The sequence below is a fragment of the Gadus macrocephalus genome, chromosome 15 (assembly GCF_031168955.1).
Source record: "Gadus macrocephalus chromosome 15, ASM3116895v1".
Classification (NCBI taxonomy): Eukaryota; Metazoa; Chordata; class Actinopteri; order Gadiformes; family Gadidae; genus Gadus; species Gadus macrocephalus.
Genome location: NC_082396.1, coordinates 9,926,127 through 9,997,716, shown reverse-complemented (window position 1 = coordinate 9,997,716; position 71,590 = coordinate 9,926,127). Strand labels below are relative to the sequence as shown.

General features: G+C 42.6%; 4 protein-coding genes across 7 annotated transcripts in view; 1 reads left to right on the top strand and 3 right to left on the bottom strand.

The window, feature by feature from the left end:
* LOC132472772 (phosphatidylinositol 3,4,5-trisphosphate 3-phosphatase and dual-specificity protein phosphatase PTEN) overlaps positions 1 to 16,028 on the bottom strand; it is a 17,638-nt gene extending 1,610 nt beyond the window's left edge. The window contains exons 1-10 of one of the 4 annotated variants that reach the window (XM_060072533.1): positions 15,015 to 16,027; positions 11,155 to 11,239; positions 11,000 to 11,044; positions 10,386 to 10,429; positions 8,690 to 8,928; positions 8,314 to 8,455; positions 6,089 to 6,157; positions 5,377 to 5,543; positions 4,542 to 4,949; positions 1 to 566 (exon numbers count right to left, since the gene is read on the bottom strand). The exon at positions 1 to 566 is cut by the window's left edge and continues 1,610 nt beyond it. In XM_060072533.1, the coding sequence (XP_059928516.1) occupies positions 387 to 566; positions 4,542 to 4,949; positions 5,377 to 5,543; positions 6,089 to 6,157; positions 8,314 to 8,455; positions 8,690 to 8,928; positions 10,386 to 10,429; positions 11,000 to 11,044; positions 11,155 to 11,239; positions 15,015 to 15,093 (1,458 nt within the window). In that variant the 5' untranslated portion in view covers positions 15,094 to 16,027 and the 3' untranslated portion in view covers positions 1 to 386. Of the gene's footprint in view, positions 573 to 4,541; positions 4,950 to 5,376; positions 5,544 to 6,088; positions 6,158 to 8,313; positions 8,456 to 8,689; positions 8,929 to 10,385; positions 10,430 to 10,999; positions 11,045 to 11,154; positions 11,240 to 15,014 lie in introns of all 4 variants that reach the window. The other 3 variants (XM_060072534.1, XM_060072536.1, XM_060072537.1) reach the window with 3 other exon arrangements.
* A 2,751-nt stretch (positions 16,029 to 18,779) lies between these two features.
* LOC132472799 (bifunctional 3'-phosphoadenosine 5'-phosphosulfate synthase 2-like) lies at positions 18,780 to 40,186 on the bottom strand. The gene is made up of 12 exons (XM_060072580.1): positions 39,975 to 40,186; positions 34,825 to 34,939; positions 33,617 to 33,852; positions 32,642 to 32,780; positions 32,281 to 32,399; positions 31,147 to 31,260; positions 30,367 to 30,478; positions 29,368 to 29,573; positions 27,541 to 27,676; positions 26,035 to 26,303; positions 21,153 to 21,382; positions 18,780 to 19,636 (listed from the first exon to the last, which is right to left on the bottom strand). The coding sequence occupies exons 1-12, from the start codon at positions 39,999 to 40,001 to the stop codon at positions 19,498 to 19,500; spliced, it is 1,842 nt and encodes a 613-aa protein (XP_059928563.1). The 5' UTR covers positions 40,002 to 40,186; the 3' UTR covers positions 18,780 to 19,497.
* A 597-nt stretch (positions 40,187 to 40,783) lies between these two features.
* minpp1a (multiple inositol-polyphosphate phosphatase 1a) lies at positions 40,784 to 46,317 on the bottom strand. Its single transcript, XM_060072581.1, has 5 exons — positions 45,513 to 46,317; positions 44,801 to 44,992; positions 43,309 to 43,406; positions 42,911 to 43,041; positions 40,784 to 41,781 (listed from the first exon to the last, which is right to left on the bottom strand). The coding sequence occupies exons 1-5, from the start codon at positions 46,114 to 46,116 to the stop codon at positions 41,412 to 41,414; spliced, it is 1,395 nt and encodes a 464-aa protein (XP_059928564.1). The 5' UTR covers positions 46,117 to 46,317; the 3' UTR covers positions 40,784 to 41,411.
* A 576-nt stretch (positions 46,318 to 46,893) lies between these two features.
* sgms1a (sphingomyelin synthase 1a) lies at positions 46,894 to 64,117 on the top strand. The gene is made up of 6 exons (XM_060072582.1): positions 46,894 to 47,145; positions 56,145 to 57,133; positions 58,340 to 58,457; positions 59,093 to 59,246; positions 60,555 to 60,721; positions 61,300 to 64,117. The coding sequence occupies exons 2-6, from the start codon at positions 56,460 to 56,462 to the stop codon at positions 61,474 to 61,476; spliced, it is 1,290 nt and encodes a 429-aa protein (XP_059928565.1). The 5' UTR covers positions 46,894 to 47,145; positions 56,145 to 56,459; the 3' UTR covers positions 61,477 to 64,117.
* Positions 64,118 to 71,590: the final 7,473 nt, after the last annotated feature.

Genomic DNA, 71,590 nt, shown 5'->3' with positions numbered 1-71,590 from the left:
TATAATGCATGTATATACGTATATACATACACATATGTATATACTTATATATAAACACGTTTCGTTTTTTTTTTAGAGCTACAGCACCTTTTCCCACGGGGCGACAGTGTCAATATCTCGCACGACCGTGCCAAAAGAGAAAAATTAAAAAATAAAAACAATATATTGGTCAGGATATTCATCTTTTGATTTCCCTAAAATTGGCATTGGACATGATGATAATCTATTGCCGTACGGGGAAGGTTCGGGACTCAAAGAGAAATGGTTTTTCTTTTCAGTTTGTATTCAAGTTTTTTTTCCTTTTTTCCTCCTCTCTCCGGTACACAATTTTCTTCTTCTCTTCCCGTTTTAAAAAAACAAGACAAAAACAAAAAAAACTGAAACGTTCACACTTTCGTGATCTGCGTGTGTTGCTCCTCGTCAAAAGGTTCATTCTCCGGGTCCGAGTCCGTGGTGTCGGAGTACCGGTAATGGTCCGGCTCATTGTCACTGACGTCGGGGGTGACCGACGTAGAAGTGCTCGCGTCCGAATTCGACGGCTCCTCCGCCGTCTTGGTGAAGTACAACTTCACCTGCAGCAGTAAGGAAAGAGACGGGGGACAGAGAGAGAGCACAGGCCTTACTGAATGGGAAGCACTGATGCACATCACACACAAACGCACTCACTGTCTCCCAGTGATGTGCTCTCACTGCTGCACATCACTCAAACACACTCACTTGCCTTACCTTATCAACATTTGCACCCTTTTTTTATTTTTCTAGAATCTTTTTGACACCAACACAGGGCTATAGATTGCGACCAAAATTTGAGTGTGCGACTGAATTTTACATCTGGTCACGCATGTGCGACCAATAAATGAGCGCATTTTTTTAAATATATTGTTTTACTCGTTAAACGTTGAAGGGACGCGTCAATGAATCCAGAATGTGCAGCAGGCCTTCTCTCATGAATGTGAGAAGGATAGGGAATGGCCACTGTTAGTGGCTAATGTGTGGAGGGGGAGGGTCCTAGATATTATCGAGAGGATGCGAAAGATTTCACAACCTGTTACGTGCGTTTGACCAATGAGCAAGCCAACTATGTATTGACTTGTTCTTCCAACCTGCGGCTACTGTGCCAATGCGAGTCCTGAACAGGTCATATTTTGCAAACCCGCAACCGCAATACTTAAAACCGCATCCGACCCGTGTTCCGACATTAGAGCGAACGCCGGGGAATTACACTATCTGGTGTTTGGCATGGTGCTTTAGATTGCTGTGCAAACAAAGCACATCATCCACTCTTGACCATTTTAGTTGACTCCTCTCCTAAATGAAATATACAGGACCGTAAGTAAAAGATATTTAAAAAAATAAAATCGCAAAACCTGCGACCGACCCTAGCTGTTCAGGCGTGTGACCTGCACCCAAAACAGTACATTATTTTCCAACCGTTTCATCCAAAGTACTCGTGTGTACCCGAACCCGTGCAGGATTCTGCTTCAGGTGCCATAAAGGCCATTTCACACGGGAGGCGTTTGTGGCGCCTGCTAATTCTCAATGGAGAGGCCAGCGGGCAGAGCCGAGGCCAGCGGGCAGAGCCGAGGCCAGTGGGCAGAGCCGAGGCCAGCGGGCAGAGCCAAGGCCAGCCTCCTGTCAAGAGGCACGACAAGCGGGCGCACTCCCGTGATACTGTCGCCTCCGTGCTGGGCGAACGCATGCGCGCACACGTTGAAACCGTTCGGATAGATGAGAATCACAATAAACTGTGACACTGAATTTGAAACAGCACTTATAAATATCTGCTAAGTACAATTTCTGGTTACGCCCCTAAAATGTTCAGTTAGGGGCCACAGTACTCCCAGTGAAAAAAGTTAGTCTGGAGCCATGCCACATAACCAGTAGGGGTGTGCCAAAAAAATCGATTCATTTAAGAATCGCGATTCTCATTTACTACGATTCAGAATCGATATAAAATGGCCCAAAATCGATTTCTTTAAATAACTTTTTATTTTTTCATAACTTGTTTTTTTTTTTTTAAAGCTACTGAGACATTAATGTTTTGTGCAACAGTTGTGTTCCACGTGATATTTTTGGTACTGCAACATTCCTGTGAAAAGAAAATGCATCTTGTTCAACTGTACCATTTTTATTGTACAGAAGCACTTTTGTTCCAACTTATTTTATAGTTAGCTTCTTAGAGTAGCAATTGTGGTCCACACAGTGGAAAAGGCACTTTCCTTAGAATTTAAAAGGCAGCATGTTTAACCGCACTATTTTTTTTACAGAGTATTATTTTTGTTACTTAAGCAATATGTGATATTGCTTTTATGCAACAATTCCATCTAAGCATGGATAAATGTTTAAACCTTAATAAATGTGAAAAAGACACATTAATGTCTCCATTTTTCATTCTGTCTTGCAAAGCAGACTGGAACAGATCATGAGGATCCTTTGCACACCTATAGTTTGAAGCAGAAATCATTATGAATCAAAAATCGTTTTGAATCGAAAATGGATTTTTCAATTGAAAATCGATTTTGAATCGAATCGTAGCCCCAAAAATCGGTATCGAAAGATAGTAAAAGATTCCCACCCCTAATAACCATGACCCATTTCTTACATGGGTAACCTACTTGTCCCAACATCGGTTTCTGATTCAATAACCTTGAGGGAGAGAGATAGTATTCATACAAGTAGGATAAACAGGAAATCGTTTTAGAAGAAAAAAATATACGTACACTATAAAGAACTAGAAACCTAATTGTGAGCTGATCCATATTCCCTTCACGTGTTTTACCAATGAAGCCTCATTCACCGGCACCTTTGCTTAGCGGCAGTAGAACTGTCTACTACCACGACTAGCGGCAGCATCGGGCAGACTATACGTCTGGGCTCCCAGTATGTTTACAGGCCAAGGGGGAACCCCATGTATAAAAGTAGCATATAGGAAATAACACTCGGGTTGGGTGGTCCAGCGAAGGGGCCTGGGGGAGTGGGGAGGGCTTCTCTGAGATTGTTGTCTGCAGAACATACTGGAGGCGTTTTTGTGATAGCCGGCGTTACCGCTTTAGTTTAGACATGGAGGGAGGATTGTTTAAGTCTATTCGCCCGCCTCCTGTTGCATTGCCTTCGTCGTGTTTAAACCGAAACGCATGGTATTTGTTTTTGTCAAATGTTGTACAGTGACCAGGTTTCGAGCCTTATTCGCCCGCCTCCTGTTGCATTGCCTTTGTCGTGTTTAAACCGAAACGCATGGTATTTGTTTTTGTCAAATGTTGTACAGTGACCAGGTTTCCCAATATCTGAAACATTTTCCTGTCGGAATGTGTTTGGAAATGGGAAAGTAATCAAACGACACTTTAGGAATCTGATTTATATTAAGGAGCTACTCGCTGGCGATTTGGCTGGTTTTATTATCACTTTAAAGACGATTGATCACATTTAAATAACAGCAGAGCTGTCCAGTAACCTGAATCCACAGATGTCCATTTCCACATCAAGCAAACATGTCAAGTATACACAATTTCCATCATCCCCTCTTAAAACGTGTCTAGATTAAATATTTTAGGGAAAGGGTGCCGCCTTCGTCTGCACCCTATCTAAAGAGATGACCCGAGTGCCGTTACTGATAGAGATGTACTTGGACATTAACTTTGAAATATGTATGCAATACATGCAATATGTATGAAACATGTAAAAAAATACAAATAAACAATGCAAAAAAAAAATGGCCTGTTAAACCATCTCACTCCGATCAGTTGCACATTGCAGTTCCAATCAAAAGGCTCGCTATTTTAGATCTAATTGTGACAAAGTTGTACACTTTCTAAAATGTAATCCCAAAAGTTGTACACTAATGTAGATTAAACATGACCCAGTGGTACACTGTTGTAGATCTAATCGTGACAGTCGGAAACCTTTGAGGAGGAGATTGGGACAGTGTACAAGTGTTATAGATCTTATCGTGACCGTGGCATACCACCGTCTATCTAATCGTGACACGGTTGTACAGTATTATAGGTCAGATTATGATCTAGGTGTACAACACTACTGTAATGTTTCTGCAATTCCCTTATTAAGAGTCTTTCCTGCCGCTACAGTGTGTGCGTTAGTCATTGTATCTGCTAAATGTCAGTTAGGCCCTTCTCTTTGTACTGCCCACATTTCCTGTTCTAGCTGGCTACCAAGCGCTTGTTACGCACAACACTATAGCCCCCCCTGCCCCACGCCCACAGAGCACAGCCATCTGCAGTTATTCCTAGTCCTCACCATTATTCACCTCAATATTATTTTGCAGAAGTCTCACACAAAAAAACACACACACACACACACACACATAAGATATGTATATATGTTGACAATACATTAGATCTATATATCTACGCATTTATCTCTATATATGGTTACAGAAGTATCATTTGCTGGAAGTAGTTATCCAAAGGAAGGTGCAGCTAGTGCAGCACTAAGCCTTCAGGTTGAACCAATCCATGACCATGTTAACACCAAAAGCTTGTATATAAATCCGTCCGAGCTCTGGACCACGGTGCCGGGTCTTGAACTCTACTCACCTTGAAGTTTGGTGAGAAGTATCGGTTAGCTTTATCCTTGTTGGCCTTGTCTAGGTCATTCTTAGTCAGCGCCAGGATGAGGTAGTCCCTCTCGCTGTCCCGACGCTCCCCGGTCTGGGGCGGACCGGGACCTATTCCCTGGAGCGGACCCTGCAGCAGTCCCTGGAGTGGCCCCTGCAGCAGGCCCTGAAGAGGACCCGGGAGCGGAGCTGCAACGGCGGGGATCTGGACCGGGACCGGGACCGGGACCTGGACCTGGACCTGGCCCAGGCCCAGCCCGGCCTGCTGGGGCACCAGGCCGTCCAGGTCGTTCCCCACAGTCCCGTTCTCCACCTTCTCCTCGCTCTCCTCCGGCCCCGGGATGAAAAAGGTGTTGACCCAAAAATGGAACATTTTATCCTAAAATAGAACAAACAAACAGGAAGAAGATGAGGTAGTGAGGAGTGGGTAGAGCTCGATGTCAAAGTGCTCAGTCCACTAACGTCACCAAAATAATTATCAGCGCAAGCTGCTTTGGATGAAAATGGACTGCTATATGAACAAACTGTTCATTTCGTCATTTGGAATATAGGTAAAAATAAAATCGGATTATGTTTAGTCTCACAAATTACTTCATAATCTTAGTTCTGATAGATAAATATGGTTTAAAATGCACCTTCTGTTGCTTCATAATTATCTCAACCATTGACGTCGCTTAATGCAGGGATATGCAATTGCGTTATTGGCTATCAGCAGACAGACTCTACTTATCAACCAATGGGAAGACAAGAAAAAAATAGGAGTATCCGAATATTGGGTGGAGGAAAAGAGAAAAAGATCCACCCACCTTTTTCATCATCTTATTCTGTTTGTGGAAGAACTCCACCTTGATGTCCCCGCAGACGGGCAGCGGCTGGGGGAACTCAAACATCATGTGCTTGTCCTCGCGCCGCGTGTGAGCAGGGTTGGAGGTGTGGATCTTCACCTTGAGCTGGTACACCACAAACTGGGGGTCTGCAAGAAGAAGATACCGTCGCATGCAAGGGTCGCGTGTTGGTCAGGGTGGTGAGGGACAGAGAAGGAGGATAGGAGGAGGACGATCCAAGGACCAGACAGAATACCAGGGTTAGTACCATAGGAATGGCAGGAACAAGCAAACCCACACACCCATTAAATGCAAAACAAGAAGTTAATTAAAAAAAAAGGTCTAAAAACAAAATAAAAAACAGTTAGCTCAAATTTAGTAAGGAAAGGAAAGACAGTAAATATGTTTTAAAGACACCCAGGACCAAGGAGATGGGATTGTATTTTAATGCGGAATATAAGTCAAGGCTTTGGACTGAGAAGAAAGAAACGCATCGGCCAAGCGTTTTGTTTTTAACCCTCTTCTGGGTAGGTCTTGTAGATTATTGTGGTAACGTTAACGGAACTAGGGAGTGGGCCTCAGTGAGGCGGTAGGCAGTGAAGCTACAGTCCTTCCTGGTGGTTCTCTGGGGCCCGAATAGAAAGTATAAATATATATATAAAAATATGAAAACATTGATAAAAGGCTCATTTACCCCAGTGCCAATTCCCTTTCTTGAAGCCCTGCGGGATCTGCTCGCTCCGGTTTTTAACAGAACTGTCCCCTTTGAGAGAGAGAGGGACATGGTCATACATAGTGAGGGGGAGTCCCCTGATGAAGAGAGAGAGGGGGGGGGGGAACGGGACATGGTCATGACTCAGAACATGAGCGGGCGAGGGGCTTCACACAGCAAGTACAGACAACAAAATCCAACACAAACACACGTCCACGCAAAGCACTGCATGGCAGGTTTGCACCCACACGGCTTGAAATAAAATAAAATAAACACACGCTCAGCCACACACACACACACACACACACACACACACACCCTCTTTAATGGGACATTATCTCAAATCGATGAGCGGACAAGGTTGATGGTATGATTATGGACAGATTTCATACCAGGACGGAGACACTAAAATGGGGATAAGGTTGTACTATAACGACCGAAAAAAATAAAAGGGAGGCCTCTATTGAACTACGCCCGTCCTACAAACAGTGAATTGACGGAAACAGGTTGACCCTTTAGTGGGGCAGATACAAATAAATAGGATTACGGGTCTTGTTTTGTAATGTAAAAAAAAAAAAAAAGGAATGGCGAGTTAAAAAGCAAGGTGAATGAGGTCACAGCGGTAAGTTACACCCATGGGTGGCCGGGGGGGTTCGGACACAGGGTGGCAAGGAGAGAGGCGGCATGGACAGAGGACGATGGGAGAGATCAAGTGCACAGGAAAGGGGTTTCAAGCAACGCCACCAACAGGAAAGAGGTTCAAGGGACAAACGGATTCAGAGATTTTGTCGCTCGCTTGTCGAAGGAACGCACACCGAGTACACACCCATGCACAGTATCGTGAGAGGAGAGTGGGACGCAGTGACGGCAAGTTCACACGGCACAAAAATCGGTCTAATGTATCGGGAGATGACAACCTAAGGCCTAACCACAGTCTGCACGCTGACCCGAGCATTGATACGGGGACAGCATATTGATAAGGGATCGGCTCTCTTGGTGAGAACAGTGGTTTTCTTATCAGGGGAAATTAAATGAGACTCCACAAAACCGAGCGGAAGAGATGCAAGATATAAGATTGTGAATTTTCAGTTGATTCACTGACTACCCAGACTGAAAACAGAAAGAATACCTCAAACAATCCTAGGCTTCACTTAAAGACAACACGACCAAACGGGACAATGTCTTGGCCAGCGATAGGCAGACAAAATAAATACCCTTCGACTAAACAACACAAGGCAGTGAAACCAATGTTGCGATTGGTCAGTGTTTTATATCCCAATAGATAGTTACACTTCCCTTTTTTCCGTTATGTCAGCCACATGGATCTCTATATTAAAAGAGTGACTGTGCCAAATTCAAACACTCGAAGGAAATGCTAAGCAAAGCAACTGGACAGCTGTGGGCTTGTCCATGTTTATGGCATGAGACTGTATGTAATGCACACACCTCTACTCCTTCCTTACTGCTAGAAGGAAATCAAAGAAACGTTGGTCATGTTGATTAAGATCTTTAGTTGTGTTGGTCATGGCTGTAAATATCCTAGGTCTAAAAGAATGACAAATTAAAAGTTGAGTCATTCAAACAGCAATTGTTTCCCGCACAGAGAAAAGAGACGGCACTACCTTCCTGTACAAAGAACAGCAAGAGTCATCAGTACTTCTTTGTGTGAATGCCTATGCCATTATCATGAAATGCTCAGCTTGACAAAAGCAAAGGAGGGAGGTAGTGGTGCGAGCCACTTAGATCCTTCCATCCTACTCTGGATAGCTAGCGTAGTTTCAGGTGAAAGGTGAAGCAGTCACATATTATTCAGTCACATATTATATACTGCAATAATCCTCTGGTAGAGGCAAGCACAGGGACAACATCACAGAGGACGACCCGTCCACATAGCGTTGAGCTAACCCAGCGCACTAATGCAGTGTCAAGCTAATTCTGCGCTAATCTAATGCAGCGATAACATCAACCTAACATAGCATTAGACTTGCACAATATCATGCTAACATGTTTCCATGTAGAAACTTTGCCACACTCACACAACTCTAAGCAAACTCAGGGCTAAGCTGACATTGCGCAACGCTATGGCTAGCGCGGCCGAGCGAGCCATGTGTGTGCAATGCTGAGAGGAATGTGTGCATTTTTGTACGCGCGTGTATGCGCAGAGCTATGGTGGCGGTCGGAGGAGCGGGAGAAGGCGTGGTACTCACTGCAGGTGCCGCTGCTGTACATGGGCAGGGTCTCAAACACCATCTTGTGGAAGAGTAGGGCCACGGGCTTGTAGTCCAGGTGGTTCCTCAGCAGAAAGCTATAGTAGTAGACGTAGCGTCGCTGGCTCGGGATCGTCACTCCCTGGGGGGGGGGGGGGGGGGGGGAGGATAGATGTTAAGATGGGGCTCCACAACTTTGATCATGCGGTGACCCATCCGTGACGGTGCTTTTTCTGAAGCGATAAAAAAAAAAATAAAGTTTGCCCAAAAAAAACTAAAGCAACCGACCTTGTGTTTCTCCCGACTTCGCCATAAGGCCAGCTTAGACACACCCACACTTAAAATATGGATCCATTTTTTTTTTTTATCAGCCCACCTTCTTGTCCCTCGTCCGGACCTCGCCGTAGAAGTCCAGCGCCTCCTGGGCCTCCTCGAACTTGCCGCGGTGCAGCAGGTAGGCACAGATCATTACGCCCGTGCGGCCCTTGCCCGCCTTGCAGTGGATGGCGGCCACATGATTGTCGTCTTCGCTCAGCCACTGGTCCAGGTCCTCGCAGAAGGGCTTGATCAGCTCCAGCTGGGGCGGGTTGTGGTCTTCGAAGGGATACTGTGCAACTGGAGGAGGGGATGGAGAAGAGGAGGAAGAGGGGAGGGGGTGAGAAACGAGGGCAGGGTTGTGTAGCTTATTCTTTCGGGGCTGGGACCCCCTATTGTTTCTTAGTTCTTTGGATTTTAACGCTACTACTAATCAATACTGCTCATCGATCCGGGATTCTAAGGCCCCGTCCACACGAAGCCGATTTCATGGCGAAACCGCAAAGGTCTTGTACGGTTCGGCCTTCCGTCCACACGAAGCCGGCGAATCCGCTGACCGAAACCGCAAACTTCTGAAACCACCCTCGGAGGTGGTTTCAAATCTTTCCGGTTTCGTTTTGGTTTCGTGTGGACGCCTGAAACCGACTGAAACCGCAAACCATGACGTCATCGCCCCACCCCTCGACCTCCTAGCCAATGGCTCTTAAGCCCGCGGAGTCTCAGAAATCACAACAAAAAAGATGATGGCGGACTACAAGCTTGTAATCGTTCTGCAGCATATCATGTCCCTTGTTGGGTTGCTAAGCCATTATTTATTGAGAATCTAGTTCGCCATCGTAGAAGAGCTGTTTGTTTGTGTTGTTAGTGGTTCGGGGGGCAGCCTTTATGCGCATGCTCGCCTCTTCTTCTTCTGGATTTGTGTACCAGAAGCAGCGCCCCTTATGGGCCTGGAATGTTTACTACAGCGTTTCTACAGATCTATCCGGTTTCGCTTGGCTTCGTCTTTACGGAGATACTTCGAAACCGGATAGATCGAAACCGTAACGGTTTCGCCCGTTTCGGCTTCGTGTGGACGGGGCCTAACAGTACTCATATCGGTTCAGTACGAATAAATTAATTACATACAAGAACAAGACATTACTTTTTTTTTTTTTTTTCTCAAACACATACTCTACAATATTGTGAAAATGGAAATGTTGAACAAATGAAAACATAAATCCATTGATCATCTATTAATAGCAGAAGAAAAGACAGTGGCACGTCGCCACACAACTGGGATGTGCTCGCAGCTGGGCTGCAGAAGAGCCACGAGCGTTACTCAAACAGTTCTGGAGGAAGATCAGCGTATCTGCCTTATTTCCTTTTCTGGCCATCGTTCATCCAGCATTTGCGTTTTACTTTGATTGCTTTTGAAAAGCGTTGGTAGCCTATAATAGTGCGGTGCGATTTTATTGAAACAATCCACCTTCTTAGTTTTAAGATCAATTGAAGTAGGCTAGCCTCATTCATTACTTCACATTTTGCTTAAGCATTACTCTGTTAAAACATGCATTGTAACTCAGAAATTGGTTGATTTAGGCTAATTATATACATTTCCTTAATTTAGCCATGATTGCCGACTTAAAAGACAGTCGGACAGGGAGAGAATTTTCTCTTACAGATTTGGTTCCAACTTTGGGGATGCTAGGATCCGTTGATCTACACAGGACCATTCAGAGAAGGGAGAGGACGGTAAGCGGAAGGTGGAGAGGACTTACCTCTGCAGTTAAATTTGGCAGCATCATAATGTCGTTCTGCACAGCTGAAAAGAGAAGTAAAACAATGCATCTGTTCAGTGATGAAGAAGTGACTCTTGAAAGACTTTGAAATATAAAATCCACAATATAATAGCAATAAAAGAAAACAAAAAAATAGCAAAAAAAAACAACACATTATATAAAGGTTTTGATGCTAATAAACCATTAGAACTGAATGCGCCAATGGGCTATATTCCAAACCATTTAAGATTCATAGTGTGCTGCTGCCCGAGTGGGCGTATTGCTATAGTTTCACATCAGTTTGCTAACATGTAGGTAGACAATTGTTTCCATGTCAGCTGGCTTCTGCAAATCAGACAGTTGAGCAGCTTTCAGATGAGCCATTAGCTGAGCACAGGAAGTGACCTTTAACTTGGTTACATATTTCTTTGCATTTTATCGTGCATTAATAATACAGCTACCATGTACATTATTGTCAGATTTGTACTTCTGTAAACTTGCAGGAGCCTATAGTCATACGTTTTGCTTAGCAAAGCAATGATTTAAAACACTGAAAGTACAGCCCAGAGGTGGCACAATGTGAAACAAGGCGATGAGGGTGCAACAATACTCACAGGTTGTAGATTTTATAATGGTTTTTATGTTTCGAATCAAGAAACCTAGGAGGAAAAGAGCAGAGCACGATTGAGCCCAAAGATAGATAAGACACTAACACGTATGACAGCAATCATGTGCAGTTCAGGACAGGTGGTTCAGGGGATTAACTCACCGTACTACATCGTCTATATTGTTTCTGTAAACGCCTTCAAGTCTCTCTGCAGGAAAGCCCATAGCTATGATGTTTGGATATATATCTGTTCAGGAGGTCAAGGAATCATACACTACCATGTACAGGTATGCCAGTGTGTGTACAAAGGCAAGATATTCATAATACTTCATACATGCAAACACTGAACACCAAGGCACGCTAAAATTCCATAATGAACACTAAGAATACAAGTCCAAAATAATTTCATACGTAAAATTGTAAATTCCCGCTCATCCGCAATGTTGACCCAAAATATTTTAAAACAATACAAATACCCGGCGAGACACATGCCGTTAAGGGAATTTCAGCACGTGTAAAAAAAGAATAAAAAATTGCCGGGAAGGGCTAAAATGTATGACTAGACAAGAGCGAGGGAAAAGGAAGCGTTTTGGATCAATCTGCGGGTGTTGGTGTGTGAACAGATGGTTGGACGGCGCAGGAGGGCATGCCACACAGAGAGAGAAAGAGACAGAAGAGGGTGGGGGGGGAGAGAAATGGGTGAGAGGAGACGGGTGAGAGGGACAAGAGAGAGACAGAGGGAAGTACTAGAGAGAAAGAGAGGGGGGAGAGAGAGCAAAAGAGAGGTGCTAGAGAGAGTGGGAGACATGATAGAAAAAGATAAGCTGTACTAGAGTCCTTCAGCTAGAGCCCCGGGCCAACATGTTGCCCAGAGAGAAGACCCTCTACTAGCTGCCCTGCGGGTATATTTAGAGCTCACAAGTTATATTGAGATCATACTGCCAACGTTGGGCCTATCTCGCTTTCCTTGTAGCTTTTGAACGGAAACAAAGGGCATTGCAGTTCTGATGGAGGGGACACAAGTTGTTTCTTTAAGTTTTCCGACGGGTTGAAGCTGGCTTCAAGTGATGGATTGTATTTCAGAAAAAAATATTACTTAATTGTCCACAATCACAATCAATTAATTTAGCCTTTAGCCAAAACGTCAAAGTGATTTCACATCCTTGTCTTCAAGTGCTGGTCGGGCCTCTTGCTTGAGGACACCAGAGTAAGCGCAATGGGGATCGCAACTACGGCCTTTGGTCTGATACTCGAACACCCCGACCCCTACCCTGCTACACCTTTCCGCCTCCTTTTGTGACTTGACACCTTTCCAGCGCCTGACTCCATCGTGCCTTGACTGACGGGGATAACGGGTGCATGGGTATCATAACCAATTATGCCGGGATATTCAAAGCAACCCAAAAGTGTCATATTGCCACGGAAAAAAGAGTAATCGAGTTGGCGCGCGTGTGCTCCTGGCATGACGGCGTCAACGCCCACGGTGACTGGGGCGTGCGCGTAGACACGAGCAGCTTGAAGCACACTTTAACCTGTGACTAAAGGGCAAGGCTTTGCCTTATGTTTCCTGGTCACGGAATCATAAATAGATAGGTGGAACACTTCTAATTGGACGAGTCCCATATTTTGTGCCGCACCTTCAGGCGACAACCTTTTTTGGCTGAGTGATTTAGGTTTAGTAAACTGGTCTGAAAGCTTTGATAAATGCTACTGGAGGGTCAAGCAAAAAGAAAAGTTGACCTGCTCTCCACAAATCTTGTCAATTTTTTCCTGAATGCTAACAATATGTATGCTTCTGATGTTATATCTCAGGTTCGTGAATGGGATAGTTTGTCTGCTGTGATAGCTTTAGCCTAACTGTACTGTAGCTATAACATTTGTTTACCCAAAAATCGATGCAATTCCACTGTCCATACTACGTACAGATATAACTCTGAGGATTGCCATCACAAACAAATACAATTGTGATGTAGGCTTTATCCATCATTTACCCTCTCTACTATGGATCCGGTATTATATTGAGCAAACTAGGAACCAAGAATCCAAGCGCGTTTACCGAGCTACCCTAACCCTTGGACCCTAGTGGCACAGCAATTCCAGTCAGGGACTATTCTGTGTTATTTTTCTTCCCTCATTTTTTTTTTAAACTACAGTATTCCCAGGAGAGCATCAGCCCAGGGCATGCAGAGGAGGAGGGGGGGCTGGGTTCTCACTTTCTGCAGCTGGAAGGAAACGTACACTGGACGGCCCCCACCACTCGCCCCCCCCCCCCCCCCCCCACGGAAGCTTGAAGCAAAAAAGAAAAGAAGCCATTTCAGGCACGCCTTTCACTGTGAAGTCAGTTAGCTCCATGCATACGCCAAATCTACAACAGAGAGCAGGAGGGGGAGTGGTTGGGTGGGAGCGAGGGAGAACCTAGAGGAGGGGGTGAGGAGGACAGGAAAAAACGAAAGCTGAGGAAAGGAGTCAAGTGAGAGGAGAGGAAGGGAGGGAGGGACAGAGAATTAAATATTGGGAGTAGGAACGAATAGGGGCAAAAGGGAGAGATGGCGAGTGAGAGAGCAAAAGAGAGGAGGGCGAGAGCACTAGGGCAGCAATGCTGATAGAGGATCACTGGTACTCTATTTTAAGGGCCATTCCCAGAACTATTATACTACATTACATAACTGCACAGGGACCATATTGTTTCGGGATGCCGTGCCAAAAATGATAATGGGGATAGTTTAAGGACGTCCAAACTTAAACAACAAGCAGCTTTCAGCACCAACTGATGATCCCCCCCCACCCCAAAGTTAATCTGAGGGATTCAACTCACAACTCCAGAAATGTGTCATTTAAGTACCCAACAAAGAATCACATCCACTATCCAAAGTACATGGTTTACTCCCTTCCATCCTGACTGCAGATCACGCCATGCCTCCTCAAAAGGGTCGTCCATTTACAATTATATACGTTACATCCATCCTCTATGCAACAAAGCCACTCTCCATAATACATGCGAGACAATGCGCCCGAAATGGCTACGTCAAAAGTGATCAGAAACGATTCAGTTTAAGTTTCTAACAATAATGACCGGAAATGATATTGATTTTCCGCTTATTTGCCTGCATCACTGCCATTAGGCGAAAACCTCAGCAATGTTGCAAAGACACCGGAGACTCAATTTTAAAAAGATGTCCATGGTAAATGATGTTAGTATCTTGAACTGCCAAATAGACAATTGAATAGAAGAGTGACCTTCGCTGAATAATTATCAGATTTACCCCATTTAATGGATCCCATTAAGTAGACGTCGTGATACGTTGAAGTGCCCAATTTGTCAACATCAACCGAAACATTTCCTTAACGGCCAATTCGCACTAACGTTTGGCATAAAGTTCAGAGAATACATTTTAGAAGGTCAGTTGAGGGTTTTGAAACCCATATAGTCATGGATTTCAATAATGCAATCATTGCCTTAGAAGTATGGCATCAGATTATATCTGATATTCTGCGAGGACACGTTCGTTTGTATAAACGTCTATTTGTGTGGCTGAAGCATTAAAATAAATCCACAGATCGCCTTAACGGTGAGAAGGAAATAAAGGAGAGCATACAATACAATTTCCGCAAGGTAAAAGCAGCTGCTACGTTAGATTATTATAATTGACCATCTGAAACCCTGGCGAGTTATCCAGGCAATGGTCACAGCTTGATGATCGGTTTGCAAGTTGTGCATACTTGAATCGATGTTCAATTCCATTTAAACAGGACACAACGCGCCCAATGTCGCAATTTTGACATTTATGCACAGTACTTATTTGACCGATCCAAAAGATAACAGCAATTATGCGTTACCTGGTGAGCTAACCAAAGAGCTAGCAGTCAATGTCCAGATTAACAGCATGGAAGCTAACGCGCTAGCTGCAGAGCACAGGCATTCACCTCTAGTCATCATGCCCTGGCTGTGGTGCTGAAAGCCAAGGCATACAATGCATGGGCTCGGCGTTAAGACATGGAAGTGATAATACATGAAAGGATACACGTCAAGTCCAGATCGAAGCCGTCCTCCTGGTATCTCCTTTTGTTTCGGCTGACCATTTCTTTGATAATCGCGGCCATTGTGTGTCAACGCACTGGAGTCTGTATGATTTTAAAAATTAAAAGGAGCGAGTTATCAAAGGTTCGTCGTCCGTTTTTTCAACTCGAACCCAGAGATGGCTTTTGCTGTCGGTCGGTCGATCGCTGCGAGGGCTGAATGTTTGCAGGTCCTCGCAAAGACGAACAGGCTAGCGGCGCTAGCGGTGGTCCTGTGTGGGATTAGAAGGGTTTCTTCTGATCATAAAGACGGGCCTTGCTCTGCTCCTCAGCGCAGGCCCCACTTTTTTCCAATTCCGAATTCAGTCTGGCAGAAGTCCCGCACACAATGCATGCACTTCTCCCCCGAGTGAAACAGCTTTAAAAAGGTCGGTCTCGGTCCCCACAGGATAGCTTAATTGTTGCTGCTGTGATTGACAGCGAAGTGCAAAATTCACCGGTCCCAGAGCCCGTGTCCAGTTTACGCCTGACTCGGCTAGCGCGCTAGCTTACCAGCTAGCTAGCAAAGCTAGCTAGCGACAATAGCTACGGCTCCTTTCTGACCCAAAAGCCTCCTAGCGAACCAACATTATAGTCGAAAGATCGCCAAAAACACATCTGGAAAAATAAGTGACAGGCTCCACCTTGAATGTATATTGAACTATACACGTTTTACAGATCTGCAGCGATTCGATTTGACAGTTCGGTCCCGGGGAATCATCGTTTCTTGGGTCTCTGCGGCGGGACTCTCAGGCTCCCATCACGGCCTCCACTAGAGGAAAAAAGAAGATAGAGCAGGCTAGGCTTCTATAGCGCATATCCTACCGCCTTCCAACAAATAGTCCTACTCCATCCTGCTATTAACACACAATATTAGATAGAAAATGTTGCATTTGGATATTTAAATGTAGAGTATTAAATTTGCCACGGTCGACGTCATTATTTTTTGGTTAAAAAATTACATTCGGAGTAGAGGCGTTGTAGTTATGCTCGATTGCGGAAGGACACACTCAGTGGGCAGGCGATGGTTCCCGTCTGTCAAAAGTGATCACGTGGTTCTTTAATTAGGGAAGTTTCTAATTTATAGCCATTCTGTAATCTCAATTCGGAACTATAAACTGTCATTTAGACATCATGGCTTGTAGAACAACTAATTATGCAATATATGAGACTGTTTTATATTATTGCCAGTTTTGGGAAAATGAAATCATTCAAATCATGACCTTGATATAATTACACACACTCACATCAGCGCTGGAACAAAAAGGGATAGGATCCAAATGCAGGCAAGTGTTACAAATAGTTTCATGAATAAAATAATAAAAACCTTAGTTCACTGAACTAGCCTAGAGAAGGCTAAAGATTAGGGAATGACAGAGTGACATGAGAATCAAAACTACTAGGGAACAAATAAAGCGAAATGGTATATAAGTGGTTAATGGTTGGAATGAGGGGCAGGTGCAAAGGACGGATTCAAGACATGCCACAAGGCCGGTCAGGAAAACCAGGCAGGGTGGGTTGAGAAGGTATTGAGGAGGGATTCAGGGGCGAGTGGCCTCAAAGCCTAAGTCAAGCCGGAAACCTTAGGTGGACGGCCTGGGTGTTGAAAAGGGCAAACAGGAGATCTGGGAGCGAGTAAAACAACTTTCAGAACCGCTATGGAGGCTGAACGAGGGCCGGAAGGTGGCCGGCGACGTATAGGAGGGACCGCAATGGAGGGCGTAGACACAGGCAGAACCATGGCAGAGGCTGGTGACGAGGCTTGTTGACAGAGAAGCCTTGACTGGCGATCTGCCGCTTGAGATTTGGCTGCGGGTCGACAGCATGCTGGGGGCTAACAGGTCTGGAATCAGATAGAGAATAAGGGGTGTTGAGGATGTCCTGAGCCCACCCAGGTAACATGTTCCTTGGCCAAGGCTTAGCAGACACCTCCTTGTGTGCCATTCTTAGAGCTGCCTTACTGTACTCACGATTAGGGGTCCTCCCCAAACAACCGATGATGCACAGGGGAGTATATTTTCAATCAAACATTTCATATCCCATTATTCCGTATGCTTGAACCATGGTTGCGATCGGTTAGTTCTGTCATCACTGTGACAGAAGTGCTGGCAGGGCAGCAGGAGCAGAATGGGATCGGATCCAAATGCAGACGAGAACTTGTAGAATGTAACAAAAGGGCTTTAATAAAGAAAGCTTCAAAAATCGTAGTTCAATCAACAAGTCTAAATACAAGGGAACAAAAATTACACAGAGCTATGACAATTATAATTGACAGGGAAGGCGCAGGTGAGGGGAATGAAGAGATTTTACCTGGGAGTGGCAGGATCTGTAAAGTGAGGGGAAAGGTCTAAGGACATCTTGTGGACAGGTGGAGAATGGAAACTAAATTACAAAAATAACCGAGTCAGATTATGACATACACACAATTCAGATGTATTACTGTTTTAATATACATCATCGTAAAGTTGAAGTGTATTTGGTAGGCAATGAAATAAGTGTAAGACACTTATGTCAAAAGCAAATGGCTAGAGTGCCATGATTGGACTACTGTGGCTGTGTTGTAACTCTCTGTATGGTGCCAGTAGGTGGTAGCATTGGTCTTCTGGCTCCACAAGCCTTTTCTGCTTGTAGCTCAACTTTAAAGAATCAGAAATACCTGATATGGAAGGGGTGTGGTGTGGGGGTCTAATATCTGAGATGATTCAGATGTCTAGCTAACACTTTTCTCCAGATATTTCTTAAATTCTCATAGATCGCCATTGTAGCAACTTTGCAAGTCGTTTGCAGTCTATGGTCCCAATATGTAGCAGGCAAAAAAATCAGCGGAGCGACCGGAAGTTAGAATACAGCAAGTGCCTCTGTGATTCTTCGACTATTTCATACATATGACAGACTCCCATACAGCGAGTCTGCGAGTTGAGCAGTAGACGTTACAATGAGTGATGTTAAGAGCGCTCCGCTGTCTCATTTTCACTCTGCTCCTTTCCTCCTGCTCGACAACTTACTGCTACTTCTCGTCTCCTCGAGAGTATGTTGAATTGGACAGGGTACGTAGGACCATTTTCAGAAAGTACCCTCTCGGTGTGATGCAAAGCCGATGCAAACTATGATCGTAGGTCGTACAGAAAACAGGAATGTTGTCTTGGACAAACAAAAAATCAGGTTGAGGTCGTTACTAATTAACAGAGGTGATGTAATTGAGACGAAATGGAGGCTAATCGTGCCTAGGACGACATCTACAGGACAAAGTCTGAACTGCAGGAGCAGTGCTCTTCTAGAAGCAAACAGGTGTGACAGATGTGGGAGATGCAGCTCGACCTCTACTACATACATACTCCAGAGATATTTGGTAGTAAACCATGTGCATTTTAACATAAATCCAATAGATCAATCAAAATCAATAACAAACATTATTCATGTTTTACTTACTTTAATTCGTTTTGCTATGAAATGTGGCACCAGTAGCTAGCATTGACTTTCTCCCTCGAAAGTAGGAGCTTATAACTTGTAAAATAAATACATACTGGGCATATCACCCACTCATATCATTTATTGATCATTTAATTTGCAGGTTGCTTCCAGTTTACATAATAGCACCTAACGTGACCCTATCCATACTTAACTAGAAAGATAAAATACATCTTCATTGGATCAAGCTTTGCCTTAATCGTCCTCAGCTAGATTTATGCAACGGAAGTCGAATAAAAGATTCAAGTTGAAAGACAAAAAGATTAATTGAAGTAAACATTTATTTGAAACTACTGCACTAGTGGCCAATCACTTGATACATTAACCTCTAGTATGCTTTTCCAGAAATGAGGCAGTGTATATTGATTGACAACAATAAAAATATACCATTTTCTTCACATAAATTCATTTTCAATATTTCTATCTGTGGGGATTCATCAACTGCAAAAGTATGTTTAGCTCTTTTTCATCCGAGAAGGCACATTGGTTGTAGTTAGTACATTTCTTCATATAAATATTAAACATTTAAAATGGTGCATATAATAACTTAGGTTAATATCATAGAAATCAATGGTGAAAAGTAAAATAAATGTAAAATGAAAGGAAGTCAAATAATTAGAAATTATACTATACTTTTGTGTCATAATTTCATCACATATCCCTCATCTTCATGGAAGTAAGTTAGAAGTTCACAGTTTCCCAGCAAAAAAGTGTTAAGTGCTGTGTTACACCTTTTAAAAGCCATATGTTAGTTGCTTGTGTTCTTTTGATTAAAATATTAAAATGGAGTAAAGATGTCTTCAGAAACAGCCCGATTTCAACCCTGTGTATGTTTAAATATATATATATAAAATTATAACCTAAATGTCTACCTATATTTTATATTAATAAAGAAAAATAATGTCATATGATTACAGGGTATAAAGGGTAAAAATAAGAACAAAATAATCCCAATAGTACTTATGAAGTAGCATTTGGTTCCTATTCCTTCTGTAGAGAGCTGTAGTATTCAGTTAGGATCTTCCAGGCCTTGGGGGACATAAATCCATCTGGAGGGTTCTCCCCGCTCCTGGCCATCTTCCTCATCTTGGTCCCAGAGATGAACTCAAACTCTGCATGGCTACGAAGAGGTAGGGCGGGCAAAGAGAGACAGAGTGGATTCACATAAAGTCTCAATGTTTATATTTGTGTTATTTGAAATTGATAGTTGTTCATATATCCTTTCTTGTCAATTTAAAATTGTAAAAATATAGGTTTATATATCGGCTATATGTTAGAAATATTTTATACATTTTCATTTTTTATTATTTTTTATTCACACATCAAAACAAAAGATGTGTGGGTGCATAGTGGGTCATACACTGTAAAGCCTCATACATTGTAATACACAAGTTTGGTTATGGTTTTAACCTGGCAATATAGCCCTGGTTAACAGCCCCATTCAATTCATAAAAGGAGGATTGCATATCATTAACACATGTCCAATCCTGTCCTACACTTAAATAGAGAGAGAGAGAGAGAGAGAGAGAGAGAGAGAGAGAGAGAGAGAGAGAGAGAGAGAGAGAGAGAGAGAGAGAGAGAGAGAGAGAGAGAGAGAGAAAGAAAGAAAGAAAGAAAGAAAGAAAGAAAGAAAGAAAGAAAGAAAGAAAGAAAGAAAGAAAGAAAGAAAGAAAGAAAGAAAGAAAGAAAGAAAGAAAGAAAGAGAAAGAAAGAAATACACTTATAATAGTCACAATTCAGTAAAACAATACCATCCTCTCAAAAGGTTCTCTTTAAAATGAAACCGCTACTGACGTTAGGTCACTTTGAAAAAAACGCTGGCTGAATGACTTAATAGCAGAAATCACATTTCAAGGGGGTTCCTTCATACACACACTGAACATAACCATGGCGACAGCTTGCTGTCATGGAACCTAAATGGAACCCTTTGGTTGCCTCACGGGTCTGCGCCAGCGAACGCTGCTCTTAAGTGGTCAACACATGATGAGAATTCAGTGTCTTTGCCAATGATCTCCTACAGAGTTCAGTGTTGAAGCCCAACTTAGAGTTGGTGCCACACTAGGCACTTGCTGTATTCACTAGGCAGCTGACTGCTCCGATTCTCAGACCAACCCTTTGCTCAAAGTTAAAATATTGTCATCTTCGACCGGGTTAGGGCTGACCTTTCAAAACGTGTCAAATAAGATTACAGCTTTGATGGACATTCAAAAAATCAAAAACAGACTCCCAATGCCAATTGCTTTCTTCATTTCTAAACCTGGTTTCCATGGTTTTATTAGTCGACAGCGATGAACTCCTGTCGGTTGGCTGGCTATGTTCCTACCACCCAACATAGCATTTAACACTTGGCTGGACGATCATCATGAGTTGACCAATTGAATAGATTGTTCCATCAGCTTTTGCATTCAGCTTGGAAACATTGCCTTAATAATGAGTGGAAGTTGCTCCACTCATTATGGAGCAACTTGAATCTGCAAGCGACAACCCACCCCTTCCAATCATAAGCAATGACATCATTCTTTGTACATGGAGCGTTACCCATGTACAAATAAATTTGTAAATGTGCATGGGGAGCACATCTTGAGTGGTGTGGCGTCCTCCGTGGAGCCCTGGCGTGTATTACCCCTGTCACTCACCGCTCCTTGTCGTAGAAGTCCATGGCCCTCTTGGTCAGGTTGTAGGCGGCCACCCTGAAGGGGATGATCTCCACGGAGGTGAGGCCGGGAGCCATGGTGAGCACCTTGCTGCCGTGGGTGGGCTCGTACAGGTCCTTCTTGGTCTCCGGATGGGGCATGCCGGCCGGGTCGCGGCCCACGATGTAGAAGTTGGCGCCGGCGATCATTCTCGCCCGACAGTGCCACTGGACCTAGAGAGAGAGAGACAGAGAGACAGATAGAGCGAGAGCAAGAGAGAGAGAGACAGATAGAGAGAGACAGACCGACAGAGAGACCGACAGAGAGAGAGAGACAGAGAGAGAGCCAGAGAGAGAGAGAGAGCCAGAGAGAGAGCCAGAGACCAAAAGAGAGAGAGAGAAAGACAGCAAGAGAGAAAGAGAGAGAGCAAGAGAGAGAACCAGAGAGAGAGACAGAGAGAGAGAGAGAGGGAGAGAGAGAGAGAGAGAGAGACACATGGTTCCTCTGGAAATTTAAGACCAACAACACAATAAACGCTAATGGAAAAAATGTATTTGAACATATTTCCACTATCGGTAGGCTTTCTGGACAGAAACAAAAATGACCTCTTGCGCACCTGAACGACGTGCATCTGATCTGAGTCACGGCCGCAAAACAAATGTTTTGTTGGTTCCGCTCTCGTGATTGAATTACATTACTGCTATTAATTTATCTATATACTTTTTTTTTTAACTATTCTTTTTTAGATTTGAGACTAATTACAATCATAAAATCCTACTTACCATGTGTAAACATTTTTAAGACTTTTGAAAGATGGATTTAAGACTTTTAATGCTATTTAAGGCCTTATTTTTAGATTTTCAGAGTTATCTTATTTTATTTCATGATCATAATACCTAACAATATATAGTTTGTTTCCGTCGTCCTCCATCGCTCGATTCAACAATACATTTTGTTACTTTTTATGACTCCCGGATCAGACCGCAGAAAAAGCCTTGGACTTTCCTATCGCCAACATGCCTCTGTACTCGGATATCTCAGGCACGGAGACTGGGAAATGCACAGACTGCACCAAACTGCAACAGACAGTGGCTTTATTTGAAACGAGACTAGCAGCATTAGAAAAATGCAAAGGACTCCTCCAGGATACAGTGCCGATGGGTGAGTCTGCTGAGCTCACTCAGGCCCCGTCCACACGAAGCCGAAACCGTTACGGTTTCGATCTATCCGGTTTCGGAGTATCTCTGTAAAGACGGAGTCAAGCGAAACCGGGTAGATCTGTAGAAACGCTGTAGTACACATTCCAGGCCCATAAGGGGCGCTGCTTCTGCTACAAAAATAAATAATAAGAAGAGGCGAGCATGCGCATAAAGGGTGAGACTCCGCGGACTTAACAGTCATTGGCTAGAGGGTCGAGGGGTGGGGCGATGACGTCATGGTTTACGGTTTTAGTCGGTTTCAGGCGTCCACATGAATCCAAAACGAAACCGGGTAGATTTGAAACCACCTCCAAGGGTGGTTTCAGAAGTTTGCGGTTTCGGTCAGCGGATTCGCCGGCTTCGTGTGGACGGAAGGCCGAACCGTACAAGACCTTTGCGGTTTCGCCATGAAATCGGCTTCATGTGGACGGGGCCTCAGATACAGCAAGATGATCAAAGCTACACTGTATCCTTCCCGAAGCTGGACAAGAGAGAGACAGTTCCAGCTGCGTCTCACTGGCACAGAGTCGGCGCTAAGCCAAAACAACATACCAAAGTGAATCAACAAGTTCACTCAACGCCAAATGCTAAGCTACCCAAAGCTAAAGTTACATGTATCAGCCGGATTAGCCCGTCACTGAAATTAACCCTGCCACTGAAGAACCGGTTCCTGCCACTTCAAGAGTCAACGAACGCGCCTGCCACCCATGCACCCCTGAGCCCCGAGATGCGTCCGGACGGACAGTGCGGACAGAGACGGAACAAGAACCAGTCGCCATGGAGGTGAGCTGCGCATGCCTCGGCCACCTGTGCACCCCTGACCCCTAAAATGTGTCCGGACAGACGGTACAGACAGAGATGGAACAACCAGTCGCCACGGAGGCGGGCCGCGTGCCTGCCACCGTCCAACAAGGGCCCATCTCAGAGAAAGCAGATGAACCAGACACTCTGATCATAGGAGACTCAACCATCAAGGATATAACCGGTAAGAAGATCAAAACATGCAACTTCCCATATGGAATGGTTAGTGATATCAACCATAAACTAGCCAAAATCATATTGGAAAACCCCAAAATCTCACAGATTATTGTGCATGCAGGATTTAATGATATTCAAAGAGAACATTCAGAACTTCTGAATAGGGATTACACTGATCTATTGGATACACTGGACAAAATACACATCAAGTCATTCATCAGTGGACCCATACCAGCAGTTGACAGGGGAATAAACAGATTCAGTCGTCTACTTGCACTGAATACATGGCTTTCCAGAGTCTGCAATGAAAGAGGAAGGGGCTTTATTGACAATTTCAACTTATTCGGGGGGCGCCAATATCTTTTCAGAGCAGATGGCCTACACCCAAACAGGTTAGGCTCAAAACTGTTGAGGGACAATCTTCTCTTCTCGCTTTCCCACAAATCTCCATGGTCTGACGCACAGGCCACAGTCAGAGCACAGGTTGAGAAGAAGCGAGACTACAGCCACCCCCACACATCTACACTGCCACTATGACACTCAAATCTACCCTTCATAAGTAAAATCATTGAGAAAGTTGTCCTCCAGCAACTTAATCACTTCCTGGCATCAACTGGTTGCTATGACACCTTCCAATCTGGATTTCGACCCCTGCACAGCACTGAGACTGCCCTTATTAAAGTTGTAAACGACATCCGTCTTAACACAGACTCAGGCAAAACCTCAATACTAATGCTACTTGACCTCAGTGCTGCATTCGACACTGTAGACCATACATTACTTCTGGACAGGTTAGAAAACTGGGTGGGGCTTTCAGGCACCGTCTTAAATTGGTTCAGGTCCTACCTACAAAATAGGAACTACTTTGTTTCCATTGGCGACTTTGTATCAGAATCAACCAACGTGACACGTGGAGTCCCACAAGGTTAGATCTTAGGACCCTCTTTATTCAACATCTACATGCTCCCACTAGGGCAAATTATGCAAAATAACAATATTGACCATCATTGCTATGCTGATGACACGCAAATCTATGTATCGCTATCACCAAATGACTATCGGCCCATAGATCTGCTGTGCCAGTGCATTGAGCAAGTGAAAGAAAATGGATGTGCCGAAATTTCCTTCAACTAAATGAGGACAAAACAGAGATAATTGTATTTGGTTCTAAAACGGAAAGGCTTAAAGTAACCCAACACCTTCACTCTCTGTCCCTGAAAACCTCAATCAAAGCCAGAAATCTAGGGGTTATCATGGATTCAGATTTACATTTCGACAGTCACATCAAATCAGTTACAAAATCGGCATATTATCACCTTAAAAATGTAGCAAGACTTAGAGGGCTCATGTCCACCGAAGACTTACAAAAACTTGTACATGCCTTTATCACTAGTAAGCTTGATTACTGCAATGGTCTCCTTACAGGTCTCCCAAAACAAACTCTGAGGAAGCTTCAGCTTGTTCAGAATGCTGCTGCTAGAGATCTAACAAAGACCAAAAAATTTGATCATATTATCACACCAATTCTGAAATCGTTACATTGGCTTCCTGTAGGTCAGAGAATTGATTTTAAAATCATGTTGCTAACCTATAAATCCCTACATGGTTTAGGCCCAAAATATTTAACTGATATGCTTCCACTACATCAGCCTTATAGACCACTAAGATCCTCTGAGACCAATCTGTTAATTATCCCCAGAGTAAACACAAAACAGGGGAAAGCAGGATTTAGTTACTATGCAACAAATAGCTGGAATAAACTCCCAGAGGATTTAAGACTTGCCCCAACTCTGAGCACCTTTAAAACAAGACTGAAGACTTTTATGTTTGCTATAGCTTTCTGCTAAATCTTAAATACATTGCACATTCTAAAAAGCTTTTTTAACTTAGCCTTTATTTTCTATTTTAATACTAAAATGCCTTTTTAACTTTCTATTTTACCCATTTCTTTGCATATGTTTTTCTTTTACTTATCTATTATTTTATTTTATTGTATGACAATGTTTATATGTGAAGCACTTTGAGTCTGCCTTGTGTATGAAAAGTGCTATATAAATAAAGTTGCCTTGCCTTGCCTTTATGAATTTAAGACTTTTTAAGACTTTTTAAGGATCCGCGGGAACCCTGAGACATTAAAGAAAACCGTTTTGGAGAGACATTATTCTTCGTGATTGACTCGAGAATCCGTCACCAAGAGTAACCAAGAAACTTAATAAAAGAGCGAAACACAGTGGGACTAAAGAGGGATTTCTCAAGGCATTATGCCTTTCCGGTTTATGTCAGGGGGATTTTGAAATGGGAAACTGTTGGTTATGTACATGTGACTCATATGTGATATGTCTGCTCCAACATGTGGTCATCTAGCTTTGATCGTTATCTGTCATCTGCTATTAATGGGATTCACAACGGAAGGTGTTCAGCCAAACCAAGAGGCTTCCAGCCATTCACATACACGTCATTAAGGAGCAGGTAGTGTTTGATTTAAGGTAAGGCTAATGAAACTGTCTATGGACACCTATGGACAATCCAACCAAGACCAACTCCAACCACAACCTACACTTCTACCATTTAAAACTCAACTCTCACCGACTCCCACCATCAAACCTAAACAACCAAACCCCCCTCGGCAAAGAACGTCCAACACCGACGCCATGACAAGCCACGCTGTCACTACACCAATCAGGGGGCTCCGCCCTCCTAGTGCTCACCTCGGTGGGCCCGGCGTACATCATGGGCGAGGGGAAGATGGCCACGATGGTGCTGGCCGGGTCCAGCACGCCGTCCTCCAGCACGGCGGCGTGCTGCTTCATGCGCCAGGCCAGCGGGACGTCGTCGTCCTTGGTCCAGCCACCCAGCGGGTGCAGCAGCAGCACGGGTGTCTTGTAGCCGCGCTCCAGCAGCCGTCGCTTAGTGTCCTGCATCAGGAGGGCGTGGCCGTTGTGGACGGGGTTCCGCAGCTGGAAGGCGAAGATGGCGTCTGCGGGAGAACAAGGGGGGAGGCAGGGAGACTGAGGTCCGGGAGGCGGGATAAGGGTATACAGTGTTGGGGGATGGTGGAGTGTGTGAGGGGTGAGGGCCGTTGAGAATTGTTTGGAGGGGGAATGGAGTGTTGCGTGTGCAACCTGGTCTCACAGGAATCCGTGAAATGACTACGGTCGGACGCTTAACTCGAAATCCGTGGACACATCACGGAAACACGCCGATTTCCGTGATGTGGCCACGGAATTCGCTCCAATGCAAGTTAATGACGCTGATGTTCCGTGGCTCACACACGGATCCCCGTTTCAACGAGCGAGTCGACCACGGGGGCTTAACTCAAAACCCGGGGTGGTCTCACTGAAACACTTAAATTGTCCTTGTTGTGTCCACGGAAGTTGCTCCAATGCAAGTAAATGACAATGATATTCCGTGGCACACACACAGATTCCCGTTTCAATCTGTGTGTGTGCTCCCGTTTCAATCTGTGTGTGTGCCACATTTGACCACAGCGGGGGCTTTACTCAAAATCCGCGGTGGTCTGACGGAATCACTTCTATTGTCCGTGATGTGGCCACGGAATTTGCTCCAATGCAAGTAAATGACACTGTTATTCCGTGGCTCACACACGGATATCGGCGTGTTTCCGTGATGTGGCCACGGATTTCGAGTTAAGCGTCCGACCGTAGTAATTTCACGGATTCCTGTGAGACCATGTTGTGCGTGTGGCGTACTGTGGTTGGACACGTATGGGAAAAGTGTTTGCATGTTATAACATGCTTGTTTCCCAACTAACTCAAACCATAACACCATGCCTTGGAACTTTGAGCAGTGGATGATTGATCAGTCCCAAATGAGTGCAGTGATGCAATGACACAACTTCTGAGACAAACGGCCAACAGCTGGCCCACACATGAAAGTGCTTGAGGGTTGGTCACACATATTTTCATGCCGCAGTATTTTTTTACAATTGTACTTTTTTTTTCATTCAGGTCCATAGTCATTTTTCATCTGAAAGACAAAGGCTACATTGATGTGCACGTTCATTTTAATCAGGCACGTTTCTTCTACTCATCGTCGGTGTGTCTTTCATAAATATCGCTTTGTGTTCCCTGTTGGACCTCTTCTGTGTTTCATTGTGAATCATAGACAATAATGTCCTAATATTAACGTTGCCTGGTATTCAACTTCCTAGCTTGTATGTGTTCCACTGATTCAGTTTCAACAGGTTTCCCTACCGGCTTTCATGTCTTTGAACTTCTGCTTGAGCTCCAGTGGAGTGAGGCGGTATTTGTCCAGTCCGTCGTTCCATCTGATTCGCTCCAGCACCTCCAGGTCACCACCCACTAGCCAATCACCTCCCTCCATCACCATCTAGCAAAAGATTAATACATGTCATATTTTAATTTCGGATCCATTAGTCATAATTTATGATAACAGAACTTCTGGCAGAGAGCCTGGGCTGGACATAAAAAACAGAAGGGGCGGAGTTATAGATTGTTTTGTTTCGTTTATAGAGATATTCGATTTTTATCACTGCGTGTTTACAGATCCCAGCCTCCCAAACAAACCAAGAAAAAACCAAGAGAATTGACCCGGCACACCCAGATATGAGCTAGTTTTCTACCAGCCTTTAGATATTAATCTAAAATCAGACTTGTGAGACTATTCATAGCAAGTCAAAACTCTAAATCCTGAGCTGATTGGCAGTGGGGGTGTGGCTAATCTATCGTCCCGCCAGGTGGTTTTCCAGCTGTGCACGACGAGGTACGATCTACAGCTCCAGACAAAAACAAAACCAACGTGTAGCCGAACTGACTGGTCGGTATGGATGGTGTGTGCAGGGACGTCCCTAGGAATTCTGGGCCCCCTGACAGAATTCAGTTATGGAGCCCCCCCCCCAACCCAAAAAAAATATATACTTTAAAAAAAAAAAAAAAAATTATGCAATATATTCATTCACATTTTATAATCATTCAATATTGGGTAACACTGGGTCAAAATTGGGTAGTCATTATCATCAGAAGAAAATGAATAACAAAATGATAAACCTACCTACTTACCTAGGCTACTTTGTACACTAGATAGTTAGTTAATATTTAGTTACACATTTACCTGGGTTGTAGTTACTATAGACAGAAATAAGATAATAGACTGTGACAGTGCTGCTTCTACTTAGACTGTCCTCCTTCTCCCCTTCTTCTATTTCAACCTCACTGGTTTCTTCCGTGGGTTCATCATGGCTTGAAGAGGGCCCTGACTCTAAGATACATCATATAATTCAGAATATGTCTCATAATTATCTGAACATAGTAAACAATGTTGTCAACAGTCTATTTGATTGGATTGAGCTGGGCATGACTAAATATGTATTTGTATGTGTTGATTTGCTGCATTAGCCTACAATAAATAGTAGCTATTAATCTAAGGGTATACTACTTATTTTATATTTTAGCTGATTTAAAACTTAAAAGTCAGCTAAAATGTAAGTATCCTTAGTTTAATGTCTGCTAAAATTGTAATGCAGCCAATCAAAATATTCAAAATCTGTTTACATAAATGTTATCATCATGCTGGTAAGCAGTATGGACTGTTAAAAAAAAATAAAACTGGGTGACGAACTGTCGACAGCTTTGAGCTCTTTCCTCTCTCTCTTTCCTCCCCTGACAACCTGACTTCTTCATTTCACCGACCGGGATACACACAAACTGACTTTAGACTGCTAGTTTAAGACACTAGCAGTCTACACTTGCTTCACAACGATCTGCCTGGCTGCTAATTTGCTCTGCAGTAGCGTAAGACTTGGGCTGTACCAAATAATGACAAACGAGAGGGGTGATAATAGGGTGAAGACTTTCTAATGATTTTGTAAAAATGGAGAAACAAACCACAACAAAACACCTTAATTTGATAATTTAATCTGAAAAATAAAACTTTTTTTTATTTATTTTTTGCATTAATAATTCCACCAGTGTCCTCTGGGGCGCCCCCGTCAGTGCTGCGCCCCTGGAATCATCCTAATTTCCCCCCCCCTAAGGACGTCCCTGGGTGTGTGCGAGCATTACCTTGATGTAGGGGTGCTGCGGACATATGGTTCCCCACTGTCTGGCGCAGCGCTCCTCCTTGCGGTGTTCGTAGAACTCGGGTTTTCGGAGGATGGCGATGCGGACTCCTTGGTACACCAGCGCTATGGCCGCGCAGCCGTCCATCTTCTGCTTGGTCTCCGTGCTGACAGGCAGGACGATGGGCACGGTCAGGTTGATGGCCACATCTGGAAAACAAGCACTTTTTATTTTTTTGTAATCTTTGTAATTTGGTAAATGTTGGAATTTTGTTAAAAAAAAAATTAGGATTTATTTTTCCATTTTTATGCTTTATTATAGAGTGAGGTAGAGAGGAACGTATGTGAGATAAAGGGGAGGACATGAAGCAAATGACGGGTCACTACTACTCTCCACCCGGTCAGCCCCTTGCTTTGGGAACTTTAATTGCATTTTTGTATTAGTGTTAGGGGGTTTGACTCCCAGTAAGGTCAGCCATGAGGAAAATGTATCCACCAACTTTAATGAATCCACTCAATGGCATTTATTTATATTATTTATTCATAACTTAGGCTGCATGTCCTTCCTTTTCATATTACCAGTGTTCATTAGCTGAAATTAGGAATAGGGGGAGAAGACAGTAGTTTCACACTAGGGGTATAGTTAGGGTGAGCCTGTTCCATGAAGTGAATGATACGTAATATCAAATGCCATTGAGGTAGTGTGATTGTTGCTGTGAATGATATTGAGAACGTGCTTGGTGACCAGGTAAACACAGGATACAACTACCGTATATATACAACATTTACATTAATGTCAATGTCTGTCGGGTTTTCATAGCGCTTAGACCATAGCGCTGTCAGCACAACGATAACATAGCGCCTTGTCACCCAGATGGCTACATTGTTTATTACTGATTGACAGCCCTGTAACTGATAGCAACTGTGAATGTAACTGATGGCAAAGGTTACCATGTGGTAAAATCTGTCCAAATCAAACTCTCGTCTAGTTCTTGGTCTTTACCATCCAGGAGAGTGCCAAAGTGCAGGACTTGCAGGAACTCTCTCTCTCTCATGAAGCCTTTGAGGGGGCTCGCCCATCCCTCGGACAGGACCTGCACCCACTCAAGGTCCAGCTGGGGGGGAGAGGTCAGAGGGCTTACATCGGTAAGAAAGTCCATATAGAGCTGACCAGGCTATACTGGGCCTGCAGCCTGCGAGGGTAACAGTTTTGTTGTGTTTGACCGTGACATCAAATCTATTCATATACACACAAAAAATTAAATGTAACTTAGTTTATTTATATATATATATACATATTTATATTTATTTATTTATATACTATGTATTATTATTGTAGTTTTTATTTCCGACGATACTTGCATATTATTATAATTATCCATATCGTTATTACATAAAAACATTATGAAGAGCGATTTGGTGCCACATGATCCTAACATCCAAGAGTCAAGGGAACAAATGCAGAGGGGGATCCCTCCGTCTTCACATTTCATAAATAATCATGATAAATACAACTATTGAACTCTTTCCACATGTCTGCTTGGCAGATTTCCCTAATCAGTTGTGTAATGTTCAAGTTCAGGTGTAAAAAGAAAAACTAAATTAGAATTGGGCCTTTTTCCAACTTTAAAACGGAGGGGAAAAGGAAATTCACCATACAGAAGCAAATTTGTATGCCTTACCTTGATAATGCTGATGCTACGAAGTATGTGTTGCCTTGGGGATGCTAATACTAGTAAGCATGCTTTATCTTGTTAATATTAATGGTAGGAAGTAGTGTTACCTTGGTAATGCTGATGGTAGGAAGTATGGCAGCATCAGCGACAGCTAGGCTCAGCTTGTTCTCAGGAACAAACAGGTCATTCACCTCCTCGAGTTTGCCACTGGGCACAATGTTCTACATGAAACACAAGGCACACGATGTCCCACTTTAAGGGCAATCCTCTATTCATACCTTACTGTGGTTAGGTTACACTCGAACACAGTTTATCCACGTTGCACAGTTCCAGCACAATACGAGACAATACGTCTAACCAGAAAGTGCAATGTGACAGTAGGTCAGAATGTAAAAAAAGGCAGTGCCTTGCAAATATATAGAATGGTAGTATTATATCACACACATTTTACAAAAAGTATTTATAAATGTGTTTTATTTAAAGGCTTGTTTTTAAATTAGTGTTGTTATCAAACAATGCCCATACATGGGCATCAACAAAAACTGGCTCAGTTTCTCTCCGTTCTGTTCATGGTCTATAAGCAAAACTTGGTTTGCAATGCATTGGTGTCAGACCTTTCCCCCAGTTTCCCTCATCCTTGAAACTAACCTTTCATATCCATTTATTTGAACACTTTTAATAAACTTTAGAAGAATTCTATTCCACAAGGAATATTAATACTGGAGGCACGGGACATCAAATGATCTTCTTTAAGGAACAAGAGTCTCCACAGGAGACTTTGGTTTTCAACGCTTATCGCATACATATATAGCATTAAAGGCAAAAAATGAATTATAATCCTCCTAAGGGTATGGTAACATTGTCCCACAACTGCAGCCCCCCGTCCAAGTACACAAACACCAGATTTGGGGTTTCTTATGCCAAAAACTCCTCCTCCTTAATCAGTATACGACTTCAGCTGGCACACTGGTCGCTGCCTGGCACCCCTTGAAGCATTCGCTTCCTCGGGGTGAACGTTTCGAGTTAGGGTCTGGGGGTCTGGTGTTTGTGATGCTCTTTTCTCAGATTCTTTATGATTCTTTATATTCCAGATACACATCTGTTTTCCCTGTACTGCTGTGAGATGAATGGGTGTTGTTGGGATGTTTCCTTGTCACAGTAACACATTTAACACAATTACTTTATAAATGTGCAGTGTGTGTGTGTGCGTGCGCACATGAGTGTGTGTGTGTGATGCCTACCTGTTCCCGTAGCAACTCTAGAACCTGATCGATGCACTCGTTCACCGTGAGCTCCCCCGTCTTCAGCACCAAATCTGAGGCTTCAGGACTCTCATAGAGAGAGTCTATCCCTGTGAAGCCTTGCAAAGGAACACAAAAGAGATCCTTTATCATTAACACACTGTTGGTTATTTACGTGATAATTTTGTGAAAGCCTGAATGTCAAGCACTTCATTCACGATAATGCATGCGACTCATTGTTCTAGATCCATTGTTATTCATTGTTCTAAATTTCCTCAACACCCTTAATCAACAGGAGTGGACAAACATAATTTGATTATGTAGGCAAGTTACGCGGGTGTCATTCAGCAGCAGTACCGACCTTTGATCTCTCCGGACCGGGCCTTTTTGTAGAGTCCTTTCACGTCTCTGCCCTCACACACCTCCAGAGAGGCGTGCACAAAGATCTCAAAGAACGGGAGGCCCGCAGCGGCGTGAATCTTCCTTGCTTCCTCCCGGTCCTGTTCAATAAGGAAGAACACCTTGTTGGACCGTATAAACAGAAGCTGTAGGACCTAGGCCTAACCTGTTGTTCATAACACAATTGAAATATATAGTCCAAGAAATGGGGCAATGCACAATGCCTCATTTTAGACATGAATTTAAATTTCACTTTCACTTTCACTGTGTTGAATAGCGCCAGGGGTCTCTCACTCCGAAAACACGGAAAGGTAACGGCAGGTCACTACTGTTGATGGACAGCATGCAGCTTTGTGTACCCTGCTCCCCGGTTTCCGAGTTCCCTTAGGCGGGCTTAGTCGAGGAGGTTGGGATAATGTTCAACTGTGAGGGACAACAGAGTCCTGTTATAAAGCACACCAGATGTCAATGAGTTAGTGACACTTGGCAGGCTACTCTCAGAACCCCAGACTACAAACAATAAATGCTCCAACGGCAGTTTTGATTGAAGTATAATTCAGCCTTTAGGTCACTACTGTCACGCAACACGTTGTTGCACAACAAGGATGCATGATTAACCAAGTCTATAGAACATTTCCATTTGTGACGCAACACCGGTTCATGACACAATCGCACATCGAACTGTCTCACCAAGTGCTGTAAACCTTCTCTCCCTAGACAGCAGTCCTGTGATGCATGAAGGCAATCGGGCTGTGACTTAAGTCCCAGTGAGTGGATCAAGCCATTAACACGCCAACCGCTTGGCAGTTTGCCTTGTTAAGACCCCTTGTATTGGATGTCAATCCCTGTTGTTCAACCGACTTTTCTGTGTGTCTTCACTTGCGTGTCCATAAAGGGCGCAGAGACACATACCTCTTTGTAGAGCGAGCCGTCTCACCTTAGCGAAGGGCGAGATGAAGCTGGTGATGCACACCAGACCGGCGTCGGCGAACAGCTTGGCGACCTCGGCCACGCGGCGGATGTTCTCCTCGCGGTCCACGGAGGAGAAGCCCAGGTTCTGGTTCAGGCCGTGGCGGATGTTGTCTCCGTCCAGCGAGTAGCTGGGGATGTCTTGCGACACCAGGAACTCCTCCAGTGCAAAGCTGAGGGTGGTCTTGCCAGCGCCTGACAAACCTACGGGTTCAATCGAATAGGAGGAGGGAGGGAGATGATTGAAGGATCGATATGAAAGTTTCATTTTTTATGGCTCTGCCAAAGGAAAAGGTTCCCAACCCCTTGGCGGTTGGGTCAGGGTCCTGGGTTTGATCCCCGGTGTTGGCCCCTAACAGCCTAATGTGTTGAACAAGATGCTCAATTCCATCTCCCGCCCACATATCTGCTATGCATTGACTATTACTAATTTAAGCAAATTTAATTGGGCCCTTATTATCTAATTATTAAGCCCAATACAGTGTTAAAATATTTTCTTGTATTTCTTACCTAGTTCATTCTATTAGATCATCTTTCCTGTGTATATAGGTGTACTGTATTATGTGGGTATTCCATTTAAATTAACAATATCTTTATTTGCATTCTTATGTTTCCTCTTGCTACTGTTCATCTCAATTCACAATCAGGGATAGGTAAATAAGAAGAGGATTAAGGGGAACGGCCAGATAACAGCGCTTCGGATGGGCAATTGACACTATCGTAACTAACGTTTGCACCGTGATTACTGAGGTTTAATCTCAGCGTGTTGATTGGTAGTTACGATTGTGTGAAGCGCACCGCCAACATTTTTGATATTGTACTCAAATTTTAAAAGAGAAAAAAAGATTGTCTCAAAACGACGCGAATGAATTCACACTTGTCCGTTGATCAACAAATGCAACCGTTTGCCAGTTTGAGTTTTTAGAATGTCCTATTGCAACTTATACGTATGGACATGGAATAAAATATGTAACCTATTTAGGTTTTTGTGCAAAATGTAAAACTTAATACACATACATGCATTTGAACAAATGGTTGCACACATTAATTCAAATGTTGATTTATGAAACACAAGGTGACTCCTAATAGGATTAATTTAAATGATGAGATAAATCTCTCTCCATATGTGTTATCTGGATATGAGTCCTGTTGGTGTTGGTGATGAAACTGAGTTACCTGTGAGCCAGATGGTGCATCCCCTGAAGCCCCCCCTGGTCCCGACCACCTGCCCCCTCTTGTTCCTGCTGACATGGTGGGCCTGATAAACCACGTTGGTGGATCGGTTCAGGTCCTGGTTAAAAGAGGGAAACAATAGTATTCATGTTGTGTGGTGATGGGGAGCTTCAGGAGGTTACCGTTCTTAAGACTGGATTGCCAAAAATGTAATAAGCAGATGAGCTCAAACGGACTGACATCAAATAGAGAACACATTGGAGAAATGAACTGTTACAATGTGCAATGCTACACATGCTACCAACCAGTCTGACTTGGGACCGGTAAGACTGCTTCAACCAGTTATCATCCACATACACTCCACATACCCCCAACACCAAGGCTGCGTTACAATTTGCATAATTTTTCTATTTCTTATAGTATACACTGCAGCTGCCCTTACAGAGTAAGCACTGTGCATACAGTATGCATACAATAGGGTAACGCTCCCCATCGGCTTTAGCGGGCTCAGTCGATGTGGCGGCAGAAGTGCCAAAAAAGCCTGATGGTTTGCATACTGCGAAATGCCGGATGTAGTACAACATCCTGGTATGTTTGGCCTACAGCACTTTCGATACTATGTATTGGGACATACCAAATCATTTTTATGGCATACTAAATAGCATGGGAGCATAGGTATTGGAACGCAGGGCAAATAGAGGCTGGGGAGAATCCCTAGCTGGAGCCTGCTCCCCCCCCAACCCTCCAACATCCATATAAGAATACACCTCAACTGGACTCTAAAACAGGGTTGCCATACCTAACGATAACAAGCGGACAGTTTCCAGGTTTGTCATACTTAAAATAAGAAAAATAATCTCCAAACTCAATTGTCCACACAAACATGCAAAAAAAAAAACTGCAACTATCTTCCCTGTGACTCATCCCTCATATTATCTTGTTTCTTTAGCTTCTCAATCCCCAAATAAACGGCCCATGTTGTTTGGAATAGTCCCTCAGTGCTCCTGTTGAGCTGTTGGTCACCTGTGATGAATCACTTCAAGTTGTTCCCATGAACGTGCGTATAGTGTGAGTAAGACAGGGGTTCTTTGAGAAAAAGGCTATGAGTGGATGGAGTCTCAGAGAAAATAACTTAAGAAACACAGTTCCCTTAGGCTGCGATACAGTGGTAAACCCTCAGCAAGAACATTCCGCTCCACCCCCACACAAACCATATCAGGTGCATTTTTTAAAATGTTACATTTTTTTATAAATGTGACCACGCCACATTCTAGAATACATGCCGTTGCTGACATGATCACATGCACGCCTACGTTGTCATGGACAACCGCTACTCTCAGCTCTTCCAACAATGTGTCTAATTGTTCAAGGCCTGCATAAGCCGGCTATCTTATACCTCTCGGTTAAAAATGTTGTGACCCAGCTCCAACCAAAGATACACTGGATAACACTCACCATGCATCTGGAGATCCACTCTGATTTTGGAACCAGGCCGCTGGGAATGCAGTCAGTCGTGTTACCCATTTATGCAATACAAATCTGGAGCATCTGAGGTCTCAAGGACTAACCCGTTTGCTAATAGTTTTATTTTTAAGAGACATAGCGCTGCACATTAGAAATGAATGAAGAAAGAAAAGCCATAACTGTCACTTGAAAGTCGGATACAATATAATCATAAGCTTCCCTTCTATCTAGAAGCAGACCAACACACCAAACCAATCATCGTGTCACCTCCATAAAGATCTCACTTTTTCAGGCTTCTGTCGAATTCTCACAGACATCTGTGAGTTTGCGTACAAATTTCCAGTATGAGTCTAGTGTTTCTTTTTTCCTTTCCTTCTTTTGCTCATCCTTGACTTCCTCCGCTCTGCTGTTTCCTGTCCTGGGTGTGGTGAAACTACACCCACTCAACGGCCTGGAGAAATCGGCTCCTTTAAACCTATTCAATAGCCACTGTACTTTTCCTAAATGTTACTGTTATATTTTTCTATTTGTGTAGGCTTTTCTGTGCCTTTGTGGACAGGAAGTGAAGTGCAAACAGACAGGAAAGTGGACTGTAGGACAGAGGGAAAGACATATGTGGTTACGAGGTGAATTATACAGGCAATGGTTAGCGCACGATTGGGTTAAACCACAGGCCATCCAGTTTGTAATAACTTTACGACAGATACTTCGTTCATATTAAAATGTCAATGTCAATTCTAAATTGTGGGTTTCCATCAAATAAAAAAAGGCTTGAATACTTTTTCACATATTTTAGCAGACAGATTTTTATAGCCAATATGCGCTCAAAAATAGTATACTAACTCTATTCACACATATGCCTACTCAGTATATAAATGCACAGAGGCTTTTGATTCATCCATCTTTGTTACAATACAATAAAAATGAGGTGTGTGGAACTAATTATTTTGTATAGCCTACATACAAATACATATTTAAACACGTACACTTGCCCTTCCCTTTTTCTGCTTTTCTGATAAATAATGCAGTTCCCACTGCGATCAAAGTACAATTTAATCTAATTGAATCTAACCTCATCCATTCTAATCTCTGAAGAGTATATCTAACCACTGCCTTCATTCAGTTTGTATAGCTCTGGGATCATGTTCGAAATTCTCTTTCATGCAGAGGGTCTCACTTGTCAATGCTCTCAATAATCATGCTAACACCCTCTTTCCACGTGTGTAACACGATTACAAAGAAAAAGGGGGCTACTCTCGAATTTACCACATGGAAAGTCCCGTAGTGCTCATCAAGAGTAGTTAAGGTGTTGGGTGTGGGAGTCATAGTGGATGCCTACCCGAAGGCTGCTTTTTAAGAACAGAAGCCTATTTGAATGGGCTTCATATTAACACATGTGTCACCCTAATGTGACAGTCTAATATATCTTATCTACATTGATTGACTCAACCAGTCTATGCACCCCCCCCCCCAACCATTGTTGTTCATTGTCTTCTGTATAAAAGCCTCACTGTGGACAGGTGTTGAGAAATTATCAATTGTAAATTGACTTTAGAGAGAGAGAGAGAGAGAGAGAGAGAGAGAGAGAGAGAGAGAGAGAGAGAGAGAGAGAGAGAGAGAGAGAGAGAGAGAGAGAGAGAGAGAGAGAGAGAGAGAGGCAAGAAGGAGCATTTGAAAAGGTGGAGGGAGTGACTGTGGCGGGTGGGGATGGGGGATGGGGGGGGGGGGGGGGGGGCACCGTGCACAATGTCTCCAGTGTGTGTGTGTGTTTCGAGACGACGATGATGTGGCATCCAACCCTTCCCCCCCCCACCCCCGCCCTTCATGCCCACGAGCCCCCCTCTCACCGGCTTCTACCCGCCAGCCAGCCCAAGACCGAGCCTACACCCCTGCCCAGGGTCCCTGCTCGGCCCTACCAGCCTCACACTGTCCCCATTCTTCCAGCACCCCAACCAGTTGGGGTGCTGGAGGAGGGATATATCGTTCACACACAAGATCTTGTTTTAGGACATTTGGAACCCCCCCACACACACACACTCTCTCTCTCTCTCTCTCTCTCTCTCTCTCTCTCTCTCTCTCTCTCTCTCTCTCTCTCTCTCTCTCTCTCTCTCTCTCTCTCTCTCTCTCTCTCTCTCTCTCTCTCTCTCTCTCTCTCTCTCTCTCTCTCTCTCTCTCTCTCTCTCTCTCTCTCCGCAGCCAATATCATACAGAGCTCTCTCTTATGGTCAACTGCACACATGCATCACTTTCCATCAGACATAGCGGTGTGTTTCATTAAAAGTGCATAGTTGTAAACCTTTTTGCTCAGTGGATTACAGAATGGAGAGGTCAAAATCATTTCCTTTTTTGTAGGCACAAATTTAAAGTTTGAAACTAAGAAAGAAATCCAGATAATATCACAATTAATTTGATATATTTGTATGTATATAAAGTAACCCTTTACAATACCATTAATTAAAATTATGCAGCAATAAGCCAAATTAGCAATAACTAACTGTTAATTAACAGTTAACTAATGTCAAGTAATAATTTATTAATGGGCGTTCATTAAAGGTGTTCATTAAATCAAACAGAGTTCAACTAAAGATATCTGTGTTTATATTAACTATTAAGGTATTAATTTATAGGCTACATTACATTTAATAGCTTTACATATGGGTTTGGGTTATAGCTAGGGTTACAATCATAAACCCTACGCTAATGTTGTATAATAATGTGTATTACTTGATTTCAATTAATGTTACTTAATGTATTTAATCCTATTTAATATAATCATGATAATGCTAAGATATTTAGAACCGCGGAGCAAATTCTACTTGACATTGATATGTTTACAGCAAGGGTTCAATATTTGGCAAACAAAAATCTTTAGCCAAATATTGAAATTAGCAAACCACAGGGTTAATATATATATATATATATGGTACTAATCTATATATAGGCTATATATATAGAGATTAGATAAGTAACTTTATAAACGCTATAGGCCTATATAAGATTACTTTGTTAAAGGTAATACATTGCACGTGAACGCTTCAAAGATCCATGTAATTTATAGCACGTTGCCTTACAGGGGGCATAATCAAACATAATTTCTATACTTTAGAACTACAATTCATATATAGCCTACGGTCATAATGTCAACTCGCATTTCATCTATAGGCGTTTACTATTCCGACAAATGGTACCAATGTTAAATGTGTGTTAAACTGGTTGTAAACTTAATGAAAGTGCATTGCAAAACATAATCCATCATAATACTTTGAAGGATGCCTATATAGAAAAAGCAGGGCTGCCTACTTTTGAGACCGAGTAAACTGAACACATTTTTGCTCAGCGTTTCAAATCAGTTGTTTTGAAGTATAAGTCAGGGTCATGTATCCATGCTTTATGTTTTGCTGCTCTTGCCGTTCTTGCCAAAAGCACAACTACAGAAGTTACAAAAGCTACTCCTTTTTTTCCTCAAGTTGCCGAGAACATATTAGCCAAGCGGGCGTTTCTTCTGCATGTCATACACACATAATCTCCACTAACAGTATCACGTTGGAGATCTGGCTGCATCAATTATGAATCAGTTCATTCAAATATAGATTAATCGGTATTTTAACACTTGTCAGTTAACCGGCTCCAAGACGTCTTACTCTACTTTATGATACTTTGGTCTTGTATTTTTGCATGCACCCACTTACGGTTCGAAGCTTTTTCACCCCAGACATCTTGCGCTGCAGAAAACTCCCTCAAGACTCTAATCACAGACAGCTCCGCTGGACTCGAACAGAAACAAGTTGCTTGTCAAGCTTACGTGAGAAACTTTTGAGTGCCTCGTCAAAAAACACCCTGTTATTTAAAAGGTCTTCGAAGACACGTAGCATTTTGCTGATCCAACCTCTATTCGCTGATCCACCTCGGCTGAAATTAGCATAATATGGTGTTGGAACCAATGCGGTGCGCTCACGACACGACTGGGCCGTGCTTCGGGTTGTGCTGAAGCCGGCGGTCCCACAGACTCTCGCTGCATCCCTTTGGAGCGATGTGGAGATATATGACTATCACGACTCCCGACAAGCACATTATGCTCTATTAACGTTATTACATAGGCTTCTGATCCTCCTGGTACCATGGCGCTACAGTTTTAAAAGTAACCTAGCTGGTTCCATGGCTGCACCATGAAGGTGCTGGTTGATATAGGCAAAAAATACAACTTCAGGAGCAGCAGAGAAAACAAGTAGGCCAATGCCTATAATCAAGTTAAATCTGTCGACAGTTGTCAGTAAAAAATGTTGGTCAGACATAGTAGACTAGACTATGAATATGTTGATGATTTAGGGATTACAGTCTCTAGTAATTAAAGATTAAGAAATTATTTGGCATAGCTCCCCAGCTCGACAGAGTGCTGTTCATTTCCATCATGTATTTAGCCTTGAATTATGTTTTCCCCATTATACAGTATTGCAACCATTCTTATTTAACCCAGAGAGGAATCATGCACACACGTGTGTTCATTCAGTTCTCATTTATATCGCATAAAAGCAGTGTAATAAGTCACTTATAAACGATTATATAGCAAAAATATATATATATCAGTATTAATACATTTTAACTGCCAAGACATTTAGTTAAACTAGTTTTAACTAGTTAAACTAGTTAAACTAGTTTTAACTAGTTTAACTACATTTTATTAGTTAGCATGTCTTTGGACCTCCCACTCCTTTGTGGAGAAATGGGAAATATATTCTACACACAAAACCTGGATACAAAACCAGGCTAATGTGCCATTAATATTGTGCTTACTTTCCAACATGAATGTAAAGTCTGCCCTAAGCAATAGCATATCCAAACCTATTAAAAAACACAAAAAAAACATTAAATTGAATTATAGAGAGGCTATAACTAGTCTTGGACTCCCAGCCGAACAGTAAAGGGTTTCATTCCCAATGTCCATAACGTCACCCGTAGTCATCCCTGAGCCTCAGCCCTCATCCCCTACACCAGACCCCCTTAACCCCCCCCCCCCTGCTCCTTAAAAAGACCTGTACCTCAAATCACTGTAAGTTGCTTTGGATAAAAAGGCACTTGCTGATGAACAAGCGGAAGGTAAATACAAACACTTCCTCACACTCTAAAAGCTACATGCGCTGGGGGGGCAGCCGGCACACCTCCTCAAAGACACAGCCCTTCAGCAGTGGGAGATAGTGCTGCCTGAGGACGCGGTACAGGGGCGCGGCCTCCATGCCGGGGAAGGTCAGCGGCTCCTCGTTGAGCAGTGCCTGCACCCTGAGCTCGCCGCCCTCGTCGCAGTCGTACAGCGCAACCACCAGGTTGGCGGCGTAGGGCAGCGTGCGGCTGGTGCGGAAGGAGCGGCCCCCCTGCGCGGCGAAGTTGGCGGCCGTCAGCCGGACCTCGTCCTTGAAGAGACCTAGCAGGGTGAGCAGTGGGAGGAGGGTCTCGGCATGGCCCACCTGGATGCTCACCACCTCCGAAATGGGACCGCCGGACCTGGGGGAGGGGAGACGGAGAGGAGGTACAAAGAGTCGAATAGGAAACTGAATAAAAGATAATCAGACAGTGTTTTATGTCCTGCTTTTGTAACCTGTGGCCACCTGACGCACTTTAGAGTCAGTGCCTCACAATCACACGCTTAAAAACACAAATGAATACAACAATGACCATGGCAGCCATGCAAGGCAACAGCCAGCTCGTCTGGAGCCCGGAGGATGAGGTGTCTTGCTGAGGGACTCCTCACCAATTAGCTAGAAGGAGCCAGGTTTTTAGACAACTTGTTATGCGTCTTGAGCAACATAACTACAACACACTACCGATATATGAGACTATTATAGGCAAGTAAACCAAGGGTATCCGGAATTGGCCCATAAAAGAGTTCATGATTGAGTGCAGTTTTAAGGTTACTTCAGGGGAGGTGTGTTCACGTAGTGTGTTCACAGTAAAAACAAACAGTCATGTGAAAATAACCCTATTTTAGGCAAAGTTCATGGGTATCAAAAGTCAGTAAATACTCTGTAAGGTTTTGTTTCAGAGTTTTCTCTTCATTTATGTTCATTCTCCATTTACTGCACGGAGCTTCTGCACATGCGAGCATTCTTTGGAGATCTGCTTCCGAGTCAGCCATCCAAATAATATATCAGCCTATAAAAGTAAAAAAACTGAAAACTGATGTTTTCTCCTCCAAACTGTACACAACATCCTAATGACTTAAATGGTAATGGCTAGATCATTTATATATACAGTGAAGAGAGTAGGTGATAAGGCATCTCCCAACTTGACACCAGAAAAAGTGAAAAAACAGTTTATAAGAAATTCTTTCACCCTCACATATGACTCAGGTACACTATAGAGGGAACAGAATGCATGATTTATGAGTTTGCCATTAATACCGGTTTTGATGAACGTGTAAGCGAGAAGGTTTCTGTTTACTAAATCAAAAGCTTTTAGGAAAATCAATGTAATAACAAAGTATTCTCCTGCAATCTCTTTCCCACCTTGTTCCTCAACCAGTAAAAAAATTTTCTCCAAAAAGTTGTTAACCTAATCAAGCAGAGTGGAGTATAGTTTATAGCTACATGTATGCGTGTATACGTGTTGTATACCAAAACGACTTTTAACTTACTTGCTCTCCTCTGCTGCCTTGTCTAGCCGACTGAAAAGGTCATGGAACAGAATGCAGCTCGATTGGCTGTTAATCAGATGGCCATAGCCCCTCTTCCAGTATTGCTTCAGGTCATTTAAATACTCCATTACCTGCAGAAAAAGCACAAATGACTTCACAAACAGCACAATCTAAATTCCACTGCTTTTATTTTTAAACTACAAATTCTCGTCAAACAAGTTGCTGTCTTTGAACAAGTGACTAACAATAGTATTCAGATTATAACAATTTAGGGTCAAGTAGCTGTCATGATGAAGTATATTTAGGGCTATACTGTTGAACAAATAACTTAAGAAATTCACTTTTTATTTTTTTTAAACGTCAGCCATTGGCAAACCAGTAGTTTAAAAGCAAGATACCTGAGCATCGACTTCATCAAAAAGCCTACACCAGGGGGAGTTGACCGTGTTGAGTGCGAACTCATAGGCACAGAAATGAAACGCAGCTTGTGTCATATCTGTGGAATTGAGGGGTGAGATGACATGTTAGAACCGGCGTAGAAAGTTATCGTTGAGTTAAATATACATTTTATATTTCTAACATGTATGTACATGTATATAATATGCATATTTTTAATATTATCTTGCATCAGCTTGTGTAGCAGGTATATAAGATATATGCATGCATTCCACCAAAATTCCCTCATGTTTCATTTATTACTTTTATTTTGTGATCTTTTCTGTAAATAGTTCATTTGGGAGCTTTTGTTATTTTATTTTGAAGTCTCGGTTGTGACGTCATCTTCCTGCGTTGTGCTCGCCATTCCTCACTTGTTCTTTTGATGCTGTGAGGAGACTGACGTGCTGCAGTGTCCTGTGTATTAATGCTGCTGCATTATTTGTGCATTTATTTCATGCAGAAATAAATGCACAAGTTCGGCTAAAGTGAAACACCGACTCCCTGTGTCCTACTCCATACCACAACACACAACGCAGAGCTTGACCGGCTACACTTGCTGTATTTTTGTGTTTACATTAATTTAACCTATTTTATTTATATTCTCCATTTGTTAGCATTAATGGAATGCTGGCCAATGTTAGCTCATCCCTGTTGTTGTACACTGCCCCCACCACCAACAACTAATAACCCAAAGCCCTGATATTGTGCTGTTCAAACATGCTCATTTGGCTTACCACAAAGCCACAAGTTGTTTTTACTGACGCAACATACCCTGATGTAACCTTAGAACTACAGGCGATCATTAACTTTTTTATGGGCCAATTATGCATACTCCTAGTCTACTAGCCTATTCTAGGCAAATATATTAGCAGTACGCAGCCCCACCTGCTGTACAAATTAATCCTTAAAAATACTAAAGTTATAATACGTATTATGCAGATAGAATCATGAGTAGCATAGCATTACAAGTCATATATATATATATATATATATATATATTCATCGTAAATATATGATGAAACTAACTGAAACACAATTTCTAATAATTGGCAAATCCCTTTTTAGCAAACCAGAGGATGTGTGGTGGAATAGGCCACTGTATTGTTCGTAGAGAGGCATTGTAGTCAAGTCATATGAAATTTGTGATATTGCATCCAAATCAATCATTGGTATCACATGATCATTCTATAAAACAGTGAAGAGGACAAAGGCAAACTCTGAGTCAGTCGTTAATGTCTCAGGGCCTCACCTCCCCTGCAACACCTTTCTACCAGAGGAACTTATCACCATCTGTACCCTATACTCTGTAAACTCTCCCATCAGCAGCCTCTGGTGGCTTGAGTTGTAGCTACAGTTAAAAGGTACAATAATTGTAATGTCAGTATTAACTCATTTGCTTTTCTTCTTGATAGTTCATGTTTGCACGAAAAACACACTTGTGCAATGGACCACCTGCGTTGATGAGGTTGTATGGAAGGCCGAGGCGGTCTGCCATCTTCTCCCCCACCCTCTGCATTTCCGGTCCTAACTCAAACTTGTCGCGCTCGGCCATTGAGCCGGGTTTCTCTTCCACTTCCTTAACAAACCGGGGACACTCGTCGAAGAACCGCATCAGGGTATCGTTCACCGTGTGCTCAACTTCCTCTGTTTTGGGAGAACAATTAATGCATATTAAATATCATTTGATGGATAGGGTATATAATGTAAACACATACAGTATGGGAAAATTATTCATCACTCACAATTTAGCAAAAATTGATGGGCAAATATATATATATATATATATATATATAAATATATACATAAATAGATACATACATAATTGGATAGCCTTCATCGAAAAAAATAAAGATAGGAATCATAACCTAATCAAATAAGAATCAGGTATCACGCGCGCGCGCACGCACGCACACACACACACACACACACACACACACACACACCTCTGTCATATATGTCTATATCTATACACATCTATTTACCCCTCTCTCTATATATATATCTATATATATATGTCTATGTCTATATATATATATGTATACAAATATACACACACACACACACACACACACACATCTATATACATACGACACATCTATATCTACACACAGATATGGATGGATATATAGCTATTAAGCCAGTCAATCACAAATCTTGAGCGCACCTTCAACACTCCACAGGTCTGTGAGTCCTCTCTTGAAAGCCAAGGTGCTGTTAACGCACCTGTGCTTCGAGCTGGTGACGAAGCTAATCTTTCCACCTCGCAGCATCTCCCTTGACACCAAAGATGGAAAGAGCTTCGACAACCTGACGGCCAGATGCTTGTGATCCAGTACACCTTTATCGGCAAGGCGTCCGTCCATGTCTTCGGTGTACCGCATGACGAATTTTTCCTTAATCTCACGCACCCAGATGGCATTTCCAGAAGCTTTGTGTACAATGAGGTTGTACAGCCTCTGCATCTTCTCCACGTTTTTGCTCGTTGGGTACCGTGTCCCATGGCGTATTATGGCGGACAAATGCATTTCGCGACATCCTGGAGAGAGGGCTTGTAAAACTGATGTGTTTACAGCATATATGTCCCCAATAAGATGTGGATTGACTTCCTCATATCTTCCTTTTGTAGTGAAATATCGCGCAATCGTTGGGATGCTCGAAGTAACAGTCGCCCGGGCATCTTTAAGCATAGGCCTACAACATATAATAGCGCCTAAAAATGCATACAAAGTATACAAAATGCATGTAGGCCTAAAATAAATCCTACCCATGGTGTCTCTCAATAAGTAGTAGCCTAACGGACTTTGGTTTCAGCTCTGCTGATGTTATCTTAAAATGGCCAGCTAAAAGCATTCACAGAGTTTCCTCAGCCCCGCAGAGGAAGAGGTTGATGCGGAAATATCATGTGATTGTTGCACTATTTGAGATAAAGATATATTTCCGCAAAATGTTATAATAATACGTTGTTGCACGACAACATAGGCCTATGTATTAACCGTCCGATGGTAGCGTTTGTATCTGTTGATTAAGGTATTTTGACATAGGACCTATCGATGCGTTTTGCATGTTGAGCTTTTTTTAATTTGTGAGTTGCTCATTATGTCCCGGTTCGGGCTGGGGTAATTTGCTAGGCTGCTTGACTTCCAACGTTTTTCCCCAGGCAAATAGTTCTAACAAATACGCCCTGGAAACAGCAATGAAAAGAAAGATGTATATGGAAGGATAGCTAGATAAATAAAATATGTGTTCAAACTGTTTTCACACTGTGACATATCTAGAAAGAATTAACAAAAAAAAAGAAAGTCAAACCAAAAAGGAAAGCTAGTTAAAACCATTGATTTATTCAAATAAACAATTCTATAGGTAGCAAATGTGCACTCGTGTTCAAGAGAATGAAAAAGATAATCGGACCACAAATAAGTATACCATTACAGCCGGGGTGACAGAAAACAAATATAAACATGGCCATTAAAAATTACAACTTCATGGCTCCAGCAGGGCATTTTCTGCGTGGTCCAACGCTATGACGTCACGGGAACTCCCCCCACTCTCTTACGTAGCGCCAACAATTCCCACTGCTAACCACGAAAACACAGGATCCACCACATTTACCTGACTCTACCTGCCGGCCGTTGATTTGGGAGCCGCATATCCCTTATTTTTTTTGTGCATTTAACTTAATCTATAGTTCTGTCTGTCGAACTGGTCTGTGGTTGGCTTTAATGTGTACAACGAGATCAACGACTTATGCAATTTTTGGCTGTCTGAGCTACAAGTCTTCCCGATGTAACGCTCTTGCGGTAAGTGTCAAGCGGGCTCTTAAATAAACACGATTTCAAAGAGCGAGTTTTGGGGGAATACGTGATACGAACTTTATGGTCATGAATGTCACCTCTTAGCCCATCGTGATGGCATATGAGGTGGCCTTGCATGGCGATATTGCGCGAATAGTCGGGCTAACACGTCCCTCTGATCATGAATCCATACTGGACTAGTGCTGTCTTTTAAAGCCGTGTCTGATCTGCTGTAAGCTACAGGGTAGCCTGTCTTCCTAGGCTATAATTAATGTGTGGTGGTACACCCAAACGGATTGCAGCCGTGGATTTCCCAGTTAGTATTTGTCATACAGTTGCTTGGCCTATGTTTGTATTCCACGCTATGCAGGAATGCGTCGAAAATCCTGATTGCTTATCTGAATGTATGCTGGAGTGGTGAGTCCTAAAGTTACACGATGCATTGCCAAGGCAACGTGACCCAGTAGAGTCTGGTAAAAGCGAGTCATCGGTGAGTAACGTCACGTCTGAGGGATAACGTTAGGGTACGACCGGGGACACAGGTTTCCGTATGTTGGTGGTTGTTTTATGTTCTGAAGAGGGTAACAAATGGTGGATTATCATTATATCAACAAGAGTGACACACCTTTATTCACACTAATGACCCTGGTTTAGGACATCCACGGGAAATATAAAATAAAAGCCACAGGTCATTGGTTAAAACAGCCACTGTTCTTCACTAAACAGGGCACAGGTGTACAACATCAGATGGCGGTCAAAAGGTCTCTCTGTGGGCGGGTTCACGGGCATCAACATTAAGAAGTTACGATTCTGAGGGTTTTAAGTGATGCACACTAGCCGACCTGATGAGCGAATGTTAATGTCCTTTGTGGTACTAGTTCAGCGTGCATTGCAAGCCTCATTGCCAATGCAAAACGTGTCGGAGTGTGAACAAGCCAGCATGTATACGTGCTGTAGGGACCGTTTTAAAGTAGGCCTTGTACAGGTTTTTCAAATGAGAATAAAACCAAATACGCAGTCGCATACACACTGTGTGACATACATTTCAATGTCTATATTCCTCGAAATACATGTACGTGATTATCTTCCCAGTGGTAAACAAATCGTCAGCGTCTTGGGTGTAGGCCCAATAATACAGTAGAAGTACTGTCGACACAAAACAATGCCTATGCTGCACAATGGTTCTGTGTTGTGATCTGGAATTATGCAATATAGGCCAACATTCTCAGAATTGATTAACATAGGTCTATTAGGTCACTTCATCATGTAAAAGTGATATTCTCTCTGGTATCAGAACTAATCTTTCAACCGGAGGGGTAAACATCTCTAGTACTTTTGGGTTACTTCAAGTTGTTAGTAATATGGATGACTTATTTTACCCAAAAGCTAAATAAATGTGATATGTACAGCTAGGCATAATAACAAGCGTAATAAGCTACATAAGTATCAACGAATGCTTTTGTCTTTTATTGCAGCGTAGATAAAGGTAAAGTATATATATGTAGGTCAAATGTTATGGATCTCTGATTATTGGAAATTAATCTTGCATACCTTATTAGAATAACATAAAATAACTCTAGCTTGCTAGGCTCCCATGTTGCAGGCCGGTTTCTAATATCCCTTTCAACGTTTAACCCTAGTTCCCCTTATGGGTGAATAGGGACTTTCTCCTCGTGCCATTCAGATGCAAATATGTGAATAAAAGTGATAATTAGTTAAATATTCTTAACGTCCTTGATTCACTCTGTTGAATTACTGAATTGGTAATCTGCTCAATCAGCTGATTTAGATAGTTTGATCTAAAGCAGAGAAAATCCTTCCACTAATAAAAGGTCCTTAGGTAATTAGAAGGATTGCTGTCAGTGAGGTATTCAGTTGTCCATTCTACATATATATTTATTGTTCCAATGTCCTCAACAGAAGGTGAGATCGCCCGTTGATACCAAAGATACGTGGCATCATTTACCCGTTTGTACGTTCAACAGATACTGCCTAGTTCTCACTTCCTTCTCAGGGTGTTGGGTTACAATGATCTGAACATGGATGCTAGTCAATGAAGTCCCCACCAGTGATTCACTTGTTTTATAGTGGAATCCGAAAATAGGAGGTAATAGTACACAAAGAAATGGACACCACCTCTCTGCCAGATTGTTGACACGGTGTGGTGCTGGGTGTGTTCAGACTTGACATGCTAATAAGTCACTGCTCCAGTCACAAGGGGCTTTGCTCATTACCGGATAACACCTGCCTGCATGATGTTTATTTCACTACTTAGCCCGACTCTCCAGAGTATTCCCCCTCCACGTCGTAAGCAACCTTCTGTCCTCTCCGTCCCCTCCCCTGGGAAACTTGCAAGATCAGGGTTTTTTTTGGATGGTCAGGTTCTGTTGAGTAATCGCATTGTTGTAATGCTGAGATGTAGAGATCTCATTCCTGTGATTGTTCTTTTGTACAGACTGATAAAAGTTGAGACATACTTCCTACAACATATTTATTACCACAGCAAAGCTAACTTTTGGATAAGTAAGTTGGGTTACAGGTTACTATTAATGCATCTTTTATGCTCTACCAATGCTTTGGTAGAGCCAACAACTATTGGATCTACCAAAATCTATTAGGCCTGCATGATGGATACCTGGCCATACCAGATATTTGTAATCAGACAGTTGCTCAACATGCAACCCTTTGTGACCCACCATTCCCTGCTGTTCACACAGTATGCACAATACTCAATAACTATTGTCTCTCCCAATCTACAATAGTTAATTCAAGGCTACTATCTGAGGAAAATGGCTCCACAACTGAATTTTCTTGGCATTATAAGCACCAATGCAAATTTGAATGCGTTGATCTCGCTGCTTTCCAGGAACTGTTTATGTTTTGGGTTTTTTAAGCAGCTTGAGTGTAGTGCTAGTTTAAATCTAGTTTGTCATCATCTCTTTGGCACCCGTCACAAAGATAATCTATTTTAAACTTGATATAATTAAATCAAGTCCTTGTAGGTTGTATGTAGCGAGTATATGTATACAAATAAGTTAATGACCATGATTATAATTAATAAGATCAATCATAAATAAGTTAAAAAGCATTTCAGCAAAACCAATGTTCCAGTTGATCGGATCTTACTGGATCGTGTTCCAGGCCTATCCCCTTTTTGAAATCGGACATGCACGATACAGCTAAGGCTATAACAACAACATGGCCAGAATTACTAACAACATAGCCAAATTACTATTACTACTGTACCGCTAGCTTGCTTGATGTTAAGGCTCCAGACCATCGTTTTTTCAGGATCTAAGTGCCGGTAAAGATTAGGCTAGTTTGAATACTTGTGGCAAGTCGGTGGCTGATATGAGCAAAATGCAAATCATCCATCCATTATTGAGCGTGCCAGGCCTCAGTGTCGGATGTCATGATTGGTTCAACCATTGGGGCAGACTTCTGCTAAGATTCAGATATGTTAATTGCACTTGGATGAATCACTCCAATAATTAGAATAAACTTTCTCTGTTAAATAGCGCCGGGCCATTTTTGTGTGAATGATTGTTGGTTTTCTGTTGCTACAATAGGCTGGGAAATGTGCAGCTGACGTGATGCTACAGAACAGTGTTTGGTCAATATTTGCTTTGCTCTTCCACCCTGCCCTGTGTGGTGCTTTAAGAGGGAAGTGGTAAAAGAATACATATGCACCTGTAGCTGCCTCGGTTTCTATTTTTTTCCAAATACTCATGGGACCACGTTTTAAAAAAAACCTAGAGAAGGAGGAAACGTACAACAGGTGACAGGAAGAAAGGTCAAAGAAATCTCGGCTTATAGGCATTCTATTCAGGGGCTGGAATAGTCTGGCTGGAGCCGGATTTTATCTTTTGTTTGGCTTTAATGTCACCCCATTGTTGTGACTTTGTAATCTGCCTCCTCTTTGTAGAGTTGGTTATGACCTTTTTATCAAGATAAAAAATCGTAACATAATTGAGTCAAATGTAATGTGGCACTTCTGATTATGACCTGTGCTCCTAGTTCTGAAAAGAAATGCCTTTGTGATGCTAATCTTTATGACATTGCATTACTTGATGGACAGCTCCACCTCCCTTGGGTTACAGAGAGATCGAAGTTACTTGTGGATAAAGTTACAGGTTGAAGAGGAAAAGTTGTTCAAGCAACCATCGGGGAGTTGTGAAGCACAGTAGATGGGCAGGTAAAAAAGTTCCCGGTTGGGCAGTTCCCCAAAAACACAGGAAGTGGAGGTAAAATAGGCAGGGGAAAGTCAATTGCCAGGAGGGCAAAGGATCCACGTGTTGGAAGTCGTGCTCCTCAACGTTTTCTTTTTTCAAGCAGGTCAAAGATAACGAAGGATTGGAAGGGCGTGTAGCCGGGTTAAGTTCTTTGTGGTTCACCCGCAGCCTTATAAATGTTTCGGAAGTGTATAGGATAGTTGAAACCATGATGAACATATTTACTGTTATTTCGTTAATTTCCTTGAAAGTCAGCCTTAAACTCCTTGTGTTTCTCAGCTATGTGTAGGTTTCTCACTGGTAACAAGTCCAGTACCATCCTGTGAAACACTTCATAGACTTTCGTTGACGGTTGGATAAGTGAGCCTGGCTTGGTGTTGTGACTGGAAACACACATTTACATTCACATTTAAATTTAGGGCACTTAGCAGACGCTTTTATCCAAAGCGACTTACAATAAGTACATTTGTCATAAGAAGTGCATCAATATATCGCTGTCGGTACAGAAAGGAAGTTCATAGAACCAAGTGTAAGTCCAACAATCGCTAGGCTAACCAATTCCCCGTGTTACAGCCATGATAGCAGCTACTGCAGTTGCTACACAGTTAAGTACTATAATATAATACAATACAACACAACACAACACAATACAGTGTACATTGGTGGCCAGAAGGGGGAGGGTGGCTATGCAGTGTCGAGGTGGACTCTGAACAGGTGAGTGTTGAGTCTTTTTCGGAAGATAGTGAGCGACTGCGGTCCTGAGAGCGGCAGGGAGCTCGTTCCACCACTGAGGTCCCAAAACCGAGAAAAGTTGTGACTTTGCTGAACGGCCTTTGCTAGCTCTTAGCGATGGCGGTACCAGACGTCCAGCTGAGGTAGTTGAGCGGAGGGATCGAGCTGGGGTGTGTGGCTTTAGCAGTGCTTGGAGGTAGGCAGGGGCAGTCACACACACACACACACACACACACACACACACACACACACACACACACACACACACACACACACACACACACACACACACACACACACACACACACACACACACACACACACACACACACACACACACACACACACACACAAGAAGCCCCCTGGATTCCTAAAACGCATGCCATTGCTTGTGAATGAGAGTGGGGACCTTTTCGAAAGTGTGTTTGTTCAACACATTGCCTCAGACTGCGGTGAGGTAGTCTGAGGCAGTTGGAACCAATGACCTAGGCAAACCTAAGCTTACTTAGCAAAGGTCCTGGGTGTCTGTCAAGGTGCAGGTAACTTGGCGACACCTTGCCGTCCTGCTGCCTGTACCCCCACAACCAAGTTGGGTAACTATTTATACACCGTTGCCGCTGTGTGACCTTTTTAAATTGGTACTACTCATACACAACAGAGTCGTTTTTGTGAAAATCTTTTTTTTTAATTCCTGTCATGTACTGCTGTAACACCCTTATTTCCCCTCTGATGATATGGGCATTAAAGTGTTCTGGTGTGGAAGAAATCTGTCAGGGCGATGTATTTCCTCAAATAGGCCTAGTGTTTTGAATATGGTTTCCCCAGGAAACAATGGCTCATATCCCCTTGATCCTTTCAGTCTAAAACGAAAAAGGAACCCTTTTTCAGCTCATTCAACTGGAGTGCTAAAACGAAAAAGGAACCCTTTTTCGTTTTAGCACTCCAGTTGAATGAGCTGATTTCTGTTTTATTCTAAAGAGGGAAGCTTTAAGCTGCGATTAAAAAAAACAATATTGGATAGTCTTCCAAGACACACAGCCCATGTATTTGTTGATTTGCACCTCGTCTGCAGAGAAAACAACCAAATTGAATCACGGAGAAGCTCAACTGCATTTGCATGACATAAGCGCTAATGTAACTGTAAACGTATGGACATTTACCTCCTAAAGGTAAAATAAAACTGCTCTCTAACTAACTAGTGAGTTATGCTTTCTGTAAACTTTGTAAACTTCCCAGGTCATCCGAATAACACCACACCACAGTTTCCATAGGGTTCTATAGGGAAATTAAGTGGTCGGTGGTGGTCACCCAAGCCAAAAAGCCATATTGGCCATCTCATCTCAAAAATCCCCTGCACTTATGTTTGAAGCCCTTTTATGTTCCAATATTATTTGAACATAAAGAGCTCAAACATAAGTGCAGGTCCTTGTAATATTATTTGAATACAAAGAGTGTATGAAGTTTGTATTTAGACCCGTGCCTGTCCTTTTTGATTTGTGCTTCAGTTCTGCTCCTGTCTTGTATTTGGTTGAATTGGTTGCGCACACACGCGTTCATATATATATTATACATGTATATATTCATACGCACAGGCATAAGTAGTTTAAGTCTATGCGTCTTGATTCTATGCTTTTCTATTATTGAGTCACTCCCTGCAGACTGAGGTTGATGAAGTTTAGTTTGCACACTTAGCAGAGCAAAGGTCCCTTAATGGCTGCACCGCTTAACAATCATTACTCTTAACTTAATTATACATTGTAAACGGAACACCGTATGTTCTCTCTCTTTCTATCCCCCTCCCCCACTTCTGAGATCTGTAGCTAGCCAATCAGAACGGCTCTGCTATCAGCTCCCGCCTGCAGTTTTCTCTCACTATGCTCTAAGCTATCTATTTATTGACTTACTTTATTATTTTAACCCCCTTCTAGAGTTTGTGGCAAATATTATCCAGCGTTTGTCAATAACATTGAAGGCAGAATGGGGTCGGGTCAAGACAGCAGGTGGCTGCGATGGCGGGTGTTTGTGTGAGCTCTAGCTGTAGACTATCCCATGTTAAATCCATTAGCTTAGTCCTGCTTTGGTTCTGTTTAACCTACATGAGACTGGTTCATCACAGGCTAATGATAATTGGTAAGCTTTATGCCTGTTACCATTTTTTTTATACGAGCTTGAGTAAAGACAGTATAGCCAATATTGTTATCTGTAATCTGTTAGGATCTTAAATGTTCTGAGACCGTGAATGGAAGAACAGGACTAGATGGCAGCCGATGAGTGCAACAACATAAAAGTGCAGAGTAGAAGCAACCTCTGGTGAGGGTCGATAGAAGTCTCAGCCCTGAAGCAAAACAAAGTAGTAAACAGTTAAAACAGGTCACAATGCCAAGCTATACCAGGGGAACACTAGTTGGGTGAGGTTGGGAACAAAGCTGGATTTAGCTTTGTCTCAAGTTATTTGTTTTTGCGTGGCTCCTTTAACTACTACTACTTTTTACTATTATTATGGTTGTATTTGTCATGTGTGATCTACATTTCTATTTGTAATACCATATGACTTTGAGACTTTCCATTTTCCTGTCATCTGACTCGGTGTTTGGAGCTGTTTACTGGTAAACTGTGCAGTGTGGGCTGAGAAGTTGGGCTCCTGGCCCTCGTGATGTGGGGTGGGGGGGGGGGGGGGGGGTTGACCTTCAGCCTATTAGATGAGTTTCAGCTGGATATCTGTTCCTCCCCCCTCCTCTCCCTTCCTTCTACTTCTTCTTCTCCTCCTCCGCTCCTACACTCTCCAGCCATCAGCCCTGGCCAGCAGCTGATCCTAAAGCTTGCTTCACACCGCCGCGCCGCAACTCGTCGCAACTCGCCGCCTCCATTCATTTCTATAATAATAATAATAATAATAATACATTTACTTTAGAGGCGCCTTTCAAGACACCCAAGGTCACCTTACAGAGCATATAGTCATCATTCAAAACTATGTAAAACAGACTAGGAATAAAAGGAAAACAGAGGTTAAACATGAAGAATAATAATAATTAATAACACTCAAAGACGCCTAAAGTGAAGGGGGGACCTCACTAACCACCATGAGGGAAGGGTGGCAGAGGGGAGCAATTACAAAAGCGGCTGTTAACCAGGAAGCGGTTGCCGCCCACGTGAACGCGCACAGATTTTGCCCTACCGCTCAGCTTTCCCCATATTGAAACTTTCGGTGGCGGCAGCAGCCGCTTTTGAGAAAAAACGCCTGGCCCTTCACACCGCCGCGCTGAACCCTCCGGCAGCAAGACGGTTATCAGGGCGGTTGCCGTGTGGCGGTGTGCAAGCAGCTTCACACTCCCATCTATAGCACAAGCATCCTTTATGTGGATATGTACATGTGTTGACATATATATCCTCCTATAGAGATGAATGCCATGTTTGGCCTTGTACCTCACATGAATGATAAATGCCACATGTGTGGTCACGGCATTGATAGTGGCACCACTCACTGTGACTGAACCTTGGGTTGTTTTTATTTGTAGTGATGGATCGTGCTTTGATCAGTTGGGGTGGTCTTAACAAGCCTCTAGGTAAAGCTTTAGCCTCTAAATGGATGATAAAGGAAAAAGGCTGTTGATGATTCACTTGTACAGCGACGGAAAAGCTTGTTACTCTTTGTATGACTGAAGAATGTAGGATGTAGGGAATCAGTAGAAAGTATTTCCCAACTGAGGGAATTTAAGATAAGGGAAACTCCCACTGGTGACTTCTATTGTTGTACTATTTTTTTCAAGCTCTTTGAATGATGTCAATAATTCATACACTCGGAAATTGATCTTGCAGGCAGCCGATGTCAATGTTTTTTGTGTATTTCTCTATGATTTAGAACACTCCCAAGTGACCAGTAAGTACAAGCTTGTGGTTGTGGTTTAGTGTTGACTCACTATATGTCATGCCATGAGATAGTGTCCGTAACCCATTGCAACACTGTCAAGAAGCAGTGAATAGGAAAGCTCAACTCCCCCTGTTTTATGTCTTGTTTCCTCTTTTCTTATCTGGGATTTACAGGACGGAAGACCTTCAGAAAGCCGATGAGATGAAGAACCTTCCATAGCCAGAACCTTGGGCTACAATCTCAACCTTCAACCACACGGGAGAGGTCTTCGACTGTGACGGAGAGGACAGCGGCGGCAGCGGTGGTGTTGGTGGTTCCATGGTCTTTAATGATCCAGGGAACACCATGCGCCATACCTCGCGAGAACTCGCCGTGGACCCCTAGACTCTCAAACCTCCCTCCGGTGAGAACCCCTTCCATTGTCTCCCCTTGAACACCAACGACAACGACCCCCTCCCCGTCCTCCGCGGTTGCCCCTCGCCGAGGTGATGAAGGACGTGACGGAGTGGTCGGAGCAGGACGTGTTGCGGTGGCTGTGCGAGGAGGGCATGCAGGAATACTGCGATGCCCTGGGAGGCGCAGACGGCACCGCCCTCCTACGGCTCACCGAGGCCGACTTCCGGTCGCCGCCGCTGAAGCTGGTGTCGTCCGACGGCGGGCGGCAGCTGCTGGAGCGACTGGAGACGCTGCGGATCGCGGCGCACATCGCCGCAGCGCACCGGAACGGCCACCTGCCCAACGGGCACGCCAACGGACACTTGCCCAACGGCGTGTGGAAGGCTGAGGCGAACGGCGCGCCGCCGCCGCCGCCACCGCCGCCACGGCTCAACGGCGTGCGGCACGAGATGGTGCACATCCCCATCCCCAACGCGAGCGCCTCCAGCGGCCCCGTCACCACCTCCTCCTCCTCGCGCTCCCACTTCCCGTCCGAGTGGGGCAAGACGGCGGTGGCCTTCCTGTACGCGGTGGTCTGCTTCGTGACCACCACCGTGGTCATCTCGCTGGTGCACGAGCGCGTTCCCACCAAGGAGCACACGCCCCCGCTCCCGGACAAGTTCTTCGACCTGTTCGACCGCGTGGAGTGGGCCTTCTCCATCTGCGAGATTAACGGCATGCTGCTAGTGGGGCTGTGGATCGTACAGTGGACCTTCCTCAAGTACAGGTACAGACCACTTCAGCCTGTTGAAAGGCCTGATCTTGTTTTTTGTGTATTTAATACATAACCCTAGGTCAACTCTAATGTTGTATTATATTCGTCCTTATTTTGTCCACGTTTCTGTTGAAGTTGAAGTCTATGGACAGTTTAGGTTCATCGCAAAAAAAAATATTTTGGGATGGGAGTTCTAGAAGGAGGGGGCTGTGATATCCCCAAGGCGACAGCCTATTTGCGATACTTTTTTAAAGATTTAATTTTGTGGGAGTGTTGTAATGAGCGGTGCTTTATATGAAATGTGCCACACACCATTGCGTTATACTATGAGTGTCCTAGAAAGTTAACACTCTCTCGGACCCGCCACATATAGCCAGCAAAGACAAGCATGTACCATCCTTTTTCAAAAATATCCAATGTGTTCCGCAAACTTTTAAATCCAAGTGTCAAATAGTGTAATGGGTGGCAGTTTGCGAAGGATGGGGATTATGAAAAGTGGGTGGGCATTCGTTAATACATCGATGTTTGGGAGACATTAGTTTTTGTGGTTGTTTCCATGTTCGATAACTCTGTTGTCTGTCACTCCTTCTGATGAAGTTGCGATCCAAAACAAAACTGCACACCGTCATGTTATCAAAAGCACCCTATATTCACGTACCGAAGTGCAATTAAACATTGGCTATTAGCACCGACTGCAATTTAAATGAATAATCAATATATATATATACGTGAAACCTATATTACCGTTATAGATGTATATAAATGTAGTTTACCACTATGGATAATAAAGTTATGTTTGATAATAAAAGGACTTGGAAACCTAAATAAGCTGTTACCGCAGACCCATCCTGCAACGTGCAGTGTCCATGGTGACTATGATAAAGATACCCGATTTTGATTGTAAACTGATATATTTGCCGATACAATCTTGCTTTTTTGCAAAAGGGAAATCGCAGTCCATACAGTCAATGGACATTCAGCTCCATGGTTTTTAATTATTTTCTTGATTGATTGATTTATTAGCACAATGAACAATCGCGTTCAATGTAATGGGAACGTAACGTTGTAAGCTATGATCCACATCATTCAAATTTTAAAATTCCCTGGAGTTTCCATCCAGCATGCATTTTTCATCCAAAGTGGCTTCCAAATGAGCTTGAACACCGTTCAGGGCATGCCTCCACTTCGTTTTTAAAACATGACTTTGTTCTTTTGCAGGTCTATCATTGGCCGACGGTTCTTCTTCATTGTCGGGACGCTGTACTTGTACCGCTGTGTCACCATGTATATAACCACCCTGCCTGTTCCTGGCATGCACTTCAAGTGCTCTCCAAAGGTAGGATGTGGCTCATTGTCTATATATAGATATAGAGTGTAATGAAGAATAGGCTGCCTTTTTTAATGCAGTCATCATCTTTCGAACAACGATCGGGAAAGCATTTTAATGCTTTGTATATCTATTCACAATATGTACGTGCGTGTGCAGAGATGGATCTGATTTAGATGACCATGTAGTCGTTGCCTGTGGTGGAGGTTAAAGGTGATCCGTCATGATGGACTTTTCTCGGTACGTTTCCCAAGAAAAGTTGGAGCATTGACGTCGTTACCCTGGGATTTGCAGTCTTCACATTGTACAAATGGACCCACATTTCCCAGGATTCATCAGGGAAACAAGCAGCACTCCCTAACATTAGAACATAGTCTAGCTTGATTGTTCCTCTTAGTTTTTCTGTCTGTCTCTGCGCACCTTGCAGACTATTCCATAGACTGCAAGCCAAGTTGTTCGGTCTAGGACAAAATAAATGACTATTTGATACCAAACTAGCTTTCTTTTTGCCAAGCTGTTCGGTCTAGGCCAATATAAAAGACTATTTGATACCAAAACTAACTTTCTACTTCCAAAGCTCTGCTAAACCATTTGTCTATGCCTGAAGACATGACTCTGTTTTATTTGTGTGACTGTTTGTCCAGCTCATGGGGAACTGGGAGGTCCAGATGAGGAGGATAATGAAGATGATCGCAGGCGGCGGGCTGTCCATCACAGGATCCCACACCATGTGTGGTGATTACCTGTACAGCGGGCACACAGTCATGCTGACGCTAACATATCTCTTCATTAAAGAGTGTAAGTTCCGCTACTAGCAGCTCTGTGGTCTGTTCATATCGCGTGGACCTGTTTCCCTTTTTCATTGAGAAAGTGTGGAATTTTTACCATTCTTATTTATATGAAAACGTATCATTGTAAATTATTTTGGTCCAATCACTTTAGCTTTACATTGAACGCTCAAAGATCAATCAGCAATAAGACAAATGCAAATGCGTAAAACTAAAACGCTGGGAGAGTAGGACAACTTTTTGATAGAACTGTCTTTTAGAACTGTCCAATAAAGGTTAAAATATGGTAGTTAGAACTTGAGGTAAACCAGACATTAACCATGCGTCACCCAGAACTTGACATTTTTTCAATTTATGCCTTAGCCAAAGGGGAAATGGTTTAAATATTTAGAGACGGTGCAGCTTATGAGTGCAATGCAACTCATCCTGATTAATTGTGGGAAAGGGAAAACAGGCTCATGCGGTCCTTCATTTCGGACCCAACAATAACTGCGGATGAATTTGCATAATGCTGTTGAAAATTGGCTTCCTGGTGACTAAAGCAGGTTTTATAGCATTGTACCACAGGCCTAAACCTCATTGGATAACTGTAACAGGATAAGACCAATGTATGTTATTTTTTACTAAATGTAGGTAATGATTTATACATGTACCCACAACTGTGACCAAGTTAATATCATTAAGTGCAAACTTATAGTTGTATAGATGGGCTTTTGTGGCGGGCCCTGGTGGTTCTGGCTGTACTGCACTTGAGTTGATCATACAACAGCTATGAAATCATAAAGGCATAGCTTCAAAGTTGAATAAAAAACAAGTTTACAGTGCTTGTACTTAGGTTTGAATAATAATGAAAATATGTGGAGGCATTTTCTTGTGCAATCTCTTATCTCACTGATAAACCATGTTCAGAGATAGTTGTGATGTAAACATTTTCTCTCCAGCACAATTTCTATCGGCTTATCAAGTTGGTTGATACGATTTAGGTGGAATTACTCGTTTGCATTTAGTTTACGTAATGTGGCATTACAATAATTTTGAATAATAGTTCTGTCCCTAGAAAACATCTAGGGACGGCTGGTGGCATCAATAGGAATAGTTATTTATATTATTTTTAAAGGAAGACAGAGGAAATATTTATATTACCAGCGTTATCTCAGACACTTTCTATTGCCCATCTGTCCTGCGTGATCATTTTGCTATCGTGAATCATCAACCTTTTTACCTTTTTTAGTGCTTACCCTGGCCTTTTCACTTGAGCAAGACTCTTGTCCTTTTTGTAAATCTATGTTTGACGTATGTTTCTTTGATGGAATGGCAGATTCTCCGAAGAGACTCTGGTGGTACCACTGGATATGCTGGACCCTGAGTGCTGTTGGTATCTTCTGCATCCTGCTGGCCCACGACCACTACACTGTGGATGTGGTGGTGGCATACTTTATCACAACCCGCCTCTTCTGGTGGTACCACACTCTGGCCAACCAGCAGGTGAGTCCTGCCTCTATCTCAAACTATCTCAAATCTCATAATTGTTCGACATATTTTACATCAAAGTATTAAACAAACATGAAAAAGGCCAGATACAGAGTTGTTTGTGATCTGGTACAGTCAGATGGGGGTTGTGTCTGATTGGTGTAAAGGCTCATTCACTATGGAACAGTCGTTGCAGCAGTTACTGTAAACTGCTGAGGCGATGTGGGAGTGTCACTTCATGGCCCCATTTGTGTGACATCATGTTGTGACCTTAAACCACTCCCTGATGGCAGGGTTGCTCAGCTCTGGAACGGACAACACGCAGTCCCGGCTGCGCCCTTTTCCACAAACTCATGCACCCCCCACCGCCGCAGTTTAACGCACTAACCCCATTAAAATGAATGGTTGAACTGGCGTTTCCGGCACAATACCTGATTCAGTTTTAATGTAATGACTTAGTAAGACAGGGGTTGTTTATGATTGGCTGCATTCAAACAGGAGTTGTTGAGGATATTCTCAATGGAGCATGGCAAGTTGATGAACATTTTACAAAACAATGTTAAATCAAAATGTTCTGTTTGTTTCCATTCCAGTCCCTTAAAGAGACATCCCAGAGCAACCCTTTCTCTCGGGTGTGGTGGTACAGACTTTTCCAGTACTTTGAAGAGAATGTGAACGGCATAGTCCCTCGGAACTACCAGCTGCCGTTGTCATGGAGACTGTCCCATTGGAACCGGAATGTACAGTACAGCAAACTGGAAGTCCACTGACCCCCCCCCCCCCCCCCCCCCCCCCCTCCTCCTTCCAGGGCAACATTGAAATCTATAGGGCTGACCTTTCACATCTCATGGCTAGTGTTGGCGCCCGTGGCTAACAGATCCCTGTTTAAATGGTTTGCACTGTGACCCATGACTTTCTTAACATCACATATTTTTGCTGTATTGTATCAAAGACAAAATATCTGATGATACTTGGCACTATTAATGTATAATCAACCTTTAATTTTGTTTTACTAGTGTGTTTTCCCCCGTTGGGCGATTTAATGATTTTCTTCCTAAAGATTGAGCTAGCATTTAAAGACAACATTTCGAAATTTGCATTTTTGTTTTAACAGCCATACCGACTTCTGCGTACATTTTGCTGACACAAAACTGCATTATTTTGTTTTGGTTTTAAGTGTTAGTTTATTTATTCAGTGCAAGTAGTGTCAATCACCGTTAATTTGATCAAATGCCATAAGCAGTTCCTTTTTTTTTTTTATAGTAAAAAACCTTTTCTAAACTATCCTTGCAAAAAGTTAGATGGCAACAAAAATAATAATTTTGTAGTTAACTCAACTTTATTTTTCAAAAGATTATTTCCAAACCAATGCTTTTCTAGATTTTTACATGTTTCAAGATAGAGAACGGAGAGCAGACTTAATCAGACGTGGTTTATAGCATTATTCCAGTGCCTTCCTTTCCTAGATTGTGCAACGGATAAATAAAATGTGGACGTATCCACAAGGTGGCATGAAGTTATTAAACGGTTGATAGTTCGCATGAATGTATGAATAATTATGCCAGCCTTACCTTTGAGATAGTTCTTCCCAAAATCGAGTGCAAAGAAACAATATATCCTGTTTGAATATCAACGTTTATCTTAATCTTTGACATGTTTGTTCGAGTCAAGCTACCCTTGACTTAGGCTCAGCATCTATTTATTGTCTTGCATATTTCCTTTTCAACCTCAACATGTACACTATATATTTTTAAACGTATTGTACATAATGTGAGATGGCTTCATTCATAGATGTGGTGAAATGGGTAAGGGTGAAAATGTTAACGATTATATTTGTTAATGTCTTGGATTTGTTTACCAGTCTTGTTGCTGCCTGTACGGAAGGGGTTTCATTGAAGCCCCAGACTTGGTACCTGATTGGGAGATGAATACGGTCTCAAAGAGCCTTCAATTTGACAAGTTTTTTTGTTTCCGCTTATGAATGCATGAATCATCTGGTTTACTTTAACTTTTAATTGTATTCGGCGGTACAGAGGGAAGGCGTCCAGCTGTAACAATTGTACCATTTTTATTCAACTTGACAAAAGGTTATTATGGGGAATGTTGTGCTGTGAATCCGGATCCTTTCGGGGGACTGAAAAAATGTTTTGAGCATGTTTATATTGGGTGTGTGTGTGTATGTGATAGTTCTAATCGTATATACTTCCCCCTCCTTGCGGATTCGTTCCGTTAACCACCTGATTAGTTAAGAGAGAGAGTCTTTGTGTTCGATAATGCTTCATACCAAGTTTTACGCCAAAATGAATCCCACCTAACATACATAGCGTAGTTAGCCAAATGTCCTGCTAAACTCCAAACGCCTTGGCCATGGGGCCAGGTCAGATATGCACAGGGATGGTGGGAGATTGGTGCAGACACTTTTCCATGAATGTGAAATTGTCTTCATCATTATTTAAGTTTAAATTGTCCTGAGCACACATTCATGGCAAAGAACCCTCACATTTTATCATAATCACATTTTTTTTTTCAATCATGAGACAAAACAAAACGATTGAGTCTGTCTAGAAATGCCTAAAATCCTGATTATGAACCACTTTTTTGCCATTGAAATTGCACCAAAATATACGTGAATTTGGAAGCAAACCAAGAAAACAGCCTAGTGCTTCAGAGTCAAGGGCACGTTTCTGTTTTTAAATCTTTTTCACAGAAATTCCTGAAGAAAATCTAACGGAATACATTTCAGAGGTTACAGCACTTGAATGGATGGATAGAAGGGATATGACCTTGAGTTCGGTCTTAACTTTTTTTTTTTAAATCAAAGTAACGTTTGTTGTCGTTGTTAGATATGGCGGGACCAGTCCCACAGTCGTAACTGTGAGACTGGATGAAGAACGCGCACCACTGTTCCCTGTGTGCTAAGGTGAAGCAGTGGGCTCTGGAATGTGTAAACCGTCTCTTCAACTGTGTTTATGAGCACACTACATCCTGTAAAGGGTGATTTTTATTTCAAATATTTCAAATATTTTCAGGCAAAGCCAGAGAACTGTTGACACGTCCCGAGTCAGGACTTTACTGACAAATGAAAAATTGTGTGTGTATATATATATATATATATATATATATATATATATATATATATATATAATATATATATATATTAAAAAAAATACAATATTAATAATACAATTTATATATTTTCCTACTAGTTCCCTGTTAAATGCCAGTTTAGCCAGATTTTGTTTTTCTGAAGAATTGGAAAGTTTTTTTTGTTTTACATTGATCTATGTTTATCTGTGAATTAATTATGTGATTTGTCACTTTCTATGTGCAAGAAGTTTGTAAGCTACAATTAGTAAATATGACAGAGGATACTACCTGGATTTTGAATTAAAGATTTTACTATACATTGTAGTTGAAGCCTCCGTGTCAAATGCTATGGTTCCCCACGTGGTATGCTGTCACTAGACTGGCACATTCACGGTCCTCCAGTAGATGGACACATTGAGTTGCATCAAATGCGCTTCTCTTATCTAAGAAAGAAGGACGATCCTAATAAAACCACTAAAGTCTCCTGACTAACAGAACTGAATGGGAGAAATGATCATGCCAGATTATGCTCAATATTTGAAAAATATATTCGCATAGGATTTTTGTACTTTTTCATCAACAGAAACGGGAAGCAAAATGAGATTGGGTTGGAGAAGCTCAACCATGACCAAGACCATGCCAGACAGGAGTTTGTTTTGGAAACAGTAGGGACACCGAGACTCAATGTGTGTTTTGTTTAAGCTATAAACACAATTGAGTAGTCCCAAAATTGCACGGCTACTTTTTCTAGAAGGCCTACTACCAATTTATTGGGGCTACCTGTCGAACTGAACTGCTGCCCATATTATGTTTCATGAAAAACATATTTGTATTATCATACGTCTTAGAATATAGGCCTACGTTAGCCGGGTTATTAATAGCGTAGGCCTACAGACACTTCCTGTGATGCAGGGGCTCCCCTGTGTTTACTATACAATGTCGGGGGGTTTAGATGAGTTTGTGGTGCACTTGGAGTAACGAGCCATTGGGAGCAAAAAGGACCTCGTAAATCTCGGCTTGAAAGAACCAAAAAAGAAAAAGTACTACTCTGCTTACTCAACTATTTGTTGGCACCTTGGAGAGACTGAGCTGGCCAGGCAAGTCCTGGACTCGCACGCTGTACATAGACATACACGGGGAGACCTGAGGAGAAATGACAGCCCAGAATATTCTCTAAACATCCCCCTGTCCAGCCCTCGAAGACTCTTTCACACAGAAGTTATAGCGCATGTAGCAGTACCTCCTAGCTCTTTGATTGATTAGGTCTTAACCCACTGGACTGGGCTAGGAGCAGCATCGTTGAATGGACTAAAATGTTGTTGAATTCATTGACATTTGCATTGTTCGTAGCCTACTCGTAATCAGGTTGTAGCCTACGTCGGTCATGTCATGTGTAACAATATTCACATGTTTTTTTTAAAGGCCTTGATGAGATTGCAAAATGCAAATGAAACCTCAACCATCCTTTCAGTAATTAAGGAATTGGTCAGGTCCTCCCAGTTCGATAGAATTTCCAACAATATTATATTTCGTGGCTTTAGTTGCTAAGGTCCTGTTTTTAGTATAAATAACCAAGAAAACTAATATCTATATTTTACCAACTCCCACTCAAGACCCTGATTACCACAGCCAAAGGAAAACATTATTCTGACATACAAGGTCACATCCAAACTATTTATGCTTTTGTGTTATCATAGCAAAACCCCTATTGGGATTAAAATGGACCTTGTTCTATTAATAAATGATTTATATTGTAGGTAGCATGGGAAAGGATACATTTGAAAGATCATTCAAACTAAACTAAAATGCAGTGTCAGACATCTTTTCACTGTTGGTCTTGATTCGGCCCTGTACCGAGTGAGGAGAGAGGTAGTGGGTATATTGTGCCGTTCATGGTCCTGGTAATAACGAGACGCCTCGTCAGTGATTACGCTCGCGCTAACTTGTGTTCCCGAAAGCGACCGTTCATGAGCACTGCGTTCGGAATCTAAAAGTTCTTCACAGCAGGGTTTTTTTTATCCAATAAAAACCAGTCAGAACTAAACAAAACTTAGTAGGATCAGTTTCAAGTTTGCATGCCTTTATTTCCTTGTAGCCTATCACCTACTATCCATTTGCTTTAATTTATGAGAAGCACCTTGTATTGCCAATGTATGGAAGGCTACACTTGCCCTTATCTAGAGCTGGTTTACCAGTACAACATTTTAAAATGAGCAAAGTCGATGCCACAGACGGTTAAAACGTCAATCAATAGTAAAGTATGTGATATGATGGTTGATTATTTTATATTGAGCTGTTTGCTGGTAATAGCTTTTAGGGAAAAAAAAATCTCGCCTACCGCTATTCCCCTCTGTTTCAGTCCCTTCAGAATGCGATGTTTCTGGTGTCTGTAGTTTTAATGCAAATGAGCTGCTGCCCATTTACCAATGAGCTGTCAGATTGAACCACAGCCTGGAGGAGAAGTTTTTGTTGCCGTGTGCGGCTCGAAGTGGGGGATATCTCGGCCATGGTTGAGAAGAATTGGGGGAAAGGAACTTTGGCCTTGAATCTCTGAAGTCCATATTGAACCGCGACATGGAGGAGAAAGGGATTGTAATCCGGGAGCTGAGCTGCCGGACTGCTGCCGGAGCTTCGGCGGCAGGTCCGGCGGAGAAAGGGATTGGGACGGGTTTGTACGAGGCTGGGAGGGAATCATCACAGTGTACCTGTGTGGCGCTTATGGGGTGTCGCACCACACTCACAAACGCAGGGTTCTACAACCCGCTGATTTAAGAGTATAACGATTATCAACAATCATGGAAAGCTGAATAGGTTTATCAGTTTTAATAACAGTATGAACAAATAGAACACAAAAATGACAAGTTGTCCTTTGTATATCTATAGTAGCAATAGCACATGCTAAACAAGGACAAAATCTACTCAAAATAATTGAATGAACTGTTTACAACAATGGCTAACCAGTGCATGAGAAGGAGATGACAGGAGACTAATGTTTCACTCTTTCAATTGCTCTAATTTTAGCTCTTACAGTTGTTATCTAACATACCATACAGTAATTGAATTGTGTAAAAGTGTGAAATTACTGCACATTAAAAATGACCATGAATTATACTGTCATTTGCATAGTGATTAACACTATGAATTTCAATTGTGTATACCAACTGCATGTTGGCTGACATTTACCTAACTTTTTTTTCCCTCCACTCTAACCAAGGATGCCTGTTTTTTAATTCCCTAGCCTGACACCCAGTCTGAAAGGCTGGCCAGGGGTTCTCATCTAAAAGTAACAAGGAGATATACAGTGGGATTAAAACATTGTTTTAATCCCACACAGTCAACACCAATAGTGTTGACTATGTGGTTTACACATTAATATGGGAGGACTGGACACACACACACACACACACACACACACACACACACACACACACACACACACACACACACACACACACACACACACACACACACACACACACACACACACACACACACACACACACACACACACACACTTTTCTGTTGTGTCTTTGCTAGTCTCCGTAGCTCTGGTAGTGGCATCTGCTGCTGCAGAGTCAATTTGCAGCAGCAAGTTGACCCTGTGTGTGTAGTATGCTTTTCATATTGTAATGTTGAATGTTATTGTAGCATGTAGCCTGGGACTCTTTAAGTGTTTGTGTTGTGTTTTTTATCGTTTTATCCAGTTGTTTTAACTGTTATGCCAATTGTTCCCGCGTTTAACTTTCAATCTGTGTGGGTTGCTAATCACAGCGCGAGAAGGAGGGGCTTGGCCAGCCAACTAACATGCAGAGATGCAGGGGCAGCTTCGCGCTTCGTAACAAAGACAGGGCAGAGCGCGAGCGCGCAGGGGGAATTTTATGAATGGTGAATGTAGGAGATAACTTCCCCTGCTAAAAGTATTTTATTGCAGTTATACCCAACCGGTATTTGCGAAAAATGAACACAAAAGTGAAAGATCTGTCACAAGACGATTGATACGTATCCGTGCACATTTTTAAGTGGGTATACGCAAATCCTGGTGCGTTCCTAGTGGGTATACGGCGTATACCTGCGTATCACGTAGACTACACCAATGATTGTACTCCCGGAGCTGAGCTGCCGAGCTCCCCCCCGCCAGAGCTGCTCGTCCGCTGGTCCACAAAATCTTAGCTATGCTCCGATTGGAGGGGGGTGGGGAAATGGGAGGTAATATTCAAACGTTCCCCCTTCCTACGTAGACGGGGGGCCGAAACTGAATCGCTCTTTTGGTAAATGTAGGCGGGGTACTTTCAGAAATCCATATCTCACTCAAAAAATCATGTACAGACTTTTTTCAAAGTTTGTATGCGCGTGAGAGCACCAGAGACCCAAAACAACACCCAAAAAACAAATCCCAGGAAATGTTTTGTTTTCATAGTATGTCCCCTTTAAAGTAACAATGCTAGCGTTCAATAGTATATCATATAATAACGTAAAAATACAATGTTTTATTAATCCATGAACCCAAACATTTTAACATGTTTTTTTTCAGTCAAGGACATGTGACTTTCACTGTTATCTCTTTGGGGTTCTGGGATACAAATTCCAAATCTATGGCAATGTTTTGAACATACGTCATTACGTGACGGAAACCTTTTTTGAGTTGTCATGCAGTGATAAAAAAGTAAGTTCTTCAAGTAATCCACAATGGTGGGAGTACTGTGAGACCGGCTGTAGAATTTGTTCCGGTCTGGGGCAAAAACTCCCATACCTGGTGCTCAAACCACCTATAATTTTTTAATGTTTTGGATAAGGATGACATGTTTTGAAACTTGGGAAATTGGTGTTTCATTGGTGACATTTGTGAGCTTTTGGAAGAAGGATGTGATTGAAGAGGGAATTATATCTGTCTTTTAATGTCTTAATGGCATTGACATTGGCCGGAACATTGGTTCCGGATAAGAAACATATTTTTACCGGTTAGTTAGACATAACAGTTTAACAACAAATAACAACTTTTTTTAGTTTAAAGCATTTACCTAATTTTTAGAACATGACATTTCCGTAACACTGAGCATTTATGTAAAACTCAAGTGTTTCTTTCTTCTTCAGTGTTTGGCTGATGTTTTTGAGCTAACTGATTATTATTATCATCGTTTTTTCAAGCGATCAGACTGGCTGGGGTATTTAAGCGATCTGACTGGATGGGATCTTCGTGCGATCGGACTGGCTGGGGTCTTCAAGCAATCGGACTGGATGGGGGTTTTCGAGCAATCGGATTGGCTGTGGTCTTCAAGCGATCAGACTGGCTGGGGTTTTCAAGCGATGAGAATAGAAGAATACCATTGGTGTACCAATCCCCTATTGTGATGAACAGGCAGCTCAAGTTGTTCCACCCAGGGAAATGCAAAAAAATTCCCAGTCATACACTAACCTAATAAAGGGCACACAGGTTTGTGCACTAATGAAAGTCAAAGATGGGTGGCTACCACTACTAAAATCTTGCTCAAAAGCCTTCTTTCTTTTCGCCTTTTATTTTTTCAATTATTCCCTGATACCTACATATAACTCTGAGGAATAAGCCCTATATCATGTTTGTACCACACACACACACACACACACACACACACACACACACACACACACACACACACACACACACACACACACACACACACACACACACACACACACACAGCTCTCTCTTTATAATGACTTTGTATGGTGTTCCCTAGTGTTTATGTGTGTATTAATGACTATATCGATCAATATCTATTTTAGTGTTCTATATCCTTGATGCTGGGTTCATTCAAGTCCAGTAGGCCTATGTGCTACCAAATGGAGTCTGGCACACTGGAGGTACACAAGCAGTGAAGAGATGAAAATACAGACCACCTGTCAAGATTAATTTGCGTCTTCTAATGTTGACTGGTTGAGCGTTGCTCTCAGGAGAGAAGGGTGACTCGGGAAATACATGCTTAAAGCAATCATTTTCAAAAGTGCATTTGTATTAAAAAGTCAAACAATGACAACGGTCATGCAGGAATTATACAATCACCATGCAAACCGTATGCTAAGTGCTTGTGATACCGAATCTCTTTGGTTCTGGGAGGGTTTTCCCAAGAGGCAATAGAAACGAGGCAGAGATTAAAGGGCTTAACGTTGCAGGTCCACATCCCACATCCATGGCTCCTTCTATTGATTGAACGGCCGCTCAAGGATGTTTCGCCGACAGCTGGACGACCAGCCCCCAACAGCCATTCAATGGACCACAGTCTTGCAACAAGTTTGAAAAAGGTACAGTACAACAGTTTAACATCAACACTCTAAATTGAAACCTGTTATTTGTAGTTTCATCTAATGTAGTTTACTTGCTTAATGCTGGTTCATCATCATGTGTCTCTAAACAGACGAAAAGATTTAGACCTTGACTAGAAGTATTGAGGACTGTGGGATCCCATACTTTGGTCCAGTCTGGCTCCCATACCCAGTGGTCAAAAGTGATATTTAACCACCTATCATTTTGTAATATTTTTCGGGGATTTCAAATTATGAAACTTGGGAAATGGGTTTTTCATGGGTGACGTATTTGAGCTTTTGTAAATAACGATGTAATTGAAGAAAGGAATTTTATCTTCTGTCGCAGCAGCAGGTCTTTTAATGACTTTCTAATCAACATTTTATTTTGATGTTACATTTTCCATAAAAATGTTCCCATAAACTCTTTGCTTCACATAAAACATTAGTTCCGGATTAGAAACATATTTCTAACCTTTTTTAGTTTTACATCAAAGAAATTATTTATTTAGGAAATGAAATTATGTAATAAAGAATTGATGCAACAGCACTTACATACGTTTTTTTTTTGTTTTTTTTAGCAACTGGCTGAGATTTTCAAGCAATCTGATTGTCTGAGGTTTTCAAGCAACCTGATTCGCTAGGGTTTTCGAGTGATCTGATTGTTTTGGGTTTTCGAGCGGTTTTATTGGCTGGGGTTTTTGAGACATCTTGCAGCTCAAGGCAGCCAATTTGTTCCACCTAGGGAAATACTCACAATTTCCCAATATTAGTCACACACTAACCTAATAAAGGGCACACAGGTTTTTTCACTAATGAAAGTCAAGGGCGTGTTGCTTCTGCTATCAAAATCTTGCTCAAAAGCCTTTGTTTTCTTTCTCCTGTAACTTGGGAGCCCTGGAATCTATACATAACTCTGAGGACAAAACCCTATAACATGTTCAAATCATGTTTGGATGTTGTAAACATTTAGATCTTTACTTGAAGTATTGCCAACGCACACGAAAACTTAAAACGTACATTGCATGCTAGCATTGCAACCTTGTATCTGAGAATGATATAATGTTATGTGTGACGTAACGTGTGACGTGACAGGTCGGCCAACGGTGAGGAACACGTTCAACATGCCCTTCTGCAAGGAAACTCTTCACGCTGTTGGCCATCTGTCAAAAGGCAGACAGAGCTTTAACCATCATCTGCCTTATACCTTAACCCTACTACTAGGCTTACTCCTGTAGTAGGTAGGAAACGTAATCCAAAAACGTCTGTGGGTCTGCAGGCTTTTGGATAGGTTATTTTTGTGGGCGAGGATCGTTTTGCATACAAGGCGTCCAATCAGCCGGATGCACTGATGCGGGCTTCCTGGTTCTGTTTTTCGATGTTGTTGGAATATGCTAAATATTACTATTATTCTGAGTTCACTTGAGAAATGGTATCACGATATGACCACAATTAACATATTTAGAAACAAAGAATATAAATATTTATATATGCATGGCTTAATTCACATTAATTTATCTT

Bases quoted from the DNA above. Each gene is read 5' to 3' on its own strand.
- LOC132472799 (XM_060072580.1), bottom strand. From the start codon at position 40,001: ATGTCTGGGGTGAAAAAGCTTCGAACC. The intron at 29,574-30,366 runs GTAAAGACCAAG...CTTGTTTTCCAG, and splicing joins CTTTGGCACTCTCCTGGATG to ATGTGGCCATCAACCTGACC. The intron at 19,637-21,152 runs GTGAGTGACAGG...ACCTCTTCGTAG, and splicing joins GACTTCTACGACAAGGAGCG to CCATGCAGAGTTTGAGTTCA.
- minpp1a (XM_060072581.1), bottom strand. From the start codon at position 46,116: ATGGGTAGGATTTATTTTAGGCCTACATGCATTTTGTATACTTTGTAT. The intron at 44,993-45,512 runs GTGCGCTCAAGA...CTCCCAAAACAG, and splicing joins AGACCTGTGGAGTGTTGAAG to AGGAAGTTGAGCACACGGTG. The intron at 43,407-44,800 runs GTGGTCCATTGC...TCAATTCCACAG, and splicing joins ATACAACCTCATCAACGCAG to ATATGACACAAGCTGCGTTT.
- sgms1a (XM_060072582.1), top strand. From the start codon at position 56,460: ATGAAGGACGTGACGGAGTGGTCGGAGCAGGACGTGTTGCGGTGGCTG. The intron at 58,458-59,092 runs GTAGGATGTGGC...CTGTTTGTCCAG, and splicing joins ACTTCAAGTGCTCTCCAAAG to CTCATGGGGAACTGGGAGGT. The intron at 60,722-61,299 runs GTGAGTCCTGCC...TTTCCATTCCAG, and splicing joins ACACTCTGGCCAACCAGCAG to TCCCTTAAAGAGACATCCCA.